Raw genomic sequence first — 69,506 nt, 5'->3', positions numbered from 1 at the left:
AATACATAAATGCATATATATATATATATATATATACATACACACACACATTATATATATATATATACATATATACTCTCAAATATGTAATATATCTTATATATAATATAAGAATATATATACAGTATATATATATATATATATATATATACAATATATATATAAATAAAAATAAATAAAATTCCAAGATTATATATATTATTATATAAATGTATTTAATTTAATTCTCAAATATTTTAAAAGAAGTCTGAACCCATGTTAACAAAACTTAGGACATGTCTGCATACATTATAAAGAATTTAAACATTTCTTGACTGTTTTCTACCCTCATTTTGGAAAGTGCCCCAAGAAAACGAGGCTCAGACGTATAAATGCAGCAGTCAAGCTAGATGTTGTCTGTTTTAACCTCTCCACTGATGATTCACACAATCAATTGACCACCTTCTTGAATCCTAACACTGTTCTTTCAGTGCTGTTATAAAAATACTCTTTTTCTGCTGTTCCTCTGAAACACCAGGTAGACGCATCTAAGAGCAGCACCCTTGAGGCTTCTGCCAAACCTGAAGAACCACCAGCGCCAAAACCAGAAGCAAAGAAACCGGAGAAAAAATCCACTTTTGGAAACATGTTCAAACCCAAGGTAAACTCCCGATGAATTAAAGTCCAGGTGCAGGTGTGAGTGTATCAGATTGTGTTTCTGCATTGGAGCACTGCATGCAATAACAGGTCTGTGTGAATTCGAGGTACTGCTAGGCCAAGTGAGCACTAGGATCCAGGCAGCCGCGTCCAGCGCTGCCGCCAGCATCTCCCTCATGTCTGCTAGATCGGTAAATGGCACGATACGGTGGCCATTCTTGCATTAACCAAACTGATTGATTTTGTTGCATTGCTCAACCTTACGTCTGACATGTGTGTTTGTGTCGTCTGTGTCTGTTCCCTGGCACTACAAGTTAAATTGATTTTTACAGGGGGGAAAACACATGTATATAAAGGCCCATCACACCAAGAACGATAACTGTCGATACCTATATTAGTGTCCACTCCAGCGGACGCTGCAGTTTATGTCGTCTGTCGCTTTAAATGCGCGAGCTCTAAAAGCAGGATGGATTCTGATTGGCTGTCAATGTTTTTATCGTTCATCAGCTGGAAAAAAATCTGAAAGTGATTCAAACAATATTCTATTCTTTTATATTTGGAATGATTTTCATAATTACATCTTTGTTGTTATTGTTATAATTATCGTCTTTGGTGTGAACAGGCCTTTAGTGGCACAGTTATTAATCAAGTTAATATTTAAGCAATGTAATATATCCTGTATAGACTGTTTTCTACTAAAATGATTCACTCTCATATGATCTTTCTTTTTTTGTTTCTATCTGATAGTGTATTTGAAGTACAGATATGGATTGCATTGGTTGATTTATTTGATCATCAAATATATATATATATTTTTTTGTATTTCACTTATTTGCATTAGCCATAGACTTCCTTAATATATTAATAATGTTTTATTTTTTAGTATAGTTTATATTATATATGTATATTAAGTATATTTAAGTATTAAATATATCTAAATAATTACATGATTAAACATTTTGTTTTATAATATATATATATATATAAAATAATATTTTTTATATATAATATAAGTTAATTAATAAATGTTTGGGGTGGTAATTTTTTTTTTTTTTTTTTTTTGAATGAGAAGCCTCTCGTTCTCATCAAAACTGTATTAATTTGATCAGAAATACAGCAAAAACAGTAATATTGTAAAATATTATTACAAAGTTTATAAATAACTTAAATCATCCTAATATGCTGATTTGATGCTCAAGAAACATTTCTTGGTAACACTTTACAATAAGTTTTCATTTGTTATTAGTTAACTACATTAGTTAACATAAACTAATGCTGAAAAATACTTGTAAAGCATTTATTAATATTAGTTCATGTTAATTCCAACAGTTACTAATACATTATTAAAATCAAAAGTTGTATCTGTTAATATTATTTAACGGACCTGAGCTAGCATTGAACAGTTGCATTTGTATTAACTAAAATGTAATAAAGATTAATAAATACTGTAACAAATGTATAGTTATTTAATTTTAGTTAATGCATTAACTAACGTTAACTAATGGGACCTTATTATAAAGTGTTCCCCATTTCTCATGATTATCAATGTTGAAAATGCTTCATATAATTGTGGAAACCATCATACATTTTTTTTCAGGATTCTTTGATGAATTTAAAGTTCAAAAGAACAGCATTTACTTGAAATAGAAATAATTTGTAACATTAATAAGTAACATAAATGTCTTTGCTGTCACTTTTGATCAATAAACAAAAATATGAATTTCTTAAATTTAAAAAAAAAAAAATTATAATAATGAAAAAAAAAAACTATTGAGTGTACAACATATAAATGATCATTTGCATCTCATTAACCACCTTAATTTATATCAACTCAAGGCACCAGAGGCCAAGAAGGAGACTCCAGCTGCTCCTCCTCCTGTGGCAGAAGCTGCTCCAGTCGTGAAGGCCAAAGAGGAGCCCAAACCTGCCGTCCCAGCACCACAAACGGCCCCGGACAACAAATCCATCTCAAGCACAGATAACTCCTCGCCCAGCATGCCTCGAAAGCTGGAGAAGAGGAATTCCCTCCAGCTGTTCTTCAAAAACCTGGTTAAGTAAAAAGAGCTAGGGAGTTGACCGAGGACAAATGCGTCTATCTAGTTTAACTGATCCGTTGCATGTAGTTTGCCAGTTAAATGCTGAGAAGTGTTGTGTAATTCTGTCCGACGTCTAACCATCCTGATTATTTTGGTATCGTTTGCTGGCTGTTAATCTTAAAACATAAACAAGAATCAACTTTCACAGTGTATGACCACTAGATGGCCTCAATTACCAACATTTAGATTAATCAATTCCACATAAATATGAACTCTTTATTTGTACTGCGCTTTAATACGTGCTAATTAAAATATTTTTAAACATCATTAGATTAAATTGGGAACAAAACATTTGCATACGATATTTTATAATTGCATGAAATCTAATAATATTGCATGAAATCTCTTAATCTAAATGCGTTATTCTAATCTTAGTTGCAATATTAGTTTTTTTTAGCCTCTTCATTAATTGTTTCTCAAGACAATTATTATTATTCACGGTTATAGGCGGTTTCAAATGGGATGAGCCATGCATGTCAATTACCTCAGACAAAAGTGTGATGACAACTAAATAATCTGAGCATACACCGATGATAAAGCGTATCATTTCACCATTGACTATAACTTAAAGAGGCGTGTTGGAGCAAGATCCACTGTTGATGCTTTAGCTAAATAAAACAGCAGTTGTCAGACAGGTTGCGAGGGGTTTTGCTTCAGGCGCCATTACGGACGAGCAGGAAAAAACAAAGACTTCCTTGCTAAGTTAGGATCACTAATGTTGCGTTATGCGTTGGTGTGTCTCACAGGGCCAAAAACGCCAGTCTGATGCCGGAGTGCAAACGGACCCTGTGGCACCCGAGAAGTCCAAATAAAGCCCCGTCTTTGCTTTGATCGCTCATCTTTGTCAAAACCATTTGCCACCATGTATGCATATTTAATAGGCCCCAGTTTCGTTTATTTGGTTATGATGTTTACTCTAAATCTGAAGTTATGCCATGAAACATGGCTGAATCCCCAAGCATTTAGTGAGAGCGGACGTAAGTGATATTCCCTGTTAAGCAAGTGCTACATGTGTTTTTGACTGGAGGGAGGAACGTCTATTGTTTTCCCACAGAAAGACGTGTCAGAGTTGCGTGATGTGGCATAAGATGGAATAGTGAAAGTGAAAATGTAATTTAATACATTTACTACATTTAATACAAACCTCCTTTTCTTTATTTTCTGTGCATGTTAAAAATGTAACGGTATGTAAAAAAATTTTTAACTAACACTACTCATCTTACGTTGCATTGCGCATTAAAACTTCAAAGCAAACATGCGAGTTTGCACATGAAAAGTATTTATTTATGTGATCATACACTATCAGATTGTAAAAACAACGACCCGTCGTCTGCTTAATTCAATCAGCGTTCTCACTGAAACCTACAATGAATTAAAATGCAAAACTTCTGAATCGCTTTAGGCCTTGTCCCAAATGGCACACTTCATATGCACTTACGGTCTAGTGGGCTTCCAACAGTAGGGTCTGTCTGCATCCCACAGTCCTACAAAAACCACGGCACTACAAGTTACGCCTCCTGCACAGAAACAAGCGTGAAGGTCTTGGACTGAAACGATCTTTTCAAGTACATTTATTTTATGTTTATGTAAGGCCAACTTATATTGCTTTCGAATATTATTTAAAGGGATAGTTCACCCAAAAATGAAAATTCTATCATAACTTACTCACCCTCAAGTTGTTCCAAACCTGTATGAGTTTCTTTCTGCTGCTGAACACAAAAGAAGATATTTTGAAGAATGTTGAGGACCAAACAGTTGATGGACCCAATTGACTTCAATAGTATAATTTTTTTCTCATACTATGGAAGTCAATGGGGTCCATCAACTGTTTGGTTACCGACATTCTTCAAAATATCTTCTTTTGTGTTCAACAGGAGAGAGATATTCATACAGGTTTGGAACAACTGGAGGGTGAGAAAATGATGACAGAAGTTTCATTTTTGGGTGAACTATCCCTTTAAGTATGAAATATCAGCTATTAGAAAAGCATAAAGCATAAAAGACCTTTGGTAATTATAACTAAAGATCTACCCTCAACCCTAACCCTACCCCTTCAATCAAATCAAAATTTACTATAGAGTTTCATAATTAAAATGCTTTAAAATGGTTACTATCGCCACACTAGGAAAGTGAAGTAGAAGAAGAGGGAGGTGCTAATTGGCTGTTTCATTTTAGGGGGCGTAACTTGTAGTAGGGGCGTGGTTTGTAGTACTGCAGGATGCAGTCGGACTTGCAGGCGTGCGCGTGTCTGTTAAATCCCTGTTTGTCATTCTCGGTGTCCGAAGGATGCTTGCGAGCGCCCCCTTTGCGGTCGATATGTACCCTCCATGCGTACCTTTGCAGAGCCCACACTGAAGCGAGCTCCGGCGTTACGTCACGACTGTGAGGAAGGTGCAATTTGGGACGGGGCCCTAATAGTTCCATAGAAATCAAAATGATTTATTTAACCGTATATCAATATCAACATTAGAACACTATATATTACATATTAGTTATTTTTGTTAGACCCGGTTTTTGAAAGGAAAAAAAACATTTACTTTTTTTATTTTTTTTTGTCATTTCAACTTTAAATACCTAACAGATTGTTTCATAATTATAACATACTAAATCAAATTTCAAGTAATCTTTTTTTTTTTTTTTTTTTTGCTTGGCCGTCCAGTTCTGAGCAGGAGAGACTAAAAGAAAATTAAACTATTTACATGTTCTTTCATGTTTTTTTCTTCCTTTTTTCCTGATATTTTCTTATTTTGTGATATTTCACATCACTTGCTATTAGAACATTATATAATTATGTTATACAATGATGCAATATACAATGTACATCCAGATCTCTGATGCAGTCACATGTGTTTTATGATTTTCTTCCTAATTTTCTCTACATGTGTAAAGAGCAGATGGGCCTAATTCAGAATTCAGATTATATCCATGAATCCTAGACATTCTGTATTTCCTCTGTTGCATTTATATCTATTTAACCGATTTATACAAATAAAAGAATTATTTCTCTCCTCTGTAAACTGACTCATTCTGTATTTAAACAAAGAAGGAATATATATTAAAAATATATATCTTTTTTTCTCGTTTTCCAGAACAAATATGTAAACATTCTTGAATCAAGAAAATTATAAAAATTAAATGACTAAAAATATCTACCATTTAAATAAGAAAAATAAACTTAATTTAAAGGGGAAAACCAGTTTTTCTTACGCCATTCAGACATTTGTTCTTCTATCAAGTGTAAAGAAACATTTTTTTTTTTTAAACAAGACAAGTCATTTTGCTTCTCAAGTATCTTGATTTAAAAATGTTTATATATTTGTATTGAAAACCCTGACAAAAGAGGAAGGAACTCTCTTTTTTTTGCATGTGTAAAACTTGCTGCCACTTGTTGTGGCTGGTTGCCAGGGTTTTGCTATGCAAATGATATGTGGTTCCTAGGGTGCTTGTTTCAGTGGTTTAGCCCTAATCACCTCACCACCAATTCAGGATAGATTATGATTTATGCTACAGCTACTTTCTTAATAGTTTACTTTATGAAATCTGATATTTCCCCTAGAGAGCTTTGGCAGTACCGCCTGCAGGGCAACAGAAATTTGGAAAACAATTAACATGTGACAAAAGATGCATGGCATTCCCAGCACTTCCTGTGAGTGCAGTGTGCGTTTTCCCATGCAGGCGCACTGTCCATGCAGCTGTGTGTGGGATCCTGGCCCGGGGGAGGGGGTTTGCTGGGAGGACCCCTGTCAGCACTGATGTGTGTCACAGCCGATACAGAGAGATTAGAGTATGGATCAGATTCCTAGACCCTCAGGGGGCCAAGATGTTCCCAGGCCATGTGACTGGAGAAAGATAACGCCACTCTTAATTCTCCCAATATAATTATTCTTTCAAAATTCTCTGTTTTATCAAAGACTAAGTATATTTATACACATTTATATACACTTTTCAAATGTTTTTGAAAGAAGTCTCTGTTCACCAAGGCTGTTCACCAAAGATTTGATTTAAAATACAGTAAAATTGTGAAACAGTATTAGAATTAAAATAACTGTTTTAATATATTATAAAATGTCTATTCCTGTGATGCAAAGCTGAATTTTCAGCATCATTTCTCCAGTCTTCGGTGTCACATGATCCTTCAGAAATCATGATAATATGCTGATTTGCTGCTCAAGAAACATTTATTTATTATTATCAATGTTGAAAACAGTTGTGCTGCTTCATATTTGTGTAAAAACCACGATACCGTGATATACTTTTTTTTTTTAGGAAAGGTCAAAAGAACAGCATTTACTCGAAATACAAATCTTTTGTAACATTGTAAATGTCTTTTCTGTCACCTTTGATCACCTACTTTTGATTTTAAAATTGTATGTTGAAATTAACATTAACTAAGATGAATAAATTGTGTAGAAGTATTGCACATTAGTTCACTTTAGCTAATGTAGTTAAGTAGTAGTAACAAGTGAAACCTTGTTGTAAAGTGTTACAACACACACACTCTGGCTTTTCATGTTTTATTGGGACTTTCTATAGACATAATAATTTTTATGCTGTTCAAACTGTATATTATATCACCTAACCTCAACCCTAAACACAGAAAACTTTCAGCATTTTTACATTTTCAAAAAAAATATATTTTTTTTTTTTTCTCATGGGGACCAAAAATGTCCTCTTTGTGTATTATTCTCCCCACCCCCACCACACACACACACACACACAGATTCTAGGGAAGAAAACTTAGCCATGTTAGCTATAAAGTTTCAACAATCTAGAATAGTCTCAGTGCTTGAGGAGGATTTATTAGGTGTGGTACCTTCCAGTGCTAGTGTATTAAAGAGAGCTGGTGTGTTGTGCTGACAGAGGGTTTGCTCTGGGAGAGTGAACAGAGCTGGCATTGTCCTGCAGACCCATGACCGCTCTCATAACTGTCATGAACGCTTCTCTTAGAGAGATGTGATATCTCTGAGACGCTCACGCAAACCTGCAACAAGCGAGCTTGAGGTCTGGTGACCCTTAAAGAAATGGCTCACTCAAAAACATCTTTTGAAACTTGTTTGAAAGATAGTCATCCATGTTTGGGGGAACATGGAAAGAGTGATATACGTATCACAATATATATATATATTATATATGCAGTTATGTATACACTCTAAAAACATTGATTTAAAAACAACCCAAGTTGGGTTGAAAATGGACAAACCCGCGAATGGGTTGTTTTAACTCAGCGGTTGGGTTAAATGTTTGCCCATCTGGGTAGTTTTATTTAACTTAACTGTTGTTTAAAAATTACTGTATTTCTTTCTTAAAATGAACCCGAAGTATGATGAAAATGAACATTTATTAATTAAACAATAAACATTTATTAATAAACGTTCACCTTTTAATTATTATTGTTGCCTCTATTATTATGTGTGTGATTTTTAATTTCCAGCCTATTTTGGGTTCATTTTAAACCAGCCATATAGTTATTTTTAAACAATAGTTGGGTTAAATAAAACTGTCCAGCATGTTGGACAAAGTCCATTTTGAACCCAACTTGGGTTGTTTTTAACGCAGCATTTTATAGAGTGTATATTTAATGTTTCTTTTTATCATATTTTATTTCATAAACAAGTTACATCATCAAAACAGTCTTTGATACAGTTCATTTCTCTACCACAAGGTGTCTCTACACTAGACCTTCTCAGATTTCACTAAGTGCAACATGTTCCTAGATCAACATCTTTGCTGATCCTGGAACAACATTTCTATCAACCAATCAGATTTGAGAGACAGGTTTACAGTTTATGTCAAGTTTAGGCTTTCAGCAAGGGTTAGGTGCTTCTACATCTGTGTTATTCACCTTTCATTTCCCTCTGATTTTAGGGACAAGTTAGGGTTAGGTTTAGAGGTAGGACTATTTTTAGACAGGAATGCTGTTACAGGATCAATAAAATTTGTTGATCCATGAAAATGTCTTACTAGGCAAAATCACAGTGATATTCTCTCCTAGTTTGAGAGGCTGATCACTGCAGAGCCAGTGGGTGGAGCTTGATGTATAGCTCCTCCTATTTGTATGCAATGGGTGGCGCTAGATGTCCAGCCACACCCTAACCCCCACCCATTACACCCAGAGAGGTGGAGTTGGATGTCATTTGGCTCTGCAGTGAGCACAACTTGACTGATTTTGCTCCAGGATCCAGATTCACATTAGACCAGTGTTTTCAAAGCTCCATCAGTAAGGCCCAACTACTTCTCAATCAACACCAAACCAGCAAAATCATAATTTTAACTCAAATGACACTGGATATTATTCAGGATTGTCACTAAAATTGTAAATGTCTCTTAAAAATGATAATGTAGCTGAAAATCTATATATATATATGATATATTCTGCTATAAATGTCATCCACTTTATAATGCTTTGTATAACGTCATTAAAAAAGGAACTGAAAGCAAAATAAAACTTTCCAATTACTGTCTGCAACCTGCTCATGTTCAAGTTATTATTTGCATTTTTATTAAATTTTTTTGTTATATAATTTTTTTAATTTTTTTAATTGATATTATATTAAATTACATTATTTATTTAATTATTATTAGTTGCAGTGTATGAGACTGACCAGCAGACTAAGCAGCACATCCTGTTTTAATTGCTTTCTTGTACAGGCAGATCATTTCTGTCTGCACACATAGTTCTCATTTCTCAGAGTCCATCATTTGAGTAATTGTAATCTCCCTTTCAAGAGACAGGAAGTCATTTTCAAAGGTGTTTTCCCAACACCAATGCACTGTATGTAGGGGAGTTGATTTCGATAGAATTCCTCCCTCGTTAGAAACTTCTTAAAAAAGTCAGCATAGGTCAGCAAGACGAGGTGTTAACCTTTAGTGAGCATGTACACAGTCAGGGTGAAAGCTTAACATTCTGGATCAGAGCGTTTCCCCCCACCGTCATGTGTCACATCACGTCAAGCCGCACGTTTCCATTTCAAAAGCTCCAAGATTTTCACCCTCAATGGTGGATTTGCAGGACAAAAGACCCCTAACCTGCCTCTAACACAGCCTGAAGTTTGGAACATTCGGCCCATTCTGGATTGTTTGTTAGCAAAGTCCACCACCTTCGAAACTATTTTTGCAGAAGACAAATAGTTAAACTTGCTGTTATAAAAAAAAAAAACGAATGCTGGAATGCTTGCTTTATAAGCTGATTTGTAAAGAGATTAGACTTGATTGTGAATGTGATTTGACAGTCTTTACTATAACCAAGTCAAAAGAATCCACTTTAGGATATTCTTGTCTATGTATTTGTCCGTTTTATGGGTGAAAAATCACTTTTAAATATCATTCATTTGTTCTAAAGTGCACACTAGGGTTATAACTTTTGACTATTTTTCTAATAAAAGATTTCCATATCATAAATTGACGATATTTTGCTTAAAAACAATGAAAAAGGCCCTTATTCTTCTAAGTTTAAAAAAGGTCACCTCAGATAAAAAAATGGAACAACCATAACAAAACTTCACTGCTTATAAGCAGCACTTCCTACAACTTTCAAGAACTGTTTAGAACTTTCTGGAACTGTTTAGAACTTTCTGGAACTGTTTGGGACTGGAACTGTTTAGGACTTTCTGGAACGGTTTAAAACTTTCTGGAACTGTTTGGGACTTTCTGGAACGGTTTAAAACTTTCTGGAACTGTTTGGGACTTTCTGGAACGGTTTAAAACTTTCAAGAACTGTTTAGAACTTTCTGGAACTGTTTAGAACTTGCTGGAACTGTTTAGAACTTTCTGGAACTGTTTAGAACTTTCTGGAACTGTTTAGAACTTTCTGAAACTGTTTGGGACTGGAACGGTTTAGAACTTTCTGGAACGGTTTAGAACTTTCTGGAACTGTTTGGGACTGGAACTGTTTAGAACTTTCTGGAACGGTTTAAAACTTTCTGGAACTGTTTGGGACTTTCTGGAACGGTTTGGGACTTTCTGGAACGGTTTAGAACTTTCTGGAACTGTTTGGGACTTTCTGGAACGGTTTAGAACTTTCTGGAACTGTTTAGAACTTTCTGGGCCTATACATATCCTGTATAGGAGAGAGAGACTGAGAGAGAGAGAGAGAGAGAGAGAGAGAGAGAGAGAGAGAGAGAGAGAGAGAGAGAGAGAGGAGCTTTATGAGCAAACAACTCAACTTGATACTTTTTGATATTGTTTCAGTAACAATAATGTCGCACAACATACGTGATACCTTACAGAAGAACAAGGCCACCTGGACCAATAATTTAGAGAGAGGAAATAATTTACAGAAGAAGAGGAAGTGTGCCCTATACAAGAATCTTCACTAGAAGAAAAGTGCAGAGTGCCACTCCAAAGGCAAATTATTGGACAGTACCAGTTTTAGAGCAGAAATCAAATAGTGGAAATTTTCATAGAATAATGGGAAATCTATTTATTCTCCCATCTAATTTTTTTTTTTTTTTTTTTTTTTTTTTTTTTACTTCTATGCAAATTTTCACTATTACTTTCTTCTGCTCCAAGAAACCTTTTTTTTTTTTTTTTTAAACATACGTAAACCAAGCTTTGGATTGTTCTAGAAAGTTCCAGAAAGTTCTAAACAGTTCCAGAAAGTTGAGTTTTATGTGCTTGATTGCTTATTTTGATTGCTTTTATTGTGTGGCTATTATTTGTATGCATGTTTATGTCGTTATATGTAACTTTGCATAATTTTCCTGTACAGCATTTTGGTCAACTTTGTTTGTTGTAAAGTGCTTAACAAATAAAGTTGGTATGGTATGGTATGGTAAAGTTCTAAACAGTTCTGGAAAGTTTTAGGAAGTGCTACATATAAGCAGTGACGTTTGTTATGGTTGTTCCAACTTTTAATCTGGTGTGACCTTTTTTTAAGCTTAGAGGAATTAGGACATTTTTCATTGTTTTTAAACAAAAGTTCATCGATTTATATACATTGTCAAAAAGTTATAACCCTAGTGCATACTTGGGGTTTGTTCGCAACCCTCATTTCACTTGAGCCGTGGCAAACAAGAGTGACAATAATAATCTGACATAATGTATCACATTCTTTGCATTAATGGGGGAAACACATTTGTATGCGGTTCATTGTCGACAGTGAGCAGTCGAGGCGAAACAATGAAGTCAGCTGCTCCTGACACATCGAGACAAAACCAGTCTTCAGCAAACTTCACAAACCACTCAGAGTGCAGCCATCACACATGTGTGCCGTCTGCTCAATACACACTCACGCAGACACATCATACCGCAGTTTAATTAACTCCCTTCTCATCAATGGTTAGCTTAGCCGCGCTGTTATTTTAGCAGCCGGAGTGCAGAACTAGCAAAACATGCTTCATGAAAACTCTAAATATGCATCATTATATGTTACACTCTTAAAAATAAAGCTGTTCTTTCACTCCGAGGAACCATTCTGTTCCCCAAAGAAACTTTTAAGGAACAATTATTTAAGGACTTTTTAATAATCTAAAGAACCTTTAGTTACACTTTATTTTAAGGTGACGTAGTTACATTGTACTTACTCAAATAAGTACTGAGTAATATCATTTTCCAACATGTATAGAGTTAGGGTTAGCATTTGGTTTAGGGTTAGTTACTTGTAATTATGCATCATTTACTGTTATAACTGTAACACATAGTAACGTGTAACTACGTCACCTTAAAATAAAGTGTTACCAAACCCTTTTCCACTATAAAGAACCTTTTATGCAATAGAAATGTCCCATGGATGTTAAAGGTTCTTCATGGAACCATCAATGCCAATAAAGAACCTATATTTTTTTGCGGCTTTATTTAGCATTTATTGTGCATTTTATTGTGTTTTTATGTTTACTTTTTATTTTAGTTGTGTGTGTGTGTGTGTGTGTGTGTGTGTGTGTGTGTGTGTGTGTGTGTGTGTGTGTGTGTGTGTGTGTGTGTGTGTGTTATAAAAGCATTATAAAAGTTATTCATGTGTCACCTAATCAATGGCTAGCTTTTCTTTCTCCAAACGTTGTGATGATGCTTTCTGCCCTACTTTCCTCCGTCATTATTGGCTGGCTGGCCATTTGGCTTGATATTATCCCCAGGGGAATACAACCCCCTTTCAGCAAACGCTGAGGACGCGGCACAGGGCCGGCATTTATTGTGACTGCAAAACAAGCTTATTAGGAAGTGGAACTATCAGAGAAACATGACAAACTATCTAGTTGGACTGGATGGGCGAGACTATACTGTTTAAAAATCAGTGGGATTTGTGAAGTGTATTTTAATGAATTTAGTCAACAAAACAAGTCATTTCCTTCTCAGAGAGGTTAATCTGAGCAGTGTAAACAGAGACGCCTCACTATCGATGACCGTTTACTGTAATTGTTTCGAAACTGCGTGACAAAATCAGGATCCAAGTTTGTTGAATTGCGTAAGAAAATTGTTAAAAAAAGCTTTCGGTTCAGTGTTTTACACGCAACCATTTCATTCAGTCTACCTTGGATCTAGGAAAAGTCTTTTACAGGGTTTTATCATCCCAGACATAATAATGCCATTCCCGATTCTGCCCCCGAAGCCTTTGTGATGTCAGAACAATGGGAAATGAGCGGGAGGCCTCTGTGTCACATGTGGTGCCTTTGATTAACATTCGAGACTGGTTTGTGGGACACAGACTCAGGATGGAGCAAGAATAATCCAGGTGAAATGCAATTCAGCACAGCTTTATAAATGTAAATTAATAAACTGGCCTTCAGTAGGTATATCAATGTAGTTAAAATGTTCTCAGTGTAGCAGCACTGGCGTATCAAATGTTATCTTGTTTGTCTTTGTCAATTTTTACACCTGACAAACTCGTTTGCTGTGAATTTTGAAAGTATTTTATGGGAGAAGAGATGACATCAGAGCTCTGTTAATATCTCCCCCTCCAGTTAACGCTGTGTAAACGATATCACAGGACACTGTGATAATGTGAGTCATCGTGTATGTAAGTGATAATGTACAGTCATCCTGACATAATCATGAAAATAAACCCTGACAAGGATGATTAGGTCTTCATAAGAGCTTATTTTCTGATAATGGCCACCTGGGTGTACTGTATCCCACTTATTAAATGGCTAAAAAATATATATATATATATGAAAATGAAATATTGATTTATGTTTCATTATTTTATGCGAGAAATTGCTACCAGTATGTTCTGTACTTGGTAGTAACTGATTACATGTAATCAGATTTCAACAATTAAGTACTTGTAATTAGATTATATTACATTTTGAAATACTCGTAATCAGATTACAGTTAGTTTTTTTTTACTGATTAGTGATTACATTACATATTCACACAACAGCAGTTAATCATTCATAATTCAGTTATTTTCCCTAATTATTATTTTTCATGTTTTAAAAATGTATTATTATTTGAATTATCACTCAGTAAGTCATTTAACCATGTATTAGGCTACTTTGTCTTTGAAAGGCATTTGTCTTTCAAACACATTTTTATTATATTTTTTTTATGATTTATTTAATTATTAGCTTTTAAACTTACAAACCCCCTGCAGGTCCTTCAGGAACTCTAGTTTGGGAAACCTTGATGTAATGTAATGTTTAATGCACTTCATATTGTCGATAAAATATATGTTTGTAATACTCTTTGTATTTTTATATCAATAAATATTATCCTATTCAACTGAATGTGATAACGAGTTAAGTCAAAGTAATCAAAAAGTAGTCACATTATATTGTGGCATATATATATGTGACACATTATATATATAAATATATATATATATATATATATACCTAAAATGTGTAATGTAATGTATTGCGTTACTAACTATAATTTTTTTAAGTAATTTGTAATCAGTAACTGACTAAAATTTGTAAGTAATCTACTCAGCACTGGATAGATAGATAGATAGATAGATAGATAGATAGATAGATAGATAGATAGATAGATAGATAGATAGATAGATAGATAGATAGATAGATAGATAGATAGATAGATAGATAGATAGATAGATAGATAGATAGATAGATACTGTAGATAGATGATCGGTGGATAGATAGATAGATAGATAGATAGATAGATAGATAGATAGATAGATAGATAGATAGATAGATAGATAGATAGATAGATAGATAGATAGATAGATAGATAGATAGATAGATAGATAGTATGGTGCCATTCAAACGTTTAGGGTCAGTTAGAAAACAATACTTTTGTCATTAATTCTGTTGAATGAAATTAATATTAATATTTTAATAGAACACAATTGATCAAAATATTTTTCTTTCTAATGAATGCTGTTCTTTTGAACTTTCTATTCATCAAAAAATACTGAAAAAACCCGTCCCCACTCAACCCAGATTATCATGCCCCTCCAGTCAAGATGAATGTGAAAATAGATTTAATCATGAAATAGAATAGACTGAAAAAAACCCCACAATTTCCAAGAGCACAGGCTTTCTAGCATTAATATTTGTACAACATCTCAGTTAAGGACACACAGTCACATTTTGATTGGCACATTTGACACAAACTTGACGTGCCACGAAGAATGCAGCTCCGTGAGTAAAATGTTCAAATAGGTTTCCCTTTTTAGTTTTATGCAGTGTTATTCAATACTCTGCCATCTGTAATTGCTCAGTATCTTTAGTTTAACAGTTGTAGTAACAGGCTCCGACAAAATACATTAACTGATCACATGTACTGTACTGTACTGTACTGTAAGATTTTAAAAGAGCGGTTCATTCATATTTCCGTAAGATCTTATCCTTCATGCTGTGGAAATACAAACCGGAAGACAGAGCACAACAAGTGCAGCGCTGAAAGGGGGCGGGGCTACATGAATTCTACAGATTTACATACAACACTAATGTTGACATATATGAAAAAACATAGGCCTATAATACAGGGATGGGCAACTTCGGTCCTGGAAGGCCACTGTCCTACAGGGTTTAGCTTCAACCCTAATCAAACACACCTGAACAAGCTAATCAAGGTCCTCAGGATTACTAGAAAATTACAGGCAGGTGATTTTTTTCAGGGTTGGAGCTAAACTAGGACAGTGGCCCTCCAGGACCGAAGTTGCCCATCCCTGCTATAATACATAAAACAAGAGAGCCGTGTAGTAAGTATTTGCTGCTGTGACTTATTGTCAGGATTATCATGAGCTAAATCTTTAGATCAGTCATTAACAGAGACCTACCGAAAAAATCTATCTATAAAGGTCTATTTTTGTCAACTTTTCCCCTTCATGCCGCGCAATACTTTCCATTGATGGAAACCAGCAACCGGGAGACTTACCGACTGGGTTCGAGACTTGGGAATCTTTTAGTGTGTACTAAAAACATTTAAATCAAAAAGAGCTTCTGGAGATGTTTGGACATCTATGGGTCCTGAACAGAGACTGGTGTGGATTTGTTGACTGTGTGGCCCTGCTGACAGCTGTGCGCTGCTACTGAGAGCCTTCTCTCAGAGAAATGATTGCAATACAGCATTGGTCTGTGAGCCAGCATTCAGAGCAGAGATGAATGGGAACCATACAACATCACACTGCCTGGACGGACACTCTTCAATGGAATTACTGTAGCTACAAAAGAATGGGAGGTTTGACTTTGGAAACAGAAATTAATAGTTCCACCCAAAGAAATCCTTTATGAGACTACAAAGGTTTGGGCATTAATAATGAGCCAAATTGGATTTGTTTGTGTGTATATATGTGTATGTACAGTCTGTGTACTGTATACATATGTACTGTATATACACCGTATATTCTTAGTGGACAGTTTTTTTTATTCAAATAATTTTCTGCTCTGCTTAAAAAGCCTTTATTTATTATTATTATCAATGTTGAAGACAGTTCTGCTGCTTAATATTTTTTGGTGGAAAGATTTATTAAGTTTTTATTTGATGAATAGAAAGTTTAAAAGAACAGCATATATATATATATATATATATATATATGAAGACTTCAGATGCAAAAGCCTCTAAGTGCCATCTGAAATTTCCTTCTAGAATGATCATTTTTATCAAGCTTGTATGTTTATGTTCAGTTATTTCACTTTAATGGCAATGAAAATGACCTATTAATTGTCATTAAAGGGAAATTACTGAACTTAAATATGCGAGATTGATAAAAATGATCATTCTAGAAGGAAATTTCAGATGGCACTTAGAGGCTTTTGCATCTGAAGTCTTCATATATATATATATATATATATATATATATATATATAGATATGAAGACTATATATACAAACATACATACACACACATATATATATATGTGTGTGTATGAATTCATTCTATTCAACCAAAAAAATTATATAAATAAACATACACTTTGCATGTATATATATATATATATATATATATATATATATATATATATATATATAGCCACATTTAAATATATATTTTCTTTATGCAAAAAAAGATGAATGTTTTATTTTATTTTACGCCATTTCTTACTGTATCAAATAATGTATGACAATGTTTCCATAGATGAAACCAATGAGGGTCTGGACAAATAAATAAATAAATAAATAAGCAAGTAAATAAATAAAAAGCATTTAAGTCCTCACACAAGAACAATGCAAAAGCAAAGGGAGATTCCCAGGAGCTGCATCTTCCTTTCCATGAGCGTTGGGTGTGGAAATGTGGGGGATGGGGAAGTTAGTGCTTCATTCACATGCATAATATCAAACTTAAAGAAAAGAATAGTTTGACTGGTGCAGAAGGACAAGCAGCCTTCCATATTAAATGTACAGAATATATATAGAAGCACTTCTCATGTTTTGAAGGTCAGATTTTGGATGGAAACAGAAGAAAAACACAAAGGCTTAAACAAACGCATTAACCTGGTCTTTGTATTTGAGTAATGTCAATAACAACGTTTTCTCAACGGAATGATTGCACAACAGCTCTGTGTCCTTCGCCCGGGGGTGTTTAAAGTACTTCTCACTTCTGATGAACTATTACATCCCGAGTACGCTCCTGTTCCAGTCACAATCAACATTCTCTGTCACTACAAACGCATGCTGTCTTAGTAAGCATCACGAGCAACATAATGAGTATTATTCTGTATAACAAGTATTAAATAAACACAATAAATATAATATCCTTGAAGGATTGATTGTTCTGCAAAAAACTTTATATGTCAAAGTTCATGCAATGCACAAAATATACTTGCTTATTCGAATACCGATTATGCCGAATGGTACTTTTCTTCTACATAAGTTTGACTAAAGCGATCTTCACTTCTAAATATGCTATATAATTCTGACTTTTAACCAATAAAGTAACAGTAACAAACCCTGATGCCTTTACATTCATGTGTTTTCTTGTGTGAGCCCTCTACCCCTCCCCCACCCTACATGAGTAGTGTGTATGTGTGTGTGAGTTGAGGGAAGCAATGCAGGGGACCTGATAAGTATCTGCTCTCTCAAATAACAGCCAAATTTCCTTTAGTTTCATGCAGTTGCAGAATAGTGACGTTTCAGTGCTTATCTGTGTTTTGCGAAAGAAATAATGAATGGAATCCTTGTGGAAGGAGAGAAAGCAACTTTATCCACCTCTGTTATGGACATTAGTCAAAAAGCATGGGGAAAAAAGGACGTCAGGGCTTTAAATGCAAGTTTTTAGGACGGTGCCACCATGAGGTGTGGCTACATGAACTGGAATAAATACCTTTTAGCCCTCCTTTAGGTACATAAGGCTGCAGGATAAAACAATATCATTGTGCATAATTTCCAAAAATAGCCTATGCATTTTTTAAGGATATTTAATAGTGAGTTTTAGGATAAATAAAATGCTAACTGGGAAATTTACTTTAACAAGACAAAGGAGTCGACAATTTTATTCCAAATGTCATTTCCACCACAGAATACTGTTAAAACATAATACATATTTTGAGATGTGTTGGAAATGCTGACTTTTAAGGACAAAAAAATTACTCCTGTGATGCATGTATGAACATTTAGGCTAGGCCTACTAGCTTAAACTAGCAGAAACAAAATTTCTAATTTCGAAGGTAAAAACAGCCATTTAAAAAGTATGTGGACAAGATGGATTATTAGCAGAATTGTCGTTGTTAAGAGAATATAGCCTAAACTGAGGATAATCTTTTATAAAAGGTATGTTTTGTTACTTTTAGTAAACATATTTACGTTTTTATTCTTCTTATGGTCTAATAACATACGGGTACCAGCTGCACCTCCGGGTTTTTGAAAGGACAATTGTTTACAATGCTGGCTAAAATGAACCCTAATAGCTACTTACTGTTAACTTCCTTCTCTTTACTACTAACGGAAGCCATCCCCACATAATCAGAGGCTGTGCATAACTCTCATACCTCCGTTCATAATAAACAATAACCGTAAACCAGTTCCACTGCAACAATCTATTCTAGATGAAGAAGAATAGTTGAGAGGGTCACGTGATCAGAGGTGCGCGAGTCGCGACGTTCCACAGAACGCTGTGTGTGGGTTTGCATGAACGCGCCTCCCAGCCTCATCCGACTCATTTTCGTGAACGGTTCCTTTGAACAGTTCATTAAGCAATTCAGTGATTCTTTTACGTCGGTACGTAATTGCGTCACCACGTGGTCCATAATATCCTTGCGTGGCACAATAAAGCCATGTTATTGTTGTTTAATACGTTTTTTTTTTAAATGTAGTTTAATTTGTGCCAGAACATTTCGTTGCAGCCATGATTTAGAGAGCCTAAATACGTTTTCTAATAATATTTAACAACACTTGGATAACTTTTTGTATGTTTTAATATGTGTGTTGATAAAATTGTAAACATATTTCTGGGGAATTTTATTTTAAACTTTTGATATTTGTGTAGCCCGTTGGAGTTTTTTTTTTTTTTTTTGGGACCAAAAATAAAAAGTCATCATTTTCTCACCCTCATGTTGTTTTAAACCTGTATGAGTTTCTTTGTTCTTTTAAAAACAAAAGAACACATTAAAGAATGATGGGAACCAATTGTTTTCTGGTCCCCATTGTCTTCTATTTATATATTTTTCATACTATGAAAGTCAATGGGAACCATCAACTGTTATGTTACCCATATTCTTCAAACTATATTATTGTTGTGTACAACAGAACAAAGAAACTCATACATGTTCGATGTTGACAACAACATGAGGGTGAGTAAATGACTTCTTTTTTTGTTCTTTTTTTTTTTTTTTTTTGGGTGAACTATCCCTTTAACAAAAGTGATACTTTGTTGTTATGTGAATCAGATGAATTCAGAAAACCGTTGAGAATGATATTCACTAACAACGAACAGGATCGAACGAGCCCACTCTTTTAAGGGAATCAAACTACCCCGATTGTGCTTTCTGTAGGAGGCCCTACAACGAACATTCATTCTTTCGAGAATCGGGATACTGCTCGGGCTGTACGTTTTTGATTCACCGGTTTTGTGAACCAGCTGAAGTGATTCATTTAATATACATTCGACTCAAAAGAACAGTGCGTTAAAGAATCGAACATCCAGCTACCCACGGGAGCGCGCCCTCTCTCTCTCTCTCTCTGAACGCAACAGCTGCATAGTGAGTGATTTGCAAACATTGAAAGCAAGGCATTTCGTCCGGCTAACAATTGGCTAACTCAGCTAATCAGATTTCCAGAAAGAAAGAAAGAAAACCAGCTACCAAACTAACATCCCATATACGTTATTAGTTACTATAGCGATTGTTGGCACACAATAAGAATACCTGACGAAGTCTGAACATAATGGTAGGTATGGAGGGTGAGTTCCTTATTTTCTATATCACTCATCGCTAGCGTGTCGTTAGCCAAATTTCTATTATCAGCACGAGCGCAGGTTGATCTAACTCACCAAAGTTAACGAACTGAAACAAAGACTTTATTTGAAAACAAACACTCTCTATTGTATGAAAGGAAATAGAAGAGGATGATAAAGTTGGTGTCTTTTTTGGGGGGGTAATGCAGGAACTGCATAAAGGTCTTTTGATGTTCTTCCTTAACTTGAAAGAATAGACAAACAACTTGACAAAAGTTTCAGCCATCCCCCAAAACAAAGTTGTATTTTGCTATTCGACCTGTTATGTTTACAAATAATAGCTTTTGATACAGCCATCGAAAAATAATTTATTCTAATAGATACAAAGAAGAAGGAACTTCTTTTTTTGTGTGTCAAACTGATGTTTGTCATACTAATGATTTTATGTTATTCATTTGGTTTGAATATCTATTCTGTCTTGTTTTTTTTTATAGTTTCTTCCATCAAACTATATTGATGTTTATAAGTTAGTTATATACTTGACCATATAGTGATCTCATTGTTCTATAGTAAAAACATCTTAACTGTAGTTAGGGAGGAGTTTTGTATCGCATGCCAAGATGGAAACAAGAAAGGAAAGGAAAGAAAAGAAAAACAGGGCATGCAGGTATATTGGCGAGGTATGTAGTAAAATAACTACTAGCAATCTGCAGGGTTGCTGATCAAGTTAGAATGATCACGTGTCAGGAAATTACAGCCACATTAAAGGCATGCTTCCACACACGAGGCATTATTATTTATATCAGCCACGATTTCGTTTAGAACGCACGTTCCGTTTAGAACATAGCTTCTATTATGTTTTTGGAAAATCGATACTTTTAAACTTTGCATTATGACGTCAGTAACCGTTCTTTTAATCAGCAGCCATCGCCACATTCTCCCCAGTCTCACACACTCACACGTTTGTGCTCGACGTCAAGTGTGCTGAGAAGTGCTGTTTGAATTCCTAGTCTGTGTATATAAATGTGTGTGTGTGTGTGTGTGTGTGTGTGTGTGTGTGTGTGTGTGTGTGTGTATATATATATATATATATATTTTTTTTTACTTTATATAAACTATATTCATATACATTGATATATAAATGCATTTTATATATCATCTGATATAGATTATATATCGATTATTTATATATATATATATATATATATAATCGATAATCTATATCAGATGATATATAAAATGCATTTATATATCAATGTATATGAATATATATAGTTTATATAAAGTAAAAAAAAAATATATATAATATATATATAGTATGTGTTATATATCATCTGCAAAGTGTTTATTTATATACATATGTTTTACTTTATTCATAAATGGTTTTGGTTGACGTCAGAATTACAGTTGAGATAATTACTGAGCAACGCTGTTTTTTCCCCCCTAAAAGGCACTCATACTGTTTTTCTTAAGGTATAATAACCTGTTTTTCACTTATTTGCATGAGCCAACCGCACCATTTATTGCTCTAGAAGACAATTACAATAAGTGTAACTGACACTGTGTCTTTTTAAGAACTCTTATTGATAAATTTGGATGGTTTTGGGGCCAACAAACGCGCTATTCTTGTGAACAGGTTGCATGGCGAAGCCCAAACAAAAGAGTAAGACAAACACCAGCTGGTCCCTAGCAGTTTCTTCAGCATGTCAACTAACCGTGGTTTAGTCTTTTATAATGATGCAAGTATAGGTGGAGCTATTAACATTTGAATAACTTTATACTATTTCGAATTTTTTTTTTTTTGATAACTCTTGTGCATTTAGAAGTAAATAACTCAAAGTAAATTACTCTGCGATTACTATCTGAAGGATTTTGAGAAGCAAACAGTGTTGCTTGTTGAAATCAGCATGGCAAGGCCTGTCATTAGAGTAGCATGTCTGCAGAATCTTAAGAGAATTCACAGATTGTTTTCTTTCTTTTTCACTTGGTTTTTTTTTTTTTTAACAGTGGTTATTCGGTAGATAACTGAAGTGTTGAAGCTTCCTTTTCAGCCTTCTCTTTTTTTCATCTTCAGCCTCTGTTTCTCTTTTTCAGTGCCTAACATTAGCAAAGCCTATTTTTGTGTTGCGCAGGCCAGGGTTTCCCTAAAAGTGATTTGGACTAGTAGTCTGGATGTAGGGATTTAGTGATTAATGTCATTTGATGATTGATTTTTTTTATTTTTATGCTTTGTATTTAAGGTATTGTAAATTAACTCCTTTGTGTAAAATAAGTACTCAGTTTACAAATGATTGACAAGTTGCCTGAAACTTTGTAATAGGCTTGATAAGAGTGCTGTATATTAATCTTGGATGTTATTTAATATCCTAAGAGAAAGATGAATGTGGTTGCCCATATTTAATGGCTTGTTTCAGCATGGAAGGTAGGCTAAAAGGTTGCAGAACAATGCTGTGACTCCACCTAAGGCCTCATGAGTGAGGTTTTGCAGATATTGTGAAGGACGCTGTAGATAGGCATAAGTCTCTGGCTTCCTGTTGCCTCACAGTAATTCATCTAAAGAATTTCATCAGTTTTGTCCCTGAAAAACTTTCTAAAGATTTGAAATCGTGTTTTTCCTTCAAGTTGTGTAAATGTACCAATACAGAGCACTCTGAGTTTGCAATTTATTAGGTCTCGCACAATGCTTTTCTTTGTTACGTATACATATTTACTGAAACTATACGTTCAGTAGGCACTTGGGTACTAGATGCAACGTTTCCACTGTTCCTTTATGAACAACGTTGACATAGAATTCCATAATAATGAATAATGTTTGTTTTATGATCAATTATCAACTTTTGTGATCTTAAGTTTTAGTAGTATATTCTTTCCACACAAAAAAAAATCTTGCTCCAAACTTTTGAACATATAGAACATAATATATAGAGAGAAATAGTCACAAATGTATTAAATTCATAATTATATTGGTAAAACCGATTTAAAAAAGCATCTAAAGCTATATCATAGGGGTCCATTGTCTTAAAAGATGACAGTTGTATGTGAATCATAGAATCATTGATTTGTTTTCTGTTAGTCAGAAAAAATTGGTAGTTAATTTAAAGTTGTCCCCAAAGTTTCTTCGAATAATATGTCTACAGTACAGTGCCTGATTTATAGACTGGGAATCTTTACAGGCACACCTACATTTCACAGTACTGCATTGTGATGTACTTATTTAGTAGTTTCCATTTATGTAAAAAACACAATTTACATCAAAGGACTTGGTCAAATGCTAGTTGTTTATATTGAAGTTAATAAAATGGCTTCTTATTTAGAACTGTCCTGTGGTGTTGTGTGACATTTAAAATGATTTAAGCAGCATTTTTATAATATATTTTTTATAATGCATTACATATCGAGGGCTTGGAACCTGTAAGTGGCATTTGACAAACTTTACAGGAGAGCCAAAACAACATTTTGACCACACTTCAATCAACTGTATTTATCAACCTTCAACCACAACATTGCAACCACATAAATACTTGTATGAGTAAGTTCTTAAGTGAACATATTATGGCATATTAACACAATGAACATATTATAAAACCTTGCAAAATCTTGAAAATATATGGCAAAAACATCAAATACGCCTTTTTGGCACCAAACATTTCCAATTCTTCTAAAGAAAAATAGGGCGTATCTGCTGATCAATGCAGAAATGATTGGTCAAAACATTGGTTAAAAACACTCTAACTTCATAAATTTTCATTTTATTGAAAATACTGTATACGTAGTCATTTAATTTCATCATTTCAAACTGTTTAACATTTCATTTCTAACCGTTTAATTTCAATTCTCATTTATGAGTTCACATTCATGTCAAACAGTTTAACATTTAATTTCAAAGAGACATTTAGTTTATGTGCTTGGAGTTTTTATGACCTCTTATCAATTGAGATTACTAAACGGGATATTTGTAATAAACTTTTTTTATTTTTTATTTGTCACACTGCTGGACCACTGAAGTTGATATAAAACGGTTGAAAAACAAAAGAAATGGAGACCAGTTTTAGCATATAAATCAAAAGTCATAGCATCCCTAATACAAACATATATTTTAACCTAAAATCTTAATAAAACATGTCTATTCTTTCCATTTATATTGATGGCATGGTGCAGCGATCATCCCACTGGAGTAACTTAGCGCTAAGGACTTTTCTCAAGGGCACAATTAGTATAGACTAACACTGTACCCCCCCCCCCCCAACAACCACCTAGCTGCTGGTTCATTCCCAGTTCAGATACTTTGGTGTCAAAGCCTCAACCTTTGGCTGTTTGCCCAGATCTTTAACCACTAGCTTACTATTGCATTTCACTCAGTATATATTTCCTTAAATAATGAAACAATATTTAAATATATCCTAAATTAAAATAATCCTCTGATTTATGCTATAACAATGTTAAATGTATGTTTCTGTTTTGACCAATGAGTGTAGATTATCACTTGCTCTGTATTTGTTCCACTTTGACAAATTGCAGTGTGCTTAAAGTTCCAAAAGTTTTCTTTGGTCTCCAGTTTACTTAAGAAACTTAAGCAAAACATCAATCCTAGAGCCCTATGTGGTTGCTAATCTTTTTAACTATCTATGTGACATCATGTTTCATTTCGCGTAACAGTACAAAACAGATGAGTGCTCCACCCCCCATTAATTGAATCATTTGTAAGTGTAGTCCTGAGTTGATTGCATTCCACGGAAGTGGCCACACCTGACTTTGTTCTTTTCTTCCATTTCAGGTTTTGCCTGTCAGGACAATTCCTCTGTGTGAATCACAAGAAATCAACTGATCGAGTTTATGCCCCTTTACCTGGCAGTGACAGGCAAGCCCCGACTGCTTCTCCTGTATAGGATGGATCATAGGGGTTTACAGAAACTCTTAGCAAACGTGCTGTTCTGAAATTCAAATTTGAAAAGTACCATGGAAGTGTTGAGAGTATTTGGTATTTTGTTATCTCATGCATATCCTCCTTCATGAGTATTTCAAAAGAATGACTCTACTTTCACATGTCTTGTAACATTCAACATATTGTTTCGTACAAGCTTTCAACTGAAACTAAACAAGAAAAAAATTCCCTAGTAAATTCCTGCTGACATGCCTACCCACCCATTGATCCCATATGTGGAAAGTCCTGATGGACTAGGTCATGACATTCTCAGCCACAGCAGTGCAAGTATGCCTGGTACTGGGTCTAGCATGACGCCCCACGCCAGCTTGGTGGAAAAATCTGACACACTGGCAGAAAGTAGCCTACCTCTAGACTGCATGTTTTGCGAAGAGACTTTCCTGCATCAGGAAGACCTGGGACCACACCTTCTATCCCAGCATCCCACAACATTCCATGCTCCTGCAGTGTTGCGCGTGGAAGCGGAATTCTTAACTCCCAGCGACAGGGCCCGTTCTAAGACCTGCCCAGCTGTGGAAAAGAATGAGGAGCTCTGTTGCGCTGTGTGCGGCCAGGCTGTCGCAGATGCGACAGAGTTGGAAACGCACATGAGGAAACACAAGGACTCTTTCACGTACTGCTGCGGCCTCTGTGGACGTCGTTTCAAAGAGCCGTGGTTCCTAAAGAACCACATGAGAACCCATGGTGGAAAGGCTGGGTCTAAAAACAAAAACCAGGACCTGGAGATCCCGACTACCGTTAATGACGTCATCCAAGACCAACCCTCATCACCTGTGGTCACACCGTACAAAATGTGCATGGTATGTGGCTTCTTTTTCCTCAACAAGGAAGTTCTGGCTGAGCACAGCAAAGTCCACAATCGGGAGCCGGAAGTAGATGAGAACGTCTCCCTTGTCAGCCAGCCTGCTGAGGAGATTCCTGTATCTCAGAAGTCGTTTTTGCAGACCTTACAGTTGCTTCCGTCTGGAGTGAGAGAAGCTGAAAATAATCCCCCGTCTGGACGCTGGATATCACATCTTGATCCTTTCAACACCTACCAGGCCTGGCAGTTGGCCACCAGGGGCAAGATCGCGGCAGGTCCAAACTTGGCCAAGGAGCTCAACGCGGACTCCAACTCTGACAACGAGGACTCTGGTTCTGAAAAAGAGGAACTGGGGGCCATCTGGGCTTCTGGCGGTGGAGATAAACCAGTCAGGCGAGGCCTAAGAAGTGAACTCAAGCCTACTGAGACTCCTTCCCCATCACCTGAGCAAAAAGGTCTGATTCGTAAAGACAAGCCAACAAACTGTGAAGAGTGTGGCAAGATCTTCAGGACGTACCATCAGTTGGTCCTTCATTCTAGAATCCACAAGAGCAGAGGGGGAGCAGAGAGCCCAACCACACCTGTAGACGGGAGGGCCCAAAGTGTTGGCTCATGTAGCAGTTCATCTCTCGACCGAGCAGAGGAGTACTCCGAGGATGGCTCGGAAGAGGGAGTGCCAGTTGACGCCTTTAATCCAGGTATTATTACCAAAGTGTTTGGTTTTGCATTCACATTTTAATACGTTTTTAATTGCTTGGTATAAACAACAAACCATCATCTGTCAGACGTTGGACCACAGAGAGCTCATAATTGGCATCACCTTGTTAAATTATGCACACCATAATTACCAAAGAAATGTACACTCTTTATTACAGAAGAAGTTACTTCTCAATGGTTCAATTGCATTTTCTCACAAACCTATTTTTGTACTAGTGAAGAACTTAGAGCTCCCTCTGCTGGTCAAGAGAGAATTTGAAACTTTCATACTTTATTTAAGGGCATTCTGTTGTATGACTCATGTTCAGCTTGCAGTTTTTAATTTCTGTTATAGGTCACCATGTTGTACCATTCAAGCAATATATGTTTTGCATATGTTAAACATGTCTCCCTTTGTCCTACAGATAAAAGTGAGGATGGATCAGGTAAAATGAAGCTCAAAATTCTTGCTCCAAGAAAATGCAGTTACTGTGGCAAGACTTTCCGCTCGAATTATTACCTCAATATTCATCTCAGGACACATACTGGTTAGTACTTGGTTGTATTGCTTTTTTTTTCTTTCTTACAACTTATGTCTCATTAGGCTTACTGTTTTCTTGTATTTCAGAATGAAAATCTTTAATACAGATTGTTTATTTGCTACGGTTTATTTAAATATTGGCGTCTCTCTTTTCATTTCACAGGTGAAAAACCTTATAAATGTGAATATTGTGACTATGCTGCTGCACAGAAAACATCTTTGAGGTACCATTTAGACAGACGTCACAAAGATAAACCTTTCACAGAAATCCCGAACATTCCTGCAACATCATCTACTAGAAATATCATCAAGGCCATCGAACCTCCCAAGAATGACGTCAAACGAGCCTTAAAACCAGCCAAACAATGGCTTGCTCCTAAACCTCTCCCTGTTAGTGTTAAACGAGAACCAGGCATGAGCCAGGCCATTATTACCAGCACAAGTCCTTTTATTCAAGTAAAGCAAGAGCATGCAAGTTCTCCTGTCGCAGCACCTTACACCCCTGCGAGTGAGGTCAACAAAAAATACCCAGTACCGGTGAACCTGAAGATGGAGGAGAAAGAGGCTTCTGAGGCACCGTTGAATCTTTCCCTCAAAGTGTCTCTTTCTGTATCTGCTACCTCAGTACCCAGAAACCTGTTACTGACCAACACATGTACCTCTTGCTCCTATGAAACCCTCTACCCTGAGGTTCTCCTGATGCACAAAAAGCTCGTCCACAAGGAGAAGTTGGACGTCAAGAAGAACGGATACAGGGGACCTCAGAAACAGAAACGGTACACTGGTTGCCCCCCGGCTCTTGAGGGCAAAGACGTCACTCCTTTGCCCAGCATCAACAAGAAGCATCCCCGTCGGACCAAGTCCCCACTCCGGCAGCCGGAAAAACCTGGGGAGAGGGTTCCGAAACATCCACAGATGTCTAAGATATCTCCTGCAAAAGAGCGCTGGAGAGAACAGCACCAGGAGGGTCAGCGGGGCAGGGAATCGGATGCAACCAGCTCGCTATCTAGAATCGCGGAGCAAGAATCTAGCAGAAAATTAAATGTGGCAATTGTAAATGATCGAGAGTTGTCCAAGAAGAGGCCTGGCCTGGATCATGAGATGAGTCAGAGGGCAAGTATGGGCAAAAACGGAATGGTATGGCCCACAGATCCAGCTAGACTTTGCCTTTCAGACCGTTTCCGAAACTTGGCGCAAATGGATGTCGGCGAACCCTCTAGCAAGAGACAGAAGTCCTTTGAGCCTCTACATGCCGCATCTGGACGGCTTGGAGAGGATTTCAACAGGCTTGTGCCCTCCGGTAGAAATGCGAACTCGCCCTTGGCTTCGGTTAAGGTGACTCCTACGCCGTCTCCCAATAACATGCAGGCTGACTGGAATGTCCTCAACCTTTTCCGCACCTACACGCCCAACAACCTGGCGTCGCTCTATCACCCCGCCGCTGCAGGTTCCAGCCACGCTGTCATGGCCTCACCTGGCCCTGGTAAGTATTTACTACATGATTTTTAGCAAGTGCTCATTAGGTTATGGAAGAGATCTGTTTATACTCAAGAAATGAGAGCTAATATAAGAATTCAACAACAGCTTTTCCAGACTTTATTATTAGATGGCATAAATAGGCGGATCTAACACATTTTTTTGACATATATTTCAATTAAAAACGTTTTATATATTGTATAATTATAATATATATATATATATATATATAGAATAGAATACAGTATGTGTAAATATATACGTGTATATATATATATAATTATACACACACACATATATATATATATATATATATATACATATATATATATATATATATATATATATATATATATATATATATATATATATATGTGTGTATATATATATATATGTGTGTGTGTGTATAATTATATATATATATACACGTATATATTTACACATACTGTATTCTATTCTATATATATATATATATATATATATATATATGCTGTCAAACCAATTAATCACATCAATATCATATATAATAATAATATATATATGTGTGTATATAAATAAATATAATATGAACACAGTACACGCATATATAAACAAACTTTTATCTTAGATGCGATTAATCGATTTGACTGCACTAATATATATATATAATATAATATAATATAAAAAAGTGAAGTGGCAGCTTATTTGTTGTAAATAATGTCACAATACAAAATATCCTCATGTTTCAATGTTATAGTTATATTTCAAGCCTCTGAGAGAGTGCAGGCAGTACCTTTCTAGAGCTATTTAAATATTTTAGACTTCACCATGGCCTCTTAAATGGTCTTGGCCGTTGTTTAGTCAGGATGTGGTCTGGTACTGTGACTGAACACTACCCCATATGCTCCTCTCTTTAGGGAGTAGGTCCTTGATCTTCCCTCATTACTCCACTAGTATGACTCAGAGGAGAATCCAAACCAGCCCTCTGAGTAATGAACGCTGTGGACCTTCAGATAAGAGCTCTTAGAACTATCCAGGGTAAATGTCTTTGGCAGACCTTGCTCTCGTTTCACAGGTATTGCGCTGTGCTCCATGTAGCTAATCGCATTGTCTCTCCTCACAGCTTTGAAATATGCAGAGAAAACGGGGATGCGGTCGCCAACGGTGGGGTCCACGGCTGGGAGGAAAGTTTAAAGGATTTGATGTTGCTCAAAATGTTCTTCAGACACTACCGCTGCAAGGTTTGATGTGCTGGAAGGATGAACTGTGGGGATTCGGGCCACAAGCGCTGCAATAGCCTTGGCTGGAAGGCAGAATGAACTTGGACTGCAGCCTTGAACAGTGTTGTTTTGATTCAATTTGCATTCCATTATGGCAATAAGATTCATCTGCGGTGCACTTAACACAAAGCTGAACGTCAGACGCACAGACGTGCATGACAGTTGTCTTGTGAATCTGTTGTGGGTCGGTGGTTTATGATGGCCTAAATACTAATCAAACCGCAAGCCCAGCAAGTGCCTCCATTATTTTTTTTTATTAAAAGCCTACATGCTTTATCTACGAGTGGACGGCACTGACCAAATAAACGAGAAGGGGCGCTGTGTTATTTTTTTGCTTTTCTCTAATTGTGTAAGATTGTCTATATTGTTAATGTTTAACATCTCTTTTACACTTTACAGGTCAACTTTATGCTATGCAGAGAATGGGAAATCTATCATTTCCAAAGTTATACATCTTTTTCATTTGTACAAATCGAGCTGCTGTGTTACCGTCTCGGATCCGAGACTTTTTGAAGCAATGGTGACGTACTGTGTACTGTTGTGTAGGTACATTTAAAAAAAAAAAAAGAAAAAAAAAAGAAATGCAGGGACTGCATGGAAACCTCTTTCACTGTGACAAAGACATTCAATGGGATGCTCAGGATTTAAGAGAAACATAACTGTGATATTGTGCCGCCGCTGCTGAGCAGTTCTGCCAAATGTGTGGTGAGCATTTTCTGTCTTTTTGCTGTTTTTTTTTTTTCTTTTCTTTTTACCTAATTTATTTTCAGGCAAGTGTGTTGGTTTATTAGGTTGTCATTGCGTGTTTGTGGAAAGGTGGCTAAAAGCACGTCATGGTTTCTGTTACGGTCTGCGTTCAGTATACTAACTCTTACTCCCTGAAGATGTTTGGCCACCGGAGAGTTAACTTATTTTGTAATGTTTTAGGGGGTTTCATTAGCTGAAGCAAATGCAGTGTATTTCCTTGATGATAAACTTGAAGCGTTTTTTTTATTTTTTATTTTATTTTTTTGCTTCACCCCACAATGAGGAATTGCCCCTTATTTAGTTATTTTTGTGAGTTGTAGATCAGTTAGGCTGAGTGATGGCTGTCACTGTGTTTTTGACAACGGATTTCGATTAATGAAAAACCAACTATTATGCAGGTTCAATGTCTCTCTCTGGTTTTTGTGCTCAGTATTTCGATTCTTTCAAACACACTGAATTGGGTTTGTGTTGGTAGTTTGGTTTAGGATGTAGTGACAGCCATGTGTAAATTTGTTTGTATTTGTGCAAAAAAAAAAAAAAAAATTCTCTAGAGTGTATTTGTTCCCATTTTTAATTTTTCTTCTTTCTTTTGCACTTTCACTAATTTTCTCTTTAGAGTTCCTTTCTTGTGGTAAGGTTGTGTGAATGATGCCTTTTCTCCCCGTCTTGTCCATTGTTTCATGAATGATGCTGTTATTCTCGGTCTCTAACAGAATGTGTAATTTGGATTCCCAATCTTGTAACCCACCTTGTTATTAAGCCAGGTGTATTCCAGGGCTGAGGCCCTTTCTAGAGGCAGAATAAAGCAGTTGTGTAAACTGTAAGAAATGTCAAATTGTCTGTTTCATTTTCATCTGAGGAATACTAAGGTGAGTATAATGTTTTTAAAATCTTGATTGTGGATGTTTATTAGATATTAAAACGTATACTATATTATATGCTTAATTTGGAGTCCTGATTTGATGAACATTGCAGTCCTGATTTGATGCAACATTGCAGTAGTCTAGACAAGCTGCTAGTAAATTTGTGGTAGTTACTTTACTTTACTTTTTTTTTTTTTACATTACCTTGTTTTTTTTGGTCTTTTTTATGAATGTCACATTTGGACTTAATGTTGCTAGAAATGAGGTTCCTATTATTTATGCAAAATAAAAATTCCATAAGATTTTGAGTTGAAAAAATAACATGTCTTGAACGTGACTAGTACAGGTCCTGGATGACCACTGTCCTGCAGAGTTCAGCTCAAACCCCAATTACAGACAGATGTGTTGAGCCGAGTTGGACTCTTTGGGACAGTGGCCCTACAGGACTAAGTTTATTAGAAAATGTGACTTCACTGGCAGAACACTAGAGGGCAGTATGTACAAGCATGTGAACTGCTGCCAGTGAAACCATGTGCTTCTTGCTTGATACCGAGACACAATGAACTCTTCTCACAAAGAGTTATGAGGTCTTGAGTATAGATAAAATAACCATTCGCCATTTTTGATTGAAGATGACTGCATTGCATTGAATAATTATCTCTAGCATCTTCCATTTGAGGCCCAAACGCTTTTATTAAACAGCTGTGGACTAGTAATCCTTAATTTGCTTTGTTCATCTTCATTCCTGGCCATGCATACTGGATCAGGGGTGACGGCGTGTTGAACCTGGCCGAGTGCATCCCAGTGTCTGTCAACAGCAAATTACATAGGACAGTATCCAGCACATTAAACAAGAGTCTTTCACCCCCTCCTTTTCTTTTTAACTATAGCACATCTGCTTGCTGTCTGCTCCCCAGGGTCAGTGCTGTGTAATCTATTGCATTAGCTCACATTAGTGCATATCGCCCATGGGTTTCAATAATCACAAACGCAAAATGAGCATTTCACTTAGTATCACCCTCATGTGCCCCTCAAACAGAGGCCAACGCGAGCATCTGGATGGCAGGGGGAAGGAAGCACAACCTCAGCTCATGACACGCTTCCTGTTTTGCCTAATCCCTCAAGTCCAATGTGATGTGCAGTTTTCCGCCTCTCGAGTCCTGCTCAAGGGTTTAATGTCAGGACTGTACTGAATAGAGCTGCTTGCTGTTTTCTTTCCCTGTGTTTATTTGATTTTTTTTCTCAGTGCTGGTCTGCGGTGATCAGTAAACGTCTGGATCAAGCCTCATTACTGGTTGAAAGTTGGAAAGCACACAGGCTTCCTGTAAATCAGTGACTGTGATGAGGGAGTTTAGTGTTGCCTTAGCGGTGCTGAGGGTTGAACTCAGTGTTTTTGAGTATGTCAAATGTTTTTTCAAGGCAAATACAACCACAGATATGCGAGAAGCCACTTGCACCAGTCCCCGAACTGTTCTTTTTCACCCCAAAATCGAACCGAAAAAGTAGGCCTAGAATATTTTGCATGATGAAAAAGGACACAGAAACTTTTTTATGGATCGTTGTTTTTTTTGTTTTGTTTTTTTAAATCAGCACATTTCCCCCACAATTCACTTTAGAAGGAGCCTTCTGTAATAATAATAATAAAAGAAAAAAAAAACTCATAACTGAATTAAAAAGATCAAATGTTTTCAGTCAAGCTTAACATTTTAAATCTGCAGACAGACTGAACGATAAACTGCATGAGATAGATAGAGATGGATGGATAGATAATTTCAAAGGTCCAAAAACTATACATTTTTTAAATTATTGAAAATATTATTTATTTTTAATATTTGATATTCTACCAGATAAAACTGTAATGATATACAATTGAAGCTCCTTTAATATTAAACAAATGAAACTTACTTCCTTCCGATGTTAAGTTTTGCAGGCCGAGTTTAGTTGAGTTTATGCAGTTGCGATTTCAGTTGCAGTGCTATTTTAACTACCGTCGTATTTGTCACCCGTGATTGATTAATTAACACCCAAAAGTGTCCTGTAATAGTGGGATGCTGAGGTAAAGCGAGTAGTTAAACAAGCCTACATGGCAGAATCCATCATTACAGTCATATTTGTTACAATAACAACTTCAGTGTAAAACTTCAGTGAAAAAGCTTGGTATGCCTTTAAATGTTCTCTTAACTAGCATTTTATAATGCACACATGCAATGCAGAGCAACTATTACAGCGATCGCCGTCATCCCCTGCTGTTCCAGCACAATAGTTAAATCCTGTTTTCGTCCTGCCTTGTTTTCTGTGAAGGTGTGGGCCCCTTTGTGCCTGGGGTCACACCCTGCAGAAGAGACGTTTATTTCCACTGGGCTCTGCTTTATTCACCACAGGAGGTGTTGCTTTTGCTGACATAGGGATCTGGCACGCAGCGCGCGGGCCCACACAATGCTGCGTGCAGCAGGTAATGTGCAGAAGAACAATACTAAGATGTTAATTAGAGTTATGTGCAACATGGGGCGCGTGCAGTTACCCTATTGCTTGTCATGGTATTTGTGAGAGCATTTGTGGCAAAAGCAAAGCTGGCGTTATTCCCTGTGGACGAGTTCTAAGGCGACTGTATACATATTTTATCAGTGCCGTTTCCCCACTGTCAGACAAATTATTTGTTCACCATAAAAATGTTTGACTGTCTGCTTCAGTATGATAATTTAAGATCAATATTTTGACTAGTGACTTTAGTAGGCCTAGTGTGCATTTTAATCAGTATTTTAATATGTGTGTTGATCATGCGAGCACACATACACTCCCTCCCACTTTTGTCTTAACTGTTGTTTTTGCATTTTCATAGCTGTGTGCAGTGATGCTTATTTTCATGTTGCATGGCTTAGTGCACAATTCGGATCCGAAATGTTCTTTCATGCAAATGTTGCATTCACGTGTGTGTGTGTGTGTGTGTGTGTGTGTTTAAAAGTTTGGAGTCAGTAAGATGTTTATTTTCATTCGTTTATTTTTTTCCAGTAAGGATTCATTAAATTAAAGCCATTTACAGTATTAAAAACATTTCTATTTGAAATAAATGCTGCTTCTTTTCTTTTTCTTTTTTTTGGGGACTATTCAAGGAAAATATGCAGCACAACTGTTTTCAGCATTGATCATAATAAGATGTTTCTTGAGCAGCAAATCAGCATATTAGAATGATTTCTGAAGGATCATGTGACACTGGAGTAATGATGCAGAAAATTCAGCTTTACATCACAGGAATAAATTACATATATTAACAGAAAACTATTTTGTTCAATTTTAATAATATTTAATAATATTACTGTTTATACTAATAAATAAATGCAGCATTGGTTAGCATAAGAGTCTTCTTTGTCAGAAACATTATCTACCCCAAACTTTTGAACCGTAGTATATTTAAAAGTTACATATGCAGCATAACCTTTCTGTGCCATTTGAGTCCTTCAACATTACAACCATACAAACTGTATTTGAATTTCCAAAAACGAACTGGCACAAAATTGTATGTAGGACACACTTAAAATGTCTTAATATCAGCATTATGCCGGGGAAAACTCGAGCAAAACGTATTAGCAAATACAGATTACACAATTATTTGTGCTTATTTTGTTAATCATAAATAATTCAATTAAACGGTTCTGCCAAATATATTTCCTAACATTGGATCTTTTTTTCTTTTCTTTTTTTCTTCAGGCATCTGTTTCTCCTTACTTAAGACAAAAAGAAACGCATGGAAACTTCATCTCAGTCATGTGGCCTCTTCATGGGTGATGTTGTCGTCATTGATAATTGCCTCCCCTAGATTGTCAACTTGCATGAATTAGCAACTGGGCCAGTGGCATTGAGACTGAAGGAATCCGATTTGTACTTTTTTCCTGAGAAATGTAAAGTCGGCGTTCACTGTGATTGCTCATCATCGTCGGTGGATCCCTCTGAGAAAGAAGGGAGATATAATGGCTCTTGCGGAAAAAACAGCCGCTGGCCTCGGGAAAGGGATTTGGGTGTCTGGAGACAAGCAGGACCATATGGAGCAGGCTAAGATAGCAAGGCATACGTTCAGAATAATGGATGATGTGTCATGTTTCATGTTGCTAAGAAGCCATCAAGAGACCTAGTAGAGGGAAATCAAAAGACGTACGTACAGTAAAAGCGACTGTTGCGGCGTTTAAAGATTTTGCTGGTTCCATCAACCCACGTTGCTCTCTGTTGGCTGAAGCCATTAATGGGATGAGGATTTTAAGAAGTGAAATTGTTGTCATTGTTCCATGAAAATGGGGCAAAAAAACTATTTGACACTTTTTTGGACAAAAAAGCATGCCTAGCTGTTGAATTGTGCATTTCCTTAAGTCTTAAAGGGATAGTTCGACACAAAATGAAAATTCTGTCATCAGTTACTCACCCTCAAGTTGTTCCAAACCATATGAATTTCTTTCTTCTGCTAGACAAAAAAGATGATACTTTGAAGAATATGGGTAACCAAATAGTTTTTGGGCCCCACTGATTTGGTCTGTAAAAATAATACAATTCCTTTAAAGGAATAGTTCACCCCTAACTTAAAATTCAGTGTTTATTGAAGGCCCTGATACACTCACTGCAAAGTTTTTTTTTTTGTTCTTCGTTTTGGGGTAAAACAAAGTTGAGCGATATACTGTTATCGAACATCTGATGCCGCCCACACTTATGAGAGCGACGGTTAGATACATATGTAAATATGTGCTGTGCGCCTTCCTCTTAATAACAAACTGAGAAAACAACAAGCATTTTTTTAATAAAGCATAAGGAAAGCGTTTGATCATAGCAACATGGATATGTTTGCACATGCTCTGCAATTCAGCACTCTAAGTCACGTCCCGTTTATTTATATAGCACTTTATGCTTAAAATCAAGCAGCTTTACCGTATTAAACATGAAAAACAGTGTCAGTGTCTCGTTTCATCAGAAGTACAACTTCATTTTCTAATATAAAGTAGCTCCTCCAGTGTGTTCATGGGTCACGTCTAATCTCAACTGACATGTGAGGAGAGATTAACCTGAAAAGATTTCCACGTGAAAGAAGGCGGAGCCTCCGCACACACATACCTATTACGTAATCGCCACGGACCAATGGTAGTACGAAGGTGTTTAGCAGCCGGAGCGAACAAAGTCGTATTGCCTAATTTTGTACAAAATGACGTCACATCAGTATATCAGGGGCTTTACTCATACAACAAGGTTCCGAAGTTACCACGGCTGTAGAACTTCAAATAAATAAACTAATAAAAATAACATAAAAGTAGTCCATAAGACAATATTCGAAGTCTTTGGAAGTCTTACGATAGCAGTGTGTGGAAAACAGATTTGTGGAGAAAACAAAGTTGTTATTCACAGGAAATCTTCCACCTGCCATTTTGGTGTCAGTTTGGTGTCAGGGTGCTATAATGCCATTTTCACAAGATGTAAAATAATGAGTGTGTATGTAAAGTTTTATCTCAAAATACCCCACAGATATTTTTTATAGCATGTTAAATTGTCACTTTTTGAGGGTGAGCAAAAACACGACGTTTTGTGTGTGGCCCTTTAAATGCAAATTAGCTGCTGCTCCCGGCACAGAGAACGGAGCTACAAGAGCTTGTGTGTGTTAGCATCTTCGATTACTTCACACAGACATGCACTGAACATTTCAGAAACTGTTAAGCCTTTTATGTTCAAACCAGAGTCGGACAAAGATGGAGAGACTCAAGAAGAAGTGACAACATGTAGAAGCAACAGGACGTTTCTGAATGGTTAGTTGATGAATTTATGTAGCTTATGTGGAGTTAACTATATCGTCTAGTCATTGATTAGCATATCCTGTCATGATAATCTATAAATCGTGTTCCCGGGGCCGGGGTTTATGTAAATTATAGGGTTAGGGATGTCACTAACCTGTGAAGAAGCTCATTGTAGTCCCTTCCAGCCGTTTGTTGTAGTCCTTAAAAAGCGATTTCTGTAAAAAGAAAACATCTGCCTTTGCTTTGAACTTTGAGCGTTGTAACATTGCAGATGTTGTTTATGCTCAAACAGCAACATTACACACTAACTAAAGTTAGAAAAGTGATATCATAATCAACCACCCCTTTTAATGCATTTCCTCCTTTTGTGCCCCACAGAAAAACAACAGTAGACCTTCTACACCAGACATGACAGTTGTCGCAACAGCTTGACGAGTCAAAGCGACCATTGCACATCCATTTGTTCGTTTCACAAGTAGCGCAATCGCTTGACGTTTGTCAGAAATATAACGGGTATCAGTTTCCTGTCAGGAATTTGTCGTGTGACATTGCACAGCGCCACATCCAGTGTAGACAGCATCACTGTTTAAAATGGGTTCTGTCTGCTTTCATCACGCCGCACCTCTTGTGTCTGGTGTTGACACCGGCTGAATCCAAAATCGCCCCCTATACCCTCAAAAGTCACTATTTTGAGGGGACAGACATTTTTGGTGTCCGAAACCATAGTGGATGTTATTGAGTGCACTCATTCTATCCCCCATTGCACCGTAATAATGAGTGTACGGCCGATGTACACTTAACTGTCCGAATTCAAGAATACTCGTTCAAGTGAAGTATATTAGTGGACTAACTAGGGAATTGTGATTGAGGGGCAATTTGGAATTCAGCCCCGGTGTCAGGTCAGGTCAGGTCAGGTCAGACGCCATATTGAATTTAACACATATGAAAACAAGGCTCTGAGGGGTTACAATGGCACGCACAAGGACCTAGATCATGTAATTTTCACAAGTCACAACTTTTAAAACTGTTTTATTTAGTATTTGTCTACTGAACGTTTTTTTCGGAAAGTCAGCTGAACAATCGGATTGTTGTTAAACAACAGTACAATCACAAACATTAAATGTATTCTTTCCCTCACAGCCTTGTTTTCATTCCTGTCAAAAATTAAATATGGCGCTATACCCTAACTAAGGTATGGGTTTGAAACAACACAAGGGTGACTACATTATATAATTTTCATTTTTGGACGAACCGTTTCTTTAAATAACATCTTTAAATAGTCTCCTACACCTCTTTAAATAGTCTCCAATGCATTCTGATTGTCCGACAAAACAACCACTGCTCTAGAAACGTTAATTTCATCACGTAAACATAAAGCGCAATGGCTCTTACCCAGATGTTGCGTTAGTGTACTCGAAACCACTGAGGGAGATACGGGACCGAGGTCACGACCCCGTGAAAATATACAACTAACGTCCGCCTGTCTGAGCCCGTCTTTCCCTTCTATCATCGAGCCATAAATATTACAACGGTCTAAACATCACAATCTCACACGCTCTCAAAACACAGAGCAGAAGTGATAGATGGAGGGTGAATGATAGATGGAAGACAGCTTTGTTTTCCACCTTTCTACACTCTGGATCAGGAGCATGGGGCGGTGGGCTATTTTTCTTTTTGCCAGGGGAGTTTTTCGCATTTTCTTTTCTTTTCCTTTTTGCAAAAGCACGTCCACTAAGTGTGATCCCCCCGCCCCACTCGCTCTCTTTTTCTGCCTCCTGCGCTCTACCTGCATGTGAAATGCGTCTGCATACCCCTAACCTCGCTTTTTCCTCCTGTGTCAGAGCCACCCTTAAGTGCTGTTGCCGATACCCATGAGTAAGCCCCATAAAAGCCGCACCATCGCCGCGGCCGTTATTGTTTCTTGCGGATGATTGATTGATGGATGAGGGCTGACACTTCAATGAAGCCATTTCCACTGGCATCTCTATCCGATGATGTGCGGCGTATATTTTCTATCCACGCCTCATTGCTCGCCTGTGTCATTCCTGGAAGTTCATTTACACCATGTTCCCTGAAGGACCTTTTTTGCCCATCTCCCTTTTTCACTCTCCTTTTTTTTTTGCATTGTTTTTCTTCTCTTTCTCCTCCTAGTGTCATAAAATAATGCCTTTTCTTGTAGGCTCTGTGGGGGCCGGGGATAATTTGCGCAGAGTGACAAAACAAAAGGCATGGAGAGGTTACTTACAGGAGCCTGTATCAAACTGTATGTATGCTTACATTTAAATCTGATTAAATACAGTATAGTATTTTATCCCTGCTGTGCAGGGCCTTTTTGTTTTCAGTTTCATGTTTTTGTTCTAAGTAAACATGAGGGTTGATTTAATTATTTTACTGGTATTGTTGTGTTTGTTGCCATTTTTGTCATTTTAATTTAAAAAAATTTCAATGAAGAAAAATTACAATATTCCACTTGCTTTCTCTAATCAAAATGTTTCATATATTGTAATTGGTAATCAAATCATTTTGCATCACTTTTTATCCCATTAAGTTGAATGTAATATCCCTTTAAATAACAAAAGCCAGTTCATTAATGACATCATCTTCCAGGAAGTGACATCATTTTGAAACAACAGCACAAACATCAGTAAAGCAGCACCCGGAATCGAATACTTTCCTACTATATATAGTAGGCGAAGAACAGTGGGACAAAATAAGTATGTCCGAATTCACACACTGCTGAAAAATATTTTTCTTATTTAGTATGCTTGTCTTGTTTCCAGTCCAAATATCTTAAAAATTCTTAAATCAAGATTGACTAGACAAGTAAAATAAGATTAAAAAAAAAAAAATAAATAAAATGTTTATGCAAGTTTTTTCTTTAAACGTGCATAATTATCTGCCAATGGGGTAAGAAAAATAATCTTGTTTCTGTTTGAATTAAGATTATTTTTCTGGTAAGATAATTGGTAGATCATTTTGCTTATTTTAAGCAAAACAAATAAACGAAATCACTAAATTTAGAATATTTTAGATATTTGGACTGGAAACAAGACAAAAATAGCCTACTAATAAAAGCTTTTTTTTTTTTTTTTTTTTTTTTGCAGTGCAGTTTTCAAAAAACAGTTGGCGGGATACTGAAGTGTGCATATGATGGAAACTTTACTATCCCATGAGGCCACAGGAGAGGATATGTGAATGGAAGTGAAGCGACGCAACTGACACTGGTAGGTCAAAGGATAATGACAACATGGCAAATGTAGTACATCCGAAATACATTCATATACACACATATACATATATATATATAGAACATACTTTTTTAGCAGTTGCAGTACCTATTCAAAATAAGTACCTACTCAAGAGAGTATTAGATTTTAAACGCGGCCTTGCATTGTTGTATTAGTTGGTTTGTCATTTTAAAATATCCCATCCGGTTTGATAAAATTACAGAAATTGCTATGATAATATCAACATTTTAAAAGATTATTAAAAACGTAAAGTTGACATGTCCATGTAAACTCTTATTCTATCAATGAGAAAAGCTTAACTTTAGCAGTTCATTTCTATCCTGTTAGGTTCCATCCTTTTCTTGCAAATGTGTGAATAAACTTTGATCAGAGCATACACATTCTCATATAGAATAAATAAAAAAAGTTATTGAGTTCAAAAGGTATAGCATAATAGGAATGGCCCAGCAACTCTGTTAGCATTTTAGGTAATTACCCACAACGTTAGTCAACCAGCTACCAACGGTGTGGCTTCCTGTTTTTGCTTCCACAATACTGTAGCAATAACAACGATTTTTCAGTTGGTGAGAGTTGAAGAAGAGAGAAAGATGGCTTTTCAAAGACAATTCCTCATTTCTATCTCATATGGAGAGCAGATGGCAGGCCTGCATCAGTGCAGGAGGCTTTCTGGGATGACAGCCATGTGATTCCCCCTCAGGTGCCATTGGAGCCCTCTTGTGCCGGGAGTGTGATGGTTGGGACATGGCACCTCCTCGTGAAAGAATGGCTCTGTTCGCCTCCCTTTCTCACTTCGTAATGGTGCTTGCTAACAACCTAATATTTCAAGTGCATGTGTGCACACATAGAGGCTCAAACAGTATTGACTCTCTTCTCTCCTTCTCTGACAGTCTATTTCTTTGTGTGTGGGTATGAAAACACTTAAAATCCTTTGTTATTAAGGGGTTCGGTTGCTGATCTAAGATCAGAATTTTCTTCTCTAATGGACATTAACTAACTGTCTAAGGATAGTATTTGTGACCTAAATTTAAATTATACTGTGTATAAATTAATGAGAAACGCTAATATATTGGAGGTTTTAAAAGCAGAAATGCAAAGCCTGTGTGTTTTAATCAAACTTTAGGTTTACTCTTCTAGCTAGCCATGGTACAAGTCAAAAGACTGTTATATTCTAATGCACTAGTGTCATGCTAACATGTTTAAAAAATGTTCAAGTGTCTTATTTTTAAAATAGTGTTATAGTTAAAGGAACACGCCGACTTTTTACAGCCGTATACATACTGGGAACTATATTCTCAGAAGGCGAAGCACTGCTAGTGGAGTGATTTGCTCACAGCACCTGAGAAGCTCGGTGGTGAGGAGCAGAGAGTTCGCTCAGAGTGTTGCGCTAATCACTCTGCCCAAGTAGCAGTGCTTCGCCTTCTGAGAATATAGTTCCCAGTATGTATACGGTTAGAAGATGGCTGTGTCTCATGTGACCTTGTTATTTGTACATGCTGTGATTATACAAATCACAACATGTAAATAGGAAAACGTTGGCGTTATTTTGTCTCTTATTGGGAGCAGTATGCTAGCTGGAGCCATTTACCTCCAGTCTTTGTGCTAAGCTAGGCTAGCAGTGGGTGGATCAGACAGAGTTACGGCACGCACGGAGATGAAAAAGGTATGGACTTATCTAACTCTGGGGGATGCGGTGAATAAGCTAAAGTTCGGCATGTTCCTTTAGAGGCAAAGCTTTACGACTGCCTGCTAGGACTTCATTGTGGACATATAAATGTTAACATGTGTTCTGTCCTTAGAAACCGAGGTCTGTGGTAATTGACAACATGCACAATTTAAAAACCATGTGTCCTAACCAGTTAAGTAATGTATTTGTCAAAACTGAAAGCAAAAAATACTGTGTGATGCAATACAATCATAACCAGTCAGAACATTTTATGTTTAACATATACCTGTAGATCTTTGTGAAGCAGGATCATGGACCAATTAGGATTCACTAAGGGAGGGGATATACAATAAAAGCCAAGCATCTGGCAAAATGTCCCGTAGGCAGTTTAAGACAAAACTCAAAAATGTTACCTTTAGATGCACAACAGCTTATCAATGGGGTAGTACGCTCAAATGAAAAATGTTGTACCTTATTTACCCCTAAAAGTTTCATAATAGAGTGCCTTAAGGGCAAATTCTGTATTACTACTCTAAGGTACTAATATGTACCTTTTAGGGGTAGATATGGTAAAATGCCCCAGTTACAAGCTGTTGTACCCTTAAAGGTACAATTTTGCAATTTTCTGGCATTAAATATGTTGTTTCTTGCATGTTTGTTGTGTGATAGCCACCCCTCATATGTTTCCGACATGAATCATTTCCTCTCTGTCTTTTACAGTCTTCGTGTCACAGGCCTTTTCACTATGACAGAGAGTGTCTTACAGAGAAAATGCAGCATGTATGAAAATATTCGAGACCTCATCACAATATCAGAGAGAGCATGTGGATACTCTACCAAAACCCTCCTGCATTTTTGATGACTCGACCTTCTGTCCTCTTTCGGAGATGAAGTGCCTCATAAGGAGAGGTGAGTTTTCGTTCGCTCTGTATTTATACATTGCGCACAGCCCTTCCCAATGAAAGAAAAGTACAGAGGCAGGAGACTGGCGTATATTTCCCCTGCGTCTCCCTTCAGCATGTCATTCTTTATCAGTAATCACCTCAGAGGGCAGCGTGGCACTCGTTTGCAAGATGCTGACCTCCCTTGCACTGAGAGGCGGTGGACAGTAGGGCCATCCATAATGCTGCGATGCATTACCGGCGGTAATATGTAGTGTAGTCGCCCCTTTCACGCACTAGCGTTCAAGTGCAAGGCCTGGGGAAAAACTCCTCTTGGGACCCATCAAAACTCGTTCTAGTTCTTTGTGTCACTGGTATTCATTAACCCGCAGAAACTGTGAAAAATGGAGGACACTAAGCTATGTAGATATGAACTGTGAATGCCTACCCTGCTGAGAAGACCAGTGCTATGCCTCTCCTGTTCTCGAGGGCCAGTGTCTTTCTGAATTTAGTTCCGACTCTTATCCCACATTCCTGTCTTTTTTTTCAAATAATCCTTGATTAGCATGTTCAAATCAGTAGCGAGCGACAAATAGACAGCGACTTTTGTTGCAGCTTTAATTGTTAAATATCGAAGAACAGATCATTTATAATCCGCAAGTGGAAATGTGGAAATTCCCTTTGAAGTAAATTAAATACTATGAAAATAGTTTCAGTTATGACTTTATTTCATTTGATTTAGTCTAGTTAGTTTTGTATCAAATACAATGTGATTTTCTGCACATTTTTCCGCTTGGGCGAGCGATTCGCGGACAGCATGAAATCCCCACATGCCAGCAAACCAATGAGAATGCGGGACAATGATGATGATACATAACAACAGAGCATATAGGCGCCAAAACTGTTGTGGATCCATTTACCCGAAACCCTCAGTAACAGATTCGAAGAAAATTACAGTCGTTTGACTTACATATGTATTACCAACATGTTCTCATGTAAGCTTTATGGTACACCTCAAACAAGTGAATTTCTAGTAATGTGTTAATATTAATTAGTGAGTCCATGAAAGCCTTGGGTATGCAGAGCATTCGCAGTTTATATGGACCCCTGGTTCAAATGCGCTGGATTAGGGTTGGAGCTAAACTCTCTAGGACAGTGACCATCCAGGACAAGAGTTGAATAGTCCTGGCTTAATCCAACATGTATTTCCATGCAGGTCGGATCTGGTTTGTGCATGTTAGGTGCTGGTGTTCACCAGCAAGATGTTGTTCACCAGCAAAACTTGTGTAGCATCCAACAGAGTTGACTAGTATGGTCTTTCTGAGGATGCCAAATGATCAAAGGAGTTTTGCTGTTAAGAAGCCTTTATGAGGACACCAGCATCCAAACTTAGAATAGATGGCAAATTTAATGATACAAAAGAAAACTAGGCGGTCAAGTACTGTATAGACGTATAGTTTGCTCAATAAGTTTTTACTGTCCAAGATCACCTCTAATCTTCGTTTTTCAGACATGCTGAATAATTAACACCATGGTATACAGCAGAACAAATTATTGACTATATAGCACATCTTTCCCAGAGTGGCATTAAATATGGCATCTACCCCAGCTAAAATCCAGGATAGTATGTTTAGCGAAGTTTAGTTCTTTGCAAATGTTCTGTGGTCAGCATTAAGATAAAGGTGAAGACTACTCATGGTCCAAGCAGTGCTTCTGGAGACATCTCATCTGCCCAAGTGGACGTATGTCTCAATCTTAAAGGCGATTCAGCCACACCCATCCAGCAAAGCAATACACTTTATCTGCTAATGCCTGCTGACACTGAATACTACACCCACCGAAATGAGGAGCCGCAAATTGGGTTATTCATCTTCACCTGGCGGTAATCTAGTTGATAAGCACTATGCACGTAGATCTCGCGGGGGAGAGGCAATGTGATTACTGAGAGCAGAGCCCACGATGCCTGAGTTGCAGTAAAAGGGCCTCTGGTGCTCCGAGGGATGGGCCTCTAACAAACACATTTGCAGAAGACAAAGAAAACACTCATTCTCACTTCTCAGCCATGTAATGCCTTGTAGTGCTAGTAACAGTTTGCATGAGACGATGGAAAAGGAGAATAAATGAGCTTGTTTTACTGACTTACGGGAGAAAGGTGATTTGAGAGGTACTCTGTGGTGGTTGAGAAAGATATCTATTTCCGCCTCAGAGATACTTGGTCTTTTTCTTCGTTTATATCCTCTTGCCGTACCTCAATTGTTTTTTCCCAGAGAATAGTGTGCATTCACCTGTGAAATCGGGCCAGCGTGCAGAGCAGTCTGACTGTTGTAAATAAAGAACAAAGGATAAAGAGATTCAGCTGTCCATCAGCCAGGGCAGGATACAACATTATCTCACGGCAGACTGGCTGGAAGTTAGAGCTGATGTCCGAGGGACTGGTGCGTTTTCTTTTGACTCTTTACTAAGGCCCTTTAAGGCCTTTACTAAGACAGATTTAGGAGTTAAGGCCATTGCACACTGAGTCCGAAATTTTCGTATGCGTTTTTTCGTGTTCGTCAGCCTTAAAATTCGTCACGCACAGAAACCTTGCACACTGAGTCCGATGCGTATTTATTAAACCTTTGCGGAAAAAAACGCAAAAAATACAAAATGGATTCGTCAAGCAGTGAGGATGATTTTGTTGCCCTCTTTCTTCTTAAAAAGAGAAAAAGAAAGAGGAAATATTGGGTCCATCCAATCCTGAGATTGTGCCGAGAGGAAGGAGAGTTTCACCTCTTAATCAAGGAGTTGCGAAATTATCCCGAGCGATTCAAAATTTACCTCAGAATGTCAGTGGAACAGTTTGATGCTTTGCTAGCGATACTGGAGCCACATATTAAATAGAAGACCACCAATTTCCGTGAACCAATCGATCCTGAACAGAGACTGGCAGTATGTCTAAGGTATGGACGGACACACACACACGGCCGGCGTGTGACAGACACTTGTCTGCTTGTCAGACGCCATTCTGGATTTTGTCGTTCGCTTGTACGGTGGCTTTGAATTGTCAAAAAACCTCTCAAAATACTGTCTGTGGATGCGAAAAACGCAGAAAATCGAACCCGATCCGATTTTTTTTATTACGGACGAAAGTTTCGTAGACAGTGTGCAAGCGTGATTGACACAACGTGAGGTCGAATTTTTTTTTGAACGTGCGAAATTTTCGGATGCGAATTTCGGACTCAGTGTGCAATGGCCTTTACACTAAACTAACTGTTTACACCTGGTTTTAAGATGCATTTTGGTAGATCGCATCACAAGTGGATGATGCTAAATACAGGTGTAAACGGGGTCTAAAACGTTTTGAGCTTGTCCACTTTCGACCACTTCCAAAGGTATTCGAAAATGTTTAATATGTTCGAACAGCCGCAAAAGACCGCCTACTGACCTAACGCTTAAACATTATGTGAAGCGCGCTAGCCAGCTGGGATTGAAACTTTGTTAGCTGGAGACCCAAGTTTGGTTTGAAGACTAAAAATGTTCTCTCACCATTCCTGATTTCTAACACAGACTCGGCATGATCTTGCGGCTGTCAGAGCAGAAACTAAAGCTGATACTCTTGTATCAGTTGTGTGTTTTTTTCATCATCTCCACGCGCGTTCATACGTAAATTGTGCAAGCTTATTTTGTCCATTAGATCGAAGGTCTGAAAAAAACATGCATTTACCCGCCCATAGACCCTTCGCTCGAAGAAATCAGGACAGAAGTAGTTGAAAGGGAACAAAAGAGACGGATGAAAACACCAGGTGTAAACGGGAATGTGTCTCCCTCGTCTACTTGTGATCTGATCAACCAAAACACATCTTAATACCAGGTGTAAACAGGGCCTTAGTCGTGGAAAAAGCATAGATGCATGTATCCAAGTCATTTGTAGAGATCCATCTTCGCAATGTTAAAATGTAAAAAGGTTCACATTAAATTGCAAAGCAAAAAAGATTTATCAAAATGCAATCAGAGGCCTCGACTGGACCGCTGAGCCTTAGATTGCATTAACTCATTATGAGACGCCAGTACCTTGAATTATACTACCAATGTAAACACAGGACTCTTTAGTTGAGTCTACATTCTGCAGGTTGTGAAAAGAGCTGGGGCCTTTGTTGCCCGCTCTAGTAGGTGAATTATTTTCATCCCTTGAGGAGTCCGTCTTACCAAGACGTAGCATCATCTCATGACTTATGCATGTCATAGACCCCCTTACTTTCCCCTCCTAATGGCTAGATAGCTTCGGCGGCTGCAAGTTGTTGTTGTATTTGCCGACGTGATGCATAGATCCCCGGTGGCCCTGTAAAAACCAGCCAGACCAGGTGCAACACTAATATCCCAGCCGTATCCAAACATTTCCTTTCAAAGTAACCAGCACACAGGGGCCCATAAATTAGAGCCAAGATGTCGGGCTTCCAATAAGACCCTACCCTGAGCAATAAACTTTGACATTGGTGTGTGAAAAACGGTGGCCCTTTTTCATTGTCAAGTGTTACAAATTGATGAAATGAGTTCATCGATGTTCCCTGGTCATTATCCCTCTAGTGGCACTTTGTTTTACAGACAGCGGGGAAAGGGACGGAGCAGATTAGGGGCCCCCGACACAGTTTATCAAACCAAATCTAATATCATCCATAAGAAGGGAATCTGGAAATCAATACTTCATTACTAAATTGTTACTGGGGATGAAGAGTGATTGTGAGGGTTCAGAGATGTGTCTCGGCGGCCGGGGCATGGGAAGTTCAATGTCACCGGTGAAGTGATAAGTAAAGGCTTTGATGGGAAGAAACATTTCTGTAATGGGGGCACTGGTGAAGGAGGGCTGGGAGGGTGTTGGTGAGAACAGATAATAGAAACTGAGTCTGCCTTTGATTGGGCCTTTGCTTTATAGCTGGAAAGAGAGAGAGGCAGGGGAAAGGAAAGGGAATCTGTCTTTCTTGACTTCACCAATATCTCTAAGACTACTGAGTATATGGGACATTATGGTGGACTTATTGGGTCGTCTGCAAGCAAACTTTCATTATGAAGGCATCGATTTACACAACAATAACCTCTTTACTTAATATAGATCTTTGTTTATTTGCACACATTGCTCTATTTGCAGAATCTGTATTGAATGTAGGCGAGTGTGAGCTGTATTGTTGCTGGTCTTTTATAGACTGATTTTTCACCAGTGTTGATGAAGTCTTGTCCACATCAAGCACTGCCTTTATGCAATGTTTAAGGCAGGTAAATCTTAAAATGTCCAGAAACATTCAGTATGGTGGCTGTCCTGGCTTTCAGTCATTGGAGCTAGTTTGTTTACTCCAGATTACTTCATGTGCATTAACTTAGCAAATGGATTACAGTAATTTATCATTTGAGCTAAGAAATGAATAATATTTTTGTTGTCAGATTGAATTGCTAATGTTAAAATACACTATTTTGGCATGATTTGAGTTAAGTAGCTAAATGAATTCTACTTTTCTAGCCAGATTTTTCTTGCTGATTTTAAATGTTAAAACATAGATAAAGCTATTCTACTGTTGGTGCCAGATTTTCCTGATGATTTGAAAAAGGTTAAAACGGTATTTTAGTTTGATATGAGCTAAAAAGCTAAATGAATGCTACTTTTTGTTGTCAGATTTTTTTTTGCTGATTTGAAATTTTACAAATATTACATAGTATTTTAACATTGTTTGAGATAAGAAGCTATTAATTCTACTATTCTTACCAGATTTTATTGCTGATTTGAAATATGTTAAAAATACAGATTTCTAGCATTATTTGAGCTAAGAAGCTAAATGAAAAGTTTTTTTTATGGCAATTTGTTTTGCTGATTTAAATGTTAAAAATACAGTATTTTAGCATGATTTGAGTTAAGAAGCTAAATCAATGCTACATTTGTTTTGATTGATCTTAAAGACACAGTAAAAATGCAGCTATAGTTTTTGCTCTAAAGTGCTCATAGTAACAGCCTTAGAAACAAATTTGTTTAAAAAAAAAGTGCACCCTGACTCCCATAACTAAAAACGAACTAATCAGACTGGAACTGGTGATTTCAGCCGACTCTTGTCTTTTGTGAGTGTTTTAAGTTCAGTAAACGGTCCATGGACATGCTGTCTGAGGCTTAAAACGGCGGACAACCAGATGCTCTCTGCACAGTATTATGACTGTACCTCGTGATACGATCTCTAACTGTTCTCTAGTACTTTAAATAAATAAATTAAAGAGACGGAATAAAAGAATTTCGAGCAAATTATTTTGATGAGTCGCGTTACGCCGCATCGCTAACTCCACAGTACGTCTCTAATTGGAAGGCCATTGTCTGAGCTGTCACGACTGAAGACTCGCACGTTAAGATGTTCCTCTCGTACATTGCGAGGTTTTCCAGAGCCCCTTTCTGCGCAGGTGACAAAGATAAACATTTTATACGGCTGAGTTTGACATCGGCGGAGGGAGAAGACTTAGTCCAGTATCAGAGGCCCACGGCTAATGATTTTTGAGCAGCCCCCGACTGAGCCTTAAATGTCTTCAATATCCATAAACAACTCTATACTGTCCAATTAGGCAGACAGAGATGTACTGAGCTGTCAGACAGATTTGCATGGCTAAGCACCTGAGATCCCGCAGATGATGGGGGGGAGGGTTCGTCAGGCCGGGAGAGAAAGACGAGCACAACGGATGACTTTCATTACTGCATTTTGCCTTTTTCCCAACACCCAATTACTGCCAGGATTAATTGATTGCGTTACCTTTCCTTTCAAAGCCCAATGCAGAGGTTGCTGCCTCTTTCTTCCCCCGCTCCACTCACATTTATTTCCTGTGTCCTTTTGTTTTTTTTTGAGTGTTTTGTTCATGTACAAAGCCTATTGCCCTGTTTCTCCTCTGGGGATTTAATACATTTTACAATTTACAGGTAAAAAAAAAAACCCTCTAAATCGGTTGCCTTGAAAAAGACGGCCATTTGCGACGGGTGATACCGGGTGTAATTAGGATTTATACTCTTGCGTGCCATCTCCATTGCCCCTGCTCTCCCCTCTCTCTCCCCAACAGGCCTGTCAGCGGTCAGGGAGCTTGGGAGAACGTGACACTTCCCTGAGTACGTCTGATGGGAGTGAATCATGCTTTTTAGATTCATTATGGCACTTTATTTTTCCACTGGGCCTTTTCTCTCCTGTCCATCCAGTCTTGGGAGTGAGACGTGTGAGGGTGTATTAAAGCACAGACAGCGTACATATTTCACGATATGTTCGCGGTTCTGCTCCGCGGACCAGCTGAGATGCTCGGCTCTCTGTCGGTGTCTGTTTTGTTGTACATGCTGGCCAGACAAAGAACTCAAAATGGCAAGTGTGTCCTGGTGCGGAGGAACATCGTCAAAGTCACATCAGGCTGCCCGTAATTTCTGGGTTAAAGCTAGTTATATAGGGAGTGAGCAAGAGAGCGAATTCTAGTAGAAGCAGGGCTAGTCTTTTAAAGCTGCTATAGCAGTGGATCTCAACCCTTTTGACTTAAACCCCAATCCCCCCACACACACACAATTCCTAGCCAGTATTTTAGAGCTTGGCACAAGGTCTCTATAAAAATAGCCTACTAAGAAATATCTAGATTTTTAGTTGTTTTAGCTTATTTTAATGCTTGTTTTGCCTCATTTCACATCATTTTAAATGGAAGTTTGTAGAAACTGCTAATAGATTTTGGTTTTAGATAATGATAGCTAAAATGGAAAAAATAACTGATTTACAATAAGTTATTAAAAAATGATGAACTGCATGAAAACATTAAGTGTAAACTATTTAAAAATACAATTTTACATTAATTTTCATATAAATATATGTAATATTATTTTATGAAATATATGGTATTTAAATCTTTTTAATTCATTTAAATATATTACATTTATTCATGCAGTACATTGATTTATATAAAAATCTGCTCTTTTTCCATTTTAGTAATCATTATCTGAAAACTCCATTATCGGTCTAAACAAACTTAATTAAATATACATGTATGGTGTTTAAATGTTTAAAATCATTTAAATTTAAATGTATTCATTCAGTATTTCGGTGATTGTAGTTCAACTGGTTGAACATAATCTAATTTTCATCATCTTGTTCATCTGAAAACACTAGGCTACAGTCATGTGAAAAAGATAGGACACCCCATGAAAACCTTTGTCTTTTTCAACATATGGACATTGGATCTTCATTTTAACAATATTGAGAGATGGAGATAATATATATAATAATACTAAAAACTAATAAAACTGAAGAAATTTCTTTTTTTAATTATTTATAAAATGTCCTTAATAGAAATGAAATATTTGGTGAGGAAAAAGATAGGACGCCTCCACATTTATTTACTACTTGCATAAAGTTAGAATCAGGTGCGCCACATCATGTTCAAAAGATTAGAACATCGTCAGAGAGGATTGTGGAGGAGCCTGACCTCAGACATTTCGTTTGGTTTGCTCTTGATTGTGGAAGTGAGTGAAATAACCATGGTGAGATCAAAAGAGCTCTCTGAGGCCTTTAGAAAGAAGGTTGTAGATGCATATGAGTCTGGGAAGGGATTTTAAAAAATCTCCAAAATATTTGAAATCAGCCATTCCACTGTCCGGCAAATAATTTACATGTAGAGAATATTTAAAACAACTGCCAAAATGCCCAAGTCAGGCCGTCCTAGCAAGTTCAGCCCAAGAGCAGACCGCAAGATGCTTAAAGAAGTCTCTAACAATCCTAAAATGTCATCTCGGGACCTACAGGTTACTCTTGCTTCAGTTGATGTCGAAGTACATGCGTCTACCATAAGAAAGAGACTGCACAAGTTTGATTTGCATGCGAGAGGTGTGCAAGGAGGAAACCCTTGCTGGCAAAAAAACAACAAAAAAACATCAGGGGAAGACTAAAGTTTGCCAGAGAACACCTAGACAAAGACCAGGGGCCTCATGTACAAAGACTTGCGTTGAATTCATACTAAAACATTGCGTACGGACAAAGCTGTAAATGTGCTTACGCACAAAAAAACCCAGATGTATGAATCTCTGCGTACGAAGGATCCCACGCATATTCTCTTTGTACATCCCAGTTAACGTAAAATTGAGCGCACATGCACGAGCACAACGCCCCACCCAGTCTCCTCCCTTAATTAAATTATTTAAAATATGGTAATGAGTCCACTTTGGCAAAAGAAAGCAGTAAGAAAATGGCGGCAAGAAACAAAACTTTACAGAAAGTGAATTGGAGGTGCTACTATCGGAGGTAGAAACGAAAAAAAAAATGTATTTGGAACTTTGTCCTCCGGAATTAATAACAAAAGGAAAAAATATGAGTGGGAGAGTTTGGCTGATGCCGTCAATGCGGTGGGATCTGAAAGTCGCACTGTAGAGTACAGTTGAGACACTTTTTGCGTTTTGATTTTTCACACAAAAATAGACACTGAAAAGAAGTGAATTTCCACATGACACGACACACGACATTTCATTACCTTGTAGACTAAGATATTATCAATCAATAATACCCACAAGTAGTTTATATTTTCCACAATTAGCTCATAAAAATAAGGTGCTTTTTGTCTCAGCTTTGTCTCAACTGTACCCATATCATGTGATACAGTTGAGACAGTGCATGGTACAGTTGAGACACCCCATTTTTAATGATGTGAAGGTAACTAACCATTCATTGTAAATAAAAAAAAAATTAAGACAATTAAAGAAAATAACAATTGGGCAACATTTTTGTTTATTCATCCATTTATATTCATTCATTTTATTTAAATTAGCACTGGTTAAAATGTATAAAGCAGGAACAAGATATGTAACAATATTTATTAATAATACACAGTTTAAATATCACAAATATCACATTTTATTTTCATTTGCATCCTAATCTGGCTAATTACGGCATTTAAACTGTTATCATAACACTGAAAAACTAAACAATGTGTTTCCTAATAGAACTCTATCGGGGGTACAGTAGATATGTCTCAACTATCCCCCGCTGGACACCTCGCACATTTCTCTAGATTTTGCAATTACCTTGCATGACACAATACCATGAAATACAGAATAACGTGGTGATACCAGTTACGTTTAACAGTCACATAAGGATAATAAGCTATTCATTGTGGAGAGTGCATGGTGAAGTGAACGTCATATCTTAGAAAAAAAACTTTCCCCGATATCTTCGGATCGGAGATGCGTCTGTTGTTCAAATTTCCCACGATCAAAGACGACACTAATACGCACGTGCACAGCAAAAATCACAACTTGTGCTTGCTGCGAACGCAAGGTATTTAAGGTGTCTCAACTGTACACATGTCTCAACTGTACACAGTCTACCCTATATGACCGTAAAAAGAAATGGTCTGATATAAAGGTGGACATTACACCAAAGCTGTCATTGCCATAGACTAAGGGTTGTATCAATTTGCATATGCTTTTATATGTTCTTACTTAATTGCAAAATTGATAGAATATTCCCATAAGGCTCGACAATATATGTCAATTATTTTATAAATTGCAAATTAATAGCATTGCTTCCCACAGGTGGTGGTGCGATAGACTTGTAGAACAATTCATTGTGTAATGTTTGCAACTTCACTTCATTGCCTGTAAGAGTCGCCAACGGACAAAAACAATGAGAAATGTACGTACGCCAGACATGAAATTGGCGTGGAGGATCGCACATTCTCGCGTTAATTTCACTGTTAGTACATACGACCGTAAGCGTGAAAGCTGGCGTACGCAACGTTTTTGTGCGTACGCAAGATTGATACATGAGGCCCCAGGACTTCTGGAACAATGTGCTTTGGACAGATGAATCCAAAGTTGAATTGTTTGGGCGCAGTAGCAGAGGAATAATGCGATATTTGATATGCGATACGATAATGCTTAAAGTGTGTAAAATAAACTTTAATTTTCTTTAAAATATATTTAAAATTATATAACCTACATGTGTTTCACATTCTTTTTGTGACAAGAAAACATCCCTACAACTTCTGAAAGTGAACAGCAGTGTTTTACTGCAGCATGCGAAGTGCTATTTTCACATCAGTGTAAACCACAGGGTTTAGGGTTATCCTACATTAGGTTAATTTAACAACAGAAACTGAATAATCAATCGTAAAACTAAAACACTGCTTAGTTTTCACTGTATGAATTAAATATATACTGATTCTTATTAAAGCTACAAAAGTTATTCAGCCAAGAGCAGTGAGTGATTTTCTCTTTGTCTTTTGTTCATGACCCCAGTTATTGCAAACCGTTGCGATATGCATATCACGATAAATACATTTGCGATATTTCGATAATTTCGATATATTGTGCAGCCCTAAATTCTTCATTGTATCAGAGGGTACTTGAGGAAAATGTAAGACCATCTGTCCGAAAATTGAAGCTGAAGCGGATGTGGACTATATGCAACATGACAATGACCCAAAACATTCCAGTAAATCCACCAAGGAATGGCTCAAAAGAAAGAAATGGAGAGTTCTGGAATGGCCAAAGTCAAAGCCCGGATCTTAATCCTATTGAGATGCTGTGGGGTAATTTGAAACGGGCTGTGCATGCAAGAAACCCCTCAAACATTCACAGCTGAAAAGATTCTGTATGGAGGAGTGGGAAAAACGTTCTCCCAGTCGATGTCAGAAACTTGTAGACAGTTATAAGAAACGTCTTATTGAGGTTATTTCAGTCAAAGGGGGCAATACCAGCTATTAGGCCATAGGGTGTCATAACTTTTTCCTCAGTAGGAATTGGCATCTTTGTAAATTTTTTTTTGGTTAAATAAATTATATCATTGTTAAAATTGCTTTGTTTTTGGTTCAATTACATCACCTTTATCTATATATATTGTTTGAAAGAAGATCGAATGTTGATATGTCCATATTTCTTACAAAAGATCATGGGGTGTCCTATCTTTTTCACATGACTCTCTCTCTGTGTGTGTGTGTGTGTGTGTGTGTGTGTGTGTGTGTGTGTGTGTGTGTGTGTGTGTGTGTGTGTGTGTGTGTGTGTGTGTGTGTGTGTGTGTGTGTGTGTGTGTGTGTGTGTGTGTGTGTGTGTGTGTGTGTGTGTGTGTGTGTGTGTGTGTGTTTGTGTGTATGAAGAGTTCAGATGCAAAAGCCTCTAAGTGCCATCTGAAATTTTCTTCTAGAAGGATCATTTTTATCAAGCTCGTATATTTAAGTTCAATAATTTCACTTAAATGGCAATGCAAATTACCTATTAATTGTCATTTAAGTGAAATTATTGAACTTAAATATACGAGCTTGATAAAAATGATCATTCTAGAAGAAAATTTCAGATGGCACTTAGAGGCTTTTGCATCTGAACTCTTCATATATATATAATAAAACAAAAAACATTAAATATTAGCATATATAACTATAAAATATAATATAAACAATATATTAATAATATGTTTAAATATTATATTTATAGTTATATTTAATATAAATATATTTAATATAGTTAGATTTATTACCAAAAACTTTTCATTGTGTGACTTCAACTAGGCCCACAATTATTCTTTATTTATATTTTTGTATTATATTTATAGTATATTTACATTCTGTGTACTCTAGAACCCTCCAGAGGGGGGGGGAAACAACAACTCCAAAACAGTTAGAAATGTATGTCATGTGATAAAATGTGTTTAATCATAATCCTAAATTATATATAAAAATATATGTTAATATATTACTTTTCTCACTAAAAATGGTTTATTCTGGTTTCTTTCAAAGCTTGAGACGGCGCTCCATTTGAAGCATGTTATTTTGATCTCAGACATTGGCACTGTTGACACCTCAGTACTCGACTGTCCCTCAAGCCTTTCCATCTCCCCGGCATCGCACTTCCATTGGAACTAATTAATAAAAGTGTTTAAATCGCATTTCCCCCCTCCTGTAGTAATTAACAGCAACATCTGTTAAGTTTCACTCAGCCTAGAAATAGCAGCCCCTATGCAAGCTCACAGCGAGAAATACAAAATGTGTAGAGGATCCGTTTAAACGTTTAAACGGGAACACGTGACCACAGCGGACAGGCTTGTTAGAATATGAGGATTCTATCGACACGTTCAACTGATTGATTCGATCTCGTTTTAGTTTCTTGTCCTTATGCTCATTGCCAAGTGATCTTGGGTGCATTACAACATCTGATGCAACGAAATCGACTTTGAAAGCTTTTGATTATGTCTGTTTTCTGAATTAGACAGATGGAAGGATCAATGCAGAGGTTAAGTAAGGTCGGAGCAAAGAGCCCCTAAGTACCGGGAAAACTGGCAAGGACGTATGCTTTATTGCAGGTACTTTATATATTTTTTCATGTGGAATCAACCTAAACATTGTGGTGAACACTGCTGACCATGCTTCAAAATGTCACTGTTTATTATTTGGTCGAGGTGTTTTCAAATGGTAAATTGGTTTATAATTGGCTGAGATGCTTGTTTTGATGGAATTTTCTGGGTTATTCTCAACATAATGTCAATATGCTGCATCTGTGGCGTGCTGTTAATTACAATACACATAAATACACGTCATATGGACTCATTTTATGGTGTATTTTTTTCATTGATAGATGCATATGGAAGTCTATTTCTACCTCGGAGTAAAAAAACAACAACAAAAAACATGTAATTGTGAGATAGTTTAAAACAAGAAAAAAAGTAATCTGAAGTATATAAGGCCATCTGTCTGACAGCTAAAGCTTGGCCGAAACTGGGTCATGCAACAGGACAATGATCCCAAGCACACCAGCAAATCTACAACAGAATGGCTGAAAAAGAAAAGAATCAAGATGTTGCACTGTTCCAGTCAAAGTCCAGACCTCAAGCCGACTGAAATGCTGCGGCGGGACCTTAAAGCAACACTAAGGAACTTGTCCTCTTCGGTCGCCCTACAGGTTGGAAGCGGAATTGTCCATTACCGCTGTCGTAAATAATTTCGCCGCCCGCAGCCGACTGTCGCACGCACGCTCGCTGTTTATCCAGCAACGGCTTTGAATGAACGATATCGACAAGGTAGAGTATGTTGCATGATTTCATGAAAGTATGATGTATTGCGACATCAGAAACGAAGAAAAACTAAATAATGACTATTGTGACGCTTGACGTAAAGCAAGTCAAATTTGTAGTTTTCTTATGTCTCATTCGAACTACAGAAACGTGACCCGGTTTGGAAAACTTGCATAGTGTGGTTATAGCAGATATAGGGCTGCAAAGCGAATCCAGAAGTGCCTTTCACCCTGTTACGACTTGATGAACCACTGATACGATTTTGGAAACATTATTTTAAGGTAAAAAATGTGTCTTAGTGTTGCTTTAAGAGAGTTGTGCATAAACAAATGCCCACAAACCTCGATGAATTGAAGAAACGTTGTGAAGAGTGGGCCAAAATTCCTCCAGAATGATGTGAGAGACAGATTGAAAAAGATTGAAAATGCTAAAATTAGTTAATAAGCAATTAAATCATACTTAGTTTGTCTCACATGGCTTCTACATTTTGGCTTTATTTTTGTTAAATAAACTAGATGTACCGCATCGCGGTACAAAATATGACCGCCGCTCAGGCCTGCACTGGCTTTCCACAAAAATAAATGACGTGGAGTAATTTGGCTGTATTGCGTGTTTATGTATATACCTAAAAAAAGTAATAGTATGTGCATGTCTGTCTGTGTGTGTGTGTGTGTGTGTGTGTATGTGTGTGTATTTGTGTATGTGTGTGTCTGTGTGTGTGTGTGTGTGTGTCTGTGCGTGTATGTATGTGTGCGTACATGTGTGCGCGTGTGTGTTTGTGTGTGTGTGTGTCTGTGCATGTGGATTTGTATGTGTGTGTATGGGTGTGTGTCTGTGCGTGTGGATGTCAGTGTGTGTGCATGCTTGCGTTTGTTTGTATTCCTGCATGTGTGTGTGTGACAGTATCATCCTAAACCAGCAACCGTTCGCTCAACAGCACCATCTACAGGCCGATGAGTGTACAGTCACTAAATGTGCACATAAATGAATTTATTTTATACCCCCCCATGGATGAAATTCTACAAAACTTAGCAGAGGATACCCCCAGAGGTTGTCAAGTTAATCATACACATGAAATATGGTGCAGTTCTGAACATCTCCACTGAAGATAGGGGCGATTAAAGCAGAATAATATTGCATTTTCATTTTTTATGGGAGGGGCGCAAATCACAAATGAGTGATTATGGGCTAGGTTGATGTGCCATAAAAAATTTTTCATCCTCGGTGCCACGGTTCAGGTAGTTATTTAGGAAAAACTGCATTTTTTTGGGTTTGGGGGGGCCCAGCGCGGGGGGGGAGTGGCCCCCGGGGACCAAACGAAATTTTTCCGTAGAAGTCTAGTGGGGCTACATGCCCACCAAATTTCATGTTCCCCGGTGTTTCGGTGTCCCTGGTATCGTTGACGAAAAATTTACGGGGGCCCCAGCGCAGGGGGGGGAAGTGGCCCCCGGGGACCAAACGAAATTTTTCCGTAAAAGTCTAGTAGACCAACATACCATAAAAATTTCTTCATCCTCGGTGCCACGGTTCAGGTAGTTATTTAGGAAAAACTGCATTTTTTTGGGTTTGGGGGGGCCCAGCGCGGGGGGGGAGTGGCCCCCGGGGACCAAACGAAATTTTTCCGTAGAAGTGTAGTGGGGCTACATGCCCACCAAATTTCATGTTCCCCGGTGCTTCGGTGTCCCTGGTATCGTTGACGAAAAATTTACGGGGGCCCCAGCGCGGGGAGGGGGGAGTGGCCCCCGGGGACCAAACGAAATTTTTCCGTAAAAGTCTAGTAGACGAACATACCATAAAAATTTCTTCATCCTCGGTGCCACGGTTCAGGTAGTTATTTAGGAAAAACTGCATTTTTGGGGGTTTGGGGGGGCCCAGCGCGGGGGGGGAGTGGCCCCCGGGGACCAAAGGAAATTTTTACTTAGAAGTCTAGTGGGGCTACATGCCCACCAAATTTCATGTTCCCCGGTGTTTCGGTGTCCCTGGTATCGTTGACGAAAAATGTACGGGGGCCCCAGCGCGGGGGGGGAAGTGGCCCCCGCGGACCAAACGAAATTTTTCCGTAAAAGTCTAGTAGACCAACATACCATAAAAATTTCTTCATCCTCGGTGCCACGGTTCAGGTAGTTATTTAGGAAAAACTGAATTTTTTTGGGTTTGGGGGGGCCCAGCGCGGGGGGGGAGTGGCCCCCGGGGACCAAACGAAATTTTTCCTTAGAAGTCTAGTGGGGCTACATGCCCACCAAATTTCATGTTCCCCGGTGCTTCGGTGTCCCTGGTATCGTTGACGAAAAATTCTGTAAGGTGACAAAAAAAAAAAAAAAAAAAACTTTGACAATCCCTATATGACCGGCTAGCTACGCTAGCGGCGGTCATAATAATGGCGCGGTGTAATATGTCATGTGTTGTTGTTACACGACAATGGTATACTTAAAACGGATACGTTTTTCCTTTGAGTTTTCCACGTACAGACGACACCATTATCAAAACGATCCCCATTCACATGGATCCGCGAAAAGTTTCCAAGTTTTACGTTTTTTAGCTGAAAGCGGTGTTGTGTAAACAGTAAAAGAAATTAAGCGTTTTGGCCGTTCGTTTACACGACAACGTCGTTTTGGAAAATGGTCTCCATGTAAACATCAAAAACTCGAATCTCTGAAGACGATGACGTTATGCGTATTACGTGTTCAGTCTATATTGTTTCATCGCCATCTAATGGCCTGGCAGCAGAATACAGCGTTTTTAGTCGTTTTTGCGGATCCGTGTGAATGGGGAAAGTTTTGACAATGGTGTCGTCTGTACGTGGAAAACTCAAAGGAAAAACTTCTCCGTTTTAAGCATATCATTGTCGTGTAAAAGGACCCTAATTCACCACTGGTTCCCTCCATATTTTCCTATGGGTATTTAAGGTCTGTGGTAAACATATATTGACGATACTTGAACATTTTGCTCTACAAAGTAAATTACACATACCCATATTGAAAACATGAATTTTTAAGCTGTTATTTTTTTTAATACATTTTTTAGTATGTCTCTAATAAGTTACTAGATTAGAACGTTTGGGGTGTGAGTGTGTGTGGGGTGTGAGTTTACGTTTAAGTATCGTCAAGTTCTATTTACCACAGACCTTATTTTACTCATAAATTGAAAAAACTCCTATAAAACCCCATTGGAAAATCTCAAGGGGAACCAGAGGCGAATTAGTCTTCCAGGTTTTGACATCATCCATGCACCATTAAGAGGTGTGGTGGACGCAAGTCATTTCTGCGGGGTGTGGTTTTTGCACAAGGGGTGTGGTGTGTGCTATATATTGACCTTATGTAGCCCCGCCCCCTTTCAACGCTGAGCTCGTTGAGTTCTGTCTTACGGTTTGTATTTCTACAGCATGAAGGAAAGATCTTACGGGTTTATGAATGAACCGCTGTTTTAAAATCTTCCCGGTCTACCGACATTTGTTATGACATCTGCTTCAAACATTACAAAGCTCATAATAACTTTCGTTAACTCTACAATGAGTAAATCCACTTCACCAACTTATTATTTCTCGACAACGATGCCATAGAAATATACAGAGCTACCGCAAAAACGGTGACATAAGTTGCGTCCCAAATGATGCCGTGTGTGAATTTGATAAGGCTATTAGTATTTTGTCATTCAACATCAGAGTCTGATGCCCCTCCCCCTCCGCTACGTAATTAAAGGACAAGTTCGGTATTTTACACTTAAAGCCCTGTTTACAGATCGTATCTGATGAAAAAGAATGGTTAAGATTAAAATTTGGACACATGCTCCTGTCCCGAGAATTTTAGGTTTATTTCGCTCCCCCACCCCCACAATGGTTGTCTATGTGCACTGGAAGATTCCTTCCTAAAAACACATTAAACTTGCGTTTACAAAGACGTGAAACTCACCGAGTGGTCAGGGGTGTTCACTGATATGTTCACTCAAAAATCGCTGAAAAAGATGCTTTCCAACAGGTTTTATCGTAGTTTTTGTCCAACTCCATTGACTTAATAGGACGTGCTGTGAGACCGCAGCACCTTTACGGTATTACTCCGCCGCTTCTTCTTCTGCTTCTTCTGTGTATTCAATGAAATGCCCGTGGTTTGCTTGCAATTGGCAAAGGTGCATTATCGCCACCAACTGGGCTGGAGTGTCTATTATTCAAGCTCTCAACAGAAGAATCACGGGTGTGACGCGTTTGGCAAAATAGGTCCACAAAAGCGAAATAAACCTAAAATTCTCGGGACAGGAGCATGTGTCCAAATTTTAATCTTAACCGTTCTATTTCATCAGATACGATCTGTAAACAGGGCTTTAAGTGTAAAATACCGAACTTGTCCTTTAAAGTTGAGACAGTCAAGTGCATCAAGTGTCCAACATTTCACACTTCGTTTTTCCGGGTATTTAAAGTGTACATTTTCTTTTTGGAATTTTCAGTGTGAACACACTATTTGCAATATCTATACCTAAAAACATTTTAGAATAGTGCATAAGTACGTGAACTGGGACGCACCTTTAGTCATGTGACACAATTTATTATATCTCACAAATATCAGGTTAAAAAACAACATTAAAAACCATTTTGGGTGAAAGCTGAGACTTTGAAACGTCACATGAAGCTCGCGTGCCTCAGGTTGAGTACCAGGGCTCTACACTAAATCAGTTGCTGAGATTAGACAGGAGGTATCCCATGAATCAGGTTGCACTGGCTGCTTATAATCACTTTTGTGTGACAAAAAACTAATTGAACTCAAGCTGTTTTGTGTACACGAGTATGACAAGAGCTAATGGGATAATTTGAAATACAAACGGGTCCTCACTTTTTCATCATTAATTACTACTAATTATATGAGCACGCGCACGCTCTCGTTGAGGCACCTATTACAGGATTTTGTACTTGAATGGTGTATATCACAATCAGAATGTCAGTACTGTGTCTTAATTGTCTTAGTGTCTTCGCTGTCATATCTGAACGTTCTCCCTGATTACGCTATGACACTTGCAGGTATGAATGAGAAACTGTGACAAAATGTGTATATTATGAGGTGGTGCATGTACAAAATATGTAAAAGATCTTTAAAAGGCTAATGTCATGTTTGAAAAGGAGACAAATATAGCTGTCTTCCTTTTTAATATAAAAAATGTATTATCCTAAAAGTCTTGAAAAAAATGCACACATATATATTATTATATTAAATTATATTATATTATATTATATTATATTATGTTATTATACTCCAAAATCAAAAACATTTTAATTTTTTTTTAGTTTTTATGTTATCACAAAATGAATGTTAATACCTTGCAGTAATTCACTGATTTTCTTGCTCTTGGTATTTTCATTGAAATGGCGACCAGCAACAGTTTGGCCCCAGTAAGACAGCGTGTCTAATATTCATTCTGCTGTATATTCTTCAGATTGGACAGACTGCATCAACTCGGCTCATTTGTGCATTTTTAATTGTTGTTTTTTACCCAGAGCTCATCCTTGGGGAGGCAGTCCAGTCTCTCCGAAAGGTTAGTGGTCCCTGATGCAAGCGCAGTGCTGGATTTCACATAATGTCATGTCTTTGTTAGCATTTTCACTGTTAATAATGTAGTCACCTGACATCAGCCCGCCACACCAGAGGCATGGTAATGTAGTTGGGAAATGCGATCACCTTTCCAAAAACAATTACTGTTGAAGAGTATCGCTTTTTTCCCTCCAAACGGTTGTTTTAGCCTTCATTCAGAGATTCGTCAGTAATCAAGGGTTAATTTCACACTTCACTGAATGGCCTGTTTTAATCCCTATTCAGAGTAATTAAATCTGTCTAATAAAGTGAGTACTTTTCTTTTTTTTTCGCACTTTATTTTTTCTTATTGTTTTACACCCTTCACGTCTCATCTCCTGAGCACCACGTCATCTCGCCTCGGTGACAGGCCGAATCTATCCCTAAAATTAAAACATTCCTGACCTATCTAAGATGACAGGAGACGCAGAGAGAAAAAGTGATAGAGTTAGAAAAGAGAGAGGGGGGGGGGGGGGGGGGGAGGGATAAGCATGAGAGAAGTTGAAAGAGATCCCTCACAAAGCTCGTCAGGAGTGCGAAGAATAGCTGACAATCGTTGTTTTTTTTCTTTTCTCCTTTTCTCTTTCTCTCTCTCACGCACTTCCATTTCAGACGAGTGGAATGTGAAGATTTGACCCTGTCAATCAGGACCGGTGACAAGTTTAATCACGGAGCGCCCTCCACAAAATCATGGCTAAATAGGAATGCAAATAATAGAGCACCAGGGCCTCTTATAAATGCTAATCAAGAGGGCTAATCAGCTGACAGGACTACAGATCCTGCTCGTTCAAGGAGTCACTCAAACTTACTTTCTCCTCTCTTTTATGCTTTCTTTCCCCCTTTTTCGCTTTCCCCATTACAGCCTATAAATCCGCATGTCTGCTTGAAAGGAAATCCAAAAACATCTCTAGCCGGCATCCCGCAGAGCGGGGCGGTATGATGGTATCAGCGTCGAGGAGCAACTGATTAACGTTACTAACTTACAGGTAAAGTGTGTAATTTCTGCGCCACTAAACGGAAATGCTAAATAATGACTGCCAATCACATCCTAGTCTGCAATTGGTCAGATAGTCCCACCCAAATATCACGTGATTGGCGGAGCCACAGTGTTGCTGTGGTATTTGTATTTATACTAGGGCTGTTAAAATTAATGTTCGTGCATGTGATTAATTTGTTCAGTTAACGTGAAAAATATTTAACGCAATTAACGCAGCATCTGTTTTTTTTACGTCATCCTTTGGCTAGCATTACATTATACGATCACACTATTATTCATGCAAATGCCTTTAAACCCTTCAAGCCCAATAAGACACAAAAGAGAACGCAGTCTGTGAACGTGTCTGTGAATCTATTGTCTGTGTGATACACACGACTTGTGCGCACAGTAAGGGTGTACTCACACTAGCCAGTTTGAACCGTGCCCGAGTGCGTTTGACCACCAAAGCGCGGTTCGTTTGACTAGTGTGAGTGCTCCGAACCGTGCCCGGGCGCGGCTCGATTAGCCGGCCCTGGCCCGCTTGGAAGAGGTGGGCCAGAGCACGGTTCAGTTGGACTCGGGCGCGGTTCGCATGCAGTGTGAGCGCTAACCGTGCTGGACTCCATTGTGTTCAGTGAGAGCGCCGCTCTTCCTGTTTATCCCGAAACCGTCGCACCATAATGAAGTAAGCGTGCTCCGGCACGAATGCTGAAACCCTATGTGAATGCAGGCCAGAGGGGGAGTGGGGAGGGGGGACAATCGTACTCGGGCCCGGTTCATGGCAACCGTGCCTAGTGTGAGTACACCCTAAGCCTCTTCAGACAGTGCTTGAACGGACGAAAACACGAAATTATGCCAAAATGCCTGTTTTGTCGAGTATCCTCGCAAGCAAAGTCTAAAATGAGTTAAATGAAGTCTTAAATGAACGTAAAGAGTTGTGGGGAAATACTCTGGTAATCCAGAGTTCTCGCGAGAGCATAAGTTGAATTTGCTCAGCGAGTTACTCTGGTGTCGAGTAATGATGCTCATTAAATATGCCCCTCGATCTGAGCTGCACCAATCACATCGGGTTATCTGATATAGGCGGGCCAGAGGCGAGCTAAACAGATGACGACAGCGCATGTGACGTCGAAGTCATTAGTAAACATTGCAAGATGGCTATGGATGAACACCAGTTGTTTGAAACGGCTTTGGCCGCTACTTGAACGAGTTAGACTTGGCTTTTTATCTAAAAGAGGAACAGAAGACGGCGCTCGAATCGTTCCTTTGCAAGAACGTTTTTGCTGTTTTGCCGACCGGATACGGTAAGAGTATAATCTACCAGTTAGCTCCGCTGGTAGCTAAGGGAATGGGGTTTATTGTTGTGATTGGTCGTAGTGTTATCCAATTGCGTGCAGTGAGATTTTCAAATGCATGCTTGGTGCCGCCCCTCGAGCTGGCCAAATTTCATTTTCATTAGTCGATGCCAGACCATTAATCTTTTAGATTTAGGTCTAGATTTCCAGGCTAGTGGGGAAATGGGATGCGTGCCTAATAAACCTGCTGCTGTCTGTCATTAAGGATAATCAAAGAACAAAAGAAAAAGTGAAAATCACTCACTTGTCTTGACTGAATAACTTTTGTAGCTTTAATAAGGATTAATCTATATTTAATTGATAATTTGTGACCCTGGACCACATAACCAGTCACATGGGTCAATTTTCTGAAATTGAGATTTATACATCATCTGAAAGCTGAATGAATAAGCTTTCCATTGGTGTTTGGTTTGTTAGGATAGGACAATATTTGGCCGAGATACAACTATTCGAAAATCTGGAGTCTGAGGGTGCAAAAAATCGAAACATTGAGGAAAATCTCCTTTAAAGTTGTTTATTTATGCACACGATTGTGCTGCATTCACTCACAAAAATACATGTTTTATATATTTACGGTAGGAAATTTACAAAATATCTTCATGGAACATGATCTTTACTTAATATCCTAATGATTTTTGCCATAAAAGAAAAATCGGTAATTTTGACCCATACAATGTATTGTTGGCTTTTGCCACAAATATACCCCTGTGACATGTGACTGGTTTTGTGGTCCAGGGTCACATTTATGCAGTGAAGACTGTGAAGTGTTTAATATCTTTATTCAATTTCTGTATATATCCTACCTGTTGGACCTATACCTGAAAATCTTAAAGCACTGTTTACAAGGTTATATGGATCAAAAACAACAAAAACAATAACCTTTTGTGCATTTTGACAGGGCAAGTAAAAATCTGAACTGGTCTGACTGGGCCAAAAGAGAAATAATTTGCCCTGATATATTGAAGGGCAGGTAAATGTGACATTTATTATAATGGGTTTATGTGAAGATTGTTTTAAGTTCACATAACTTAAAAGTTGTTATATTGTTGTTTAAAGCCTAATAAATGTTAAAATTGATAGCTTTTGATTATACTGTAATGCTGAATGTCTATATAAAATAGAGGGGGAAAAAATCAATTGCAAAGAGACATCAGTAGTACTATTGGCCTTTTTTCATAAAAATATGCCATTAAACAAATATTTGAAGTATAAGCAACTGTCTTCTACATTAATTTGGAGATTAAATGTGAAATTATTACAATATAAAAATAGTAGCAAGTAGCAAATGAGATAAAGTACCTTATTCAATTCACTGGGTTATCCATAGGCATTACCACATGATTGTTTGATAGAAATGGTTTTGTTAAACTTCCAGAAAAAGAGACTGTTACTGTGATATAAAATGACTCATAAGTGATACAGCCCACCCCTACCGTCCCATGTGACTATTGGTTATCGTTCAGCACTCCGCCCACTTCTGCTCTATTTGCGCAGATGTAACATGTCAATTATGCCCACCTTTGATCTTGAAGTGTAGTTATTTTTCAGCGTTTCTTCCTTCTGAGGAAGAAATAGCTATATTTTTAGGCTTTATAAAGTGTATTTGATAGAATCCCCCTCCTCTCAGCGAGATGAAGTAGCCGTCTGTTTCAGAACCATGTAAATGAGGCCTTGCCAATCCACAGCTCTGTGATCCGACTCAGAAGTGAAGAGCTCAGTGGAGACTTTGAAATGTTGATTTAGGCCTGGTTTGAGGATGGCGAGTCCCCCCGCCGCACCTTTAAAAATACAGTTGATCTAAGTTTCATGTGCGCTTCAAAGTTGTGAAGGTTGCCTTTCTCTTCCCAATTGTCTAAGATGTCAAAGCTAAATGTGAAGATCCGCTCCGCCACGCCTGCATCAAGAGCGCGGCGTGATTGTTTGAAGTCCGCGAAAATCACAGACGATAAGACTGAAGCCAAGGCAGTCACTGTCTTCTGGAGACTGTACTTGCTTTTGTACTTTGTGTGAATCCAACCCTCCTCATTTAAAAAAAACTTTTGAGAATGGAAAACACATGGTGCTGATACCAAAAGTATTTTAAGAAAGAACACAAACTACTTTATTGCATTTGTTAAAAGGTTATTTCACTCAAAAATGAAAATTCTGTCATTATCTGCTCACCCTCATGTCGTTCTAAAACAGCAGGCTATTTTTCTTTTGTGTGGAACACAAAAAGGAGAATTTCTGAGCAATATTCTCAGTCAAAAGCTGCATTTGGTGCAATATTCCAAGACTTCTGAAGTCATACGATGGCTTTGTGTTTGAAATAGACTGAAATTGAGGTCGTAAAAATTCAATCTTTACTGTGGATATTCAAACTGACCCAATGTCAGTTGAGGATAATGACATTGTCATTCGAAAAAGTTAGCGAATGGCTTCAAATAAATTGGAATATTGTACATAATTTGCTTAGGCCACTTTTATTTTTATTTATTTATTTATTTTATTTTTTTTGTGCCTATTTGTCAACTTGACAGATGGGGTCTTCAAAAACAATCCATATATTAAAAAGATATTCTTGTCCTTCATTGAGGGTGAGTAAAAAAAGTAGATTTGCCCCGTCGCATTGGATTTCTGGAACTAGGAAGTGATGAACACAGAAGCAGCACAATTCCCTTCCAAAACATAAAAACAGTATGCAACTAATTTCGTTGTATGTCTAAGTTTACATTTGAACTTTTGAAGAGGATGCTGCTCCTTCTAGTGTATCTGGTTTTCAAAATCAATAATTTATGGTAAAGGGAGTCTTTTTATTCAAAGGAAAAAACATTATTGTAACATAATTATAAGTGATTCCATCTGGCTTCTTTTGTCAGCGAGAGTTACGCTTAGAGCGGCAACGTAAACAAGCTCTCACATCTCAGTAACTACCACTGGCAAAGTCTATTTCTCCCCTCAAACTGATGGTTTACCATCTAATTCTCTTGGGTGTATCTGCAAATGCCTGCAATGTTTCCCCAGAAATGCATATGAGTTTGTCTTTCAGTGCCAAGGGTGAAAACAAAGACTTGCTCCAAGAGCTCATAAAAGATACTGTCATGCACTGCAAGAGGCCGCTATAAAATATCCAAACATTTTGATATTTCATTATTTTGAAAATGATTGCTGCAGATTTACAGTGCGCCCCTGGACTGTGTTTGACTTTGTTTTTGTTGCTCAAACACACCATTTTAATTGTGCTGGATTGTCTAAAAGAGCTTGTGAGTAGAAAAGAGATTAGACTTTAAACAAAAACTCTCACATTTTGCTATTTTTATCGCTCTAAATTTAGATTTTTCCCCCTGATGTTGTTAATATCTTTTGGGGGAGCCTTAAATATCACTTTTAAAATGTAAACAGACACTGTAAAATACAATGAATTGTAAATAAGTCTTAAAATTGTTTGGTTGTGCAAGGTGGATTTAGATGTGCGTGCACTCTTTCAGTCCTCCAGCTCTTCGTATGAGAGCTGACTGCTGATTTGCTGGCTGATAGTTAACGGCAGACCTTTCTCTCACTCACCCTGAGGTGAAGATTCATCCCACCGACCACCCACATCACCAGACGTCTCCCCAGGCATCAACACCACATGGCCATCGTCCAGCCGACATCTCCCCAGCGACGGGCAGCCGCTGCTAATGATGCCCCGTGTTTGGCAGTTCAGAGGTCTGTTTGATCAGGTATCAACCCTGCGCGTCAATGATCTACACAGATATCGCCGCAGAGAGCAGAATGGAGGCAGAGGTTCAGAAGGATCTGTCATCAGATCAATCAGCTCTGTCAACCAGTCAGTCTCTGAGACCGAAGGCCATCAAGGGCCAATGCCTTGCCTTTGGATGCACTTTCTCCTGAAGCAATGAAAGATTTTTATGTCTAATTAGGAATGGGTTTGGTTTGTGGAATAAAATTGTGGAGGTGGCTGATGCATACAACTAGGTCGAGATTGTTGCCCATCTGTTCGTACAGAAATGGCAAAAAGACACCTGAACACCACACCTGTCTTTTTGCTGCTATAATAGCTTCAACTCTTCCGGCAAGGCTTTTCAGTGAATGTAGGAACATGTAATTTGCATAGGGGTTGCAGGGATTTGACTTTCATTCAGCATCAGAGAAGTCACACAGTTCCTAATCCAACTCATACCAAATGTGTTCATTCGGGTTCAGATCTTTGCATCGTTCAGGTCAGTCAGATTCTTCCACAGAAGACTTTTGCACATTGCATTGGGTCATTGGAGATCACATGGGTGTATACTT

The 69,506-nt window shown here is 37.8% G+C and overlaps 2 protein-coding genes across 15 annotated transcripts in view; both read left to right on the top strand.

Moving 5' to 3' along the window:
• LOC309480921 (uncharacterized protein) overlaps positions 1-5,749 on the top strand; it is a 17,394-nt gene extending 11,645 nt beyond the window's left edge. For 8 of the 12 annotated variants that reach the window (XM_082145652.1, XM_082145661.1, XM_082145659.1 and 5 more), the window contains 4 exons: positions 518-640; positions 744-827; positions 2,473-2,685; positions 3,479-5,749. In XM_082145652.1, coding sequence (XP_082001778.1) covers positions 518-640; positions 744-827; positions 2,473-2,685; positions 3,479-3,544 — 486 coding nt within the window. In that variant the 3' untranslated portion in view covers positions 3,545-5,749. The remainder of the gene's footprint in view (positions 1-517; positions 641-743; positions 828-2,472; positions 2,686-3,478) is intronic. The other 4 variants (XM_082145663.1, XM_082145654.1, XM_082145655.1 and 1 more) reach the window with 1 other exon arrangement.
• Positions 5,750-20,081: 14,332 nt separating this feature from the next.
• znf217 (zinc finger protein 217) lies at positions 20,082-31,747 on the top strand. Of its 3 annotated transcripts, none has more exons than XM_082146063.1 (6): positions 20,085-20,449; positions 25,231-26,898; positions 27,322-27,444; positions 27,601-28,920; positions 29,810-29,930; positions 30,016-31,747. In XM_082146063.1, the coding sequence occupies exons 2-5, from the start codon at positions 25,587-25,589 to the stop codon at positions 29,917-29,919; spliced, it is 2,865 nt and encodes a 954-aa protein (XP_082002189.1). In that variant the 5' UTR covers positions 20,085-20,449; positions 25,231-25,586; the 3' UTR covers positions 29,920-29,930; positions 30,016-31,747. The 3 variants fall into 3 exon arrangements, with proteins under 3 accessions (XP_082002191.1, XP_082002189.1, XP_082002190.1); XM_082146064.1 differs by having other exon boundaries at positions 20,085-20,462; XM_082146065.1 differs by lacking the exon at positions 29,810-29,930 and having other exon boundaries at positions 20,082-20,449.
• The last annotated feature ends 37,759 nt before the right edge of the window (positions 31,748-69,506 follow it).

Source organism: Leuciscus leuciscus (genome assembly GCF_965113295.1).
Source record: "Leuciscus leuciscus genome assembly, chromosome: 18".
NCBI classification, from domain to species: Eukaryota; Metazoa; Chordata; class Actinopteri; order Cypriniformes; family Leuciscidae; genus Leuciscus; species Leuciscus leuciscus.
This window is presented reverse-complemented; position numbering and strand designations above follow the sequence as displayed.

Excerpts from the sequence above, each read along its gene's own strand:
- znf217 (XM_082146063.1), top strand. The coding sequence starts at position 25,587 with ATGCCTACCCACCCATTGATCCCATATGTGGAAAGTCCTGATGGACTA. Across the intron at positions 26,899-27,321 it reads AGTTGACGCCTTTAATCCAG|ATAAAAGTGAGGATGGATCA; the intron begins GTATTATTACCA and ends TTTGTCCTACAG. Across the intron at positions 28,921-29,809 it reads CATGGCCTCACCTGGCCCTG|GGAGTAGGTCCTTGATCTTC; the intron begins GTAAGTATTTAC and ends TCCTCTCTTTAG.